The following is a 69,228-nucleotide window of genomic DNA, read 5'->3' on the forward strand; positions in this document are numbered from 1 at the left end:
AGAGGTAGAGGGAGATGTAAAGAAAGAGGTAGAGAGAGATGGGGGGAGGGGGTATTTTGAAACAGCCCTAACTGTAAGCTTTAGTAAATAGAAGTTTTGAGTCTGGCCTTAAAAGTCGAGACTGCTTCAGCCTCCCTAACTGAAACTGGGATCTGGTTCCACAAGACGGAGCTTGAGAGCTGAAGGCTCCGCCTCCATTCTACTTTTAGAAAACCGAGGAACGTCCAGTAAGCAGCACTCTGTGAACCAAGTGTTGTTCTTGGGAGATATATGACTAACAGTTCTTGAAGATATGATGCCACCTGGTTGTAAGGATTTAAAATTCTATTCTAGATTTACCAGGGAGCCATTGAAGAGAGGTTAGTATTGGAGTGATGTGATCTCTTATGCTGGGCCTTGTCAGGACTCTCGCTGCAGCATTTTGAATCAATTGAAGATTTATAAGTAGTTATTTGGACACCCTGATAATAGGGAGTTACAATAGTCTACTCTCAAAGTAATAAATGCGTGGATTCGTTTTTCGGCATCACTCGGAGTCGGCATGTTTTTAATTTTGGAAATATTGCGTAGGTGAAAAAAGGCAGTTCTGTAAATGTGTTTAATGTGTGAGTTAAAGAATAAAACCTAGTAAAAAAAATAACTCCCAGGTTCCTCACAGTGGTACTGGAGGTCAAAGTAATACCATCTGGTGTGACTATATCTTTAGATAATTTGTCTCTCAGATATTTTGGCCCAAATATAATAATTTCAGTTTTATCTGAGTTCAGGAGCAGGAAATGATGGCTCATCCAGTCCTTTATATCTTTAAGGCATGCTTCTAGTTTAGAAAGTTGGTTATTATCATCAGGTTTCGTAGATAAATATATTTGTGTGTCATCTGCATAACATTGGAAGTTAATAGACTGTTTTTTAATAATATTCCCGACAAGAAGCATGTATAAAATAAAAGTATAGGACTTAAGACAGAACACTGTGGAACACCATTTACACCAGTTTAACCTCAGTCTGGACTGAGGAATTATCGTGAACATGAACGAAGTGGAACCTGTCTGATAAATATGACCTGAACCAGTTTAGTGCTGTACCTTTAAGCCCGATGATGTGCTCTAGCCTCTGTAATAGGATATTATGATCAATAGTATCAAAAGCAGCACTGAGATCTAACAGGACCAGAACAGAGACCAGTCCTTTGTCTGAAGCCATGAGAAGATCATTGGTAACTTTAACCAGAGCTGTTTCTCTCTACTATATTGAGCTCTAAAACCTGACTGGAAAGACTCAAATGAGCCATTTTTGCTTAAATGGTTACACAGCGGACTTGTGATCACTTTTTCTAAGATTTTAGAAATAAAGGGAAGGTTGGATATTGGCCTGTAACTTGCCAAGACTCCTGGGTCAAGGGTGTGTTTTTTAATAAGAGGTTTAACAACAGAAACCTCAAAGGCTTAGGGTACATAACCTGTTATTAGAGATGGGTTGATCTGATCTAGTATTGATGTAGTAATCACAGGGAAAATATCTTTAAACAGTTTAGTGGGTACTGGGTCTAGTAAGCAAGTCGTTGGTTTAGATGACGCCACTATTGAGTATAGCTCAAGGACTTCTATAGAGTGGGATCTGGATAACTGGAAGTCAGGCTCTACTAATGAATCAAAAGATGTGGTTGATTGAACTGCGACTGCACTGGGCAGGGAGTCTTTAATTCTATCCCCAATAGTTAGAATATTGTCATTAAAGAAACTTACAAAATCATTAAGGCTCAAAGTTAAAGGGCTATGAGGTTCGACAGAGCTGTGACTTTTTGTTATAGTATTGAAGAGAAAAATATTATTCTATTAAGGAAGAATAGCAGACATTTCGGGTTTTGTGAAGGGATTTTTTATAGATTAACAAACTATCTCTCCAGGCTGTTTCAAATACTTCTGAGTTAAGTACCATTTCTTCTGTAATGTTTGTGCCTTTCTTTAGAGCTCGCAGATTATAATTATACCATGGAGTTATCCTCCTCGGAGTTGCTTTTATCTTCAAAGGTGCAACAGAATCAAGTGTGGCGCGAAGTAAGGCTGCTGTTCCATCTACAACCAACTGAACCTGAGTAGGGCTGAAGGTGTGGCAGCTGTTTACTGCTGGATCCACGGATAGTATTGAAGTCAATATGCGTGGGCGGTATGGCTCCCAATCGGAATGTTGCAGGTTCGATTCTCATCTCTGCCCCCTTGGGCAAGACACTGAACCCCAAGCTGCTTGTGTGAATGCTGTGAGAGAGTGAATGATTGGTGAGGGCCGGGCGGGCCGATGGCGCAAAATGGCAGCCTCGCTTCCATCAGTCTGCTCCAGGGCAGACCTACGTATTTTACCACCATCAAGTAAGGCGTGAAAAAATAATGCAATGTAAAGCGTCTTTGAGTGCCAAGAAAAGTGTTATATAAAACCAATGCATTAGTACTTACCTGAATTTGGTTACAGCATTGAGAGATAAATATCTGTTATATTTCAGTATAATTTCAGGGGCTATAAAGCCAGTTAATGTAAATTTGTATGGCATCAGGAAGTGATCTGACAACAGAGGTGTGTTGCGGGGGAAAAACCGTTAATTTATAAATGTCAAGTTTAAGTGAGGACAAGATCAAGCGTGGGATTAAGATAATGAGTGGGTTCATTCACCTTCTGTGAAAATCCAGTAATGAGCTGAATGCAATGTTAAGGCTGTCATTGTCAACATCTACAAGAATAGTAAAGTCACCCACTATGATGACTTTATCTGAGCTCAGTACTAAACTAGAGAGAAAGTCAGAGTTCAGACAGAAATTCAGAGTATGGCCCAGGAGGACGGTACACTATGACAAGTAGAACTGGCTGCTGAGGGTTTTTCAGTCAGAATGCATAACATTTAAAATTAGATTTTCAAAGGATTTCTGGTTAGTTTTAGGTCTGGGATCAATAAGACTTGAGTTATAAATAGATGCTCTCCTCCTCCTCGTCCAGTTTCTCCAGGAATATGGTGATTAATACAAGTGGTCAGAGTTGCTTCATTGAGGCTGAGATATTCATCTCTTTTTAACTAGGTTTCAGTGAGGGTCAATAAATCACATTTGAGATGCATTATTAAATCACTTACAAGTAAAGATTTAGACGATAGTGAAGGAATATTTAACAATCCACATTTGATTGTTGTGGGATTTTGTTTACTGATGGGAACAGTTTTGATTGCTATCAGATTCCTATGTTGAACTCCTCTCCAGTGGGATTCATCTTGTCTTTGGTAAACTGGTCATGGAACAGACACAGTCTACACATGAAAGATTTGGATGTTAGAGGGTGAGGAGACAGCAGGAAGATGGTTCAGTTTTGAGAACACAGATGGTGAGGATGTAATTGACAGAGGAGAACAGTAGGGGGTGCTGGTGCTGCCAACAGCAGCCTGAGGAGTCCACGAGGAAGGACACTCACAGGTGTGTCCATGGAATGTAAACAGTCAGTCTCGAGAGGACAAGTGTACTTTATGTAGGATATTAGCAGCTAATATCTCGCTCCCAAGCATACTGGGAGCGATGTGTTGAAAAACAGTTTTTCAACCGTCTGACAGGCTGATGACGTTTTGACTGTCAAACTTGGGTGCCTAGCCAACGGTAAATTAGTAGGGAAGCATCAATACCACTTTTGTAAAGCACAAGTACGGACCTTTAGCTACTTTCCAATACTGAGTACCTATACAAGTATTTATTAAATGCCATTTAATCTAAAGCATACTCCATACACAAATGATACGTGAAGGCGGTGCGTTGCCACAAATCACCTCCGCACAGCCTTTGTGTCGACTTTACGCCACCTCCAAATGCCTTGAAGGCTCCAGTATACGACTATGTTTACAGTAGCATAGCGCAGTACGTAGCATCTATCTACACACTGTTCTGTTATATTGTAAACTGTTGCCCGAGGAAACCAAGTTCATTGTTAATGAGTGTATCAGTCAGATTTTAATCATGTTTAGCATGTAGCATCGCTGGTGTGTGAGCATGAAACTCTTGGGCATGTAACATGTAGCACAGCTCGGAGTTACATGCTGAGCAGTTGAGATTACTGAGCGACATCAGGCTAACTTGCCAGGTTGTACCTGTTACAAGTACTCCATGTAGTATCAGTATACTGATGCCTGATACTGGTATCTATTTCTGTTTACTGGGCTGAAAAGTGAACAAAACGTTGTGATGCATTTCAGTACTTCAGGTCAGTGAGGGAGGAACTTACAACTCTGCCATGAAAAAAAGAAGTAGCACTTCCTTCTTACCTCCCTGTGTGTGTGTGTGTGTGTGTGTGTGTGTGTGTGTGTGTGTGTGTGTGTGTGTGTGTGTGTGTGTGTGTGTGTGTGTGTGTGTGTGTGTGTGTGTGTGTGTGTGTGTGTTACCTTGACGTAGATCTCTAATCACCTCCTGAGGTTTTACAGTTGTATTATAAAGCCCCTGAAACACAAACATGGTGACGGCACATGAGAAAAATATATGATAACATAAGACCAGACAGAATCACGTAACCCGAGTCACACAGTCACACACAGCACCATGACTTCCCGTTCGGCCTTGAGGGTGCGAACCACATGAGGGAGGATCCGTTTTGGGAAGGTACAGCGCCTCCTGGTGGTCTCAACAATCGCATCATCCAAAATGCTTTCCAGGGCGATGGCCTTGTCCTCCACTGGATTGGACAAGACAGATTAAAAAGCAATCAGATGCCATTATTAACACAATGCTGGTTGAGGAGACTGTGACATCAGTACATTCAGCATCAGGAGCCTCATCCCAGGGAAGTCCGTTCACCAACACGTTGGCTTGAACAGCAGTTTCAAAATTCTGCAGATCAAAACATAAACTGATCAGCACCGGCATCAAGAGTCAGAATCACACAGAGAATAAACCAGACAATACTTCATGATGCAGCACTGCCTTATGAATCCAGAAGATAAATGTTTTTTACGAATGTATGGTTTTCAATAAGAAAAAACTTAAAAACAATACATTTTTAAAAGAGGTTTAGTTTTTCTCTCCTTTTATTTGCACAAAATAAGAATATAATACAGAGTTGAGAAATAATACTCGACTATGCAGGAGAGGAAAGAAACTTTTTTTTTTTAAAGGACTAAGGAACAACAAGCTGAGAAACCAGACAAAGGAATTAATAAAAACAATCACAGCATATCAACACAGAATCAATGGGATACTAGTTGGATGGGAGATAATTGAATTGTTTAGCAGAAATCCATTGAAAGGATTTGTCAAAAGACTTCCAGAGTTAGAAAGGTTGACCCCCTGAGCAAAGAGTGGTCCAAATCATATCTTGAAGATGAAAAGAGGAGAAAAAAACTCAACCTGTCTTTAAGACGTGATTTCCATACCTCCTGAACGAAAGGTTTTTGTATGTCTTTCCAAGACATTGCATGGCTCTCCTGTCTGGACGTCATATGAACATCCAAACAAGACCTCTGGATGAGTTGACGCAATTAAAAAAATATAGAAATTCTAATCCCACCTTGAATTGAACTCGAACCATGTGCATGGCAGGTGAGACTGCTATCTACTAGAGCAACAACTAACGCAACTCTTTCTTTAAAATCTTGATTTAAAAGAAGTGTGTGTATGAGTAGCTAGTTTGTTCTACACGTTCGGAGGGAGGAACTAAAAACTGTTTCATCTTGTTTTTTCTGACCCTGGAAACCATTAGTAAATCTCTTCCTGAGAACCTCGGGGGTCTGGATGTTTCATATTCTACATGTACATCTGAGATCACCAGAAAAGGATTCACTAAATGTTCCCAGAGTAAGAAGAAACAAGGTGAAGCAGCTTTTAGTTTCTACCTTCCTCACCTGTAGAACAAATTACCTTCTGAGACACACACACACCCACACCCACACATTCTTTTAAATCAAGATTCAAAATAGTATCTTTTGCTCAGACTTTCCAAAAAGCATTATTTTACTTATTCAATCACTTGTGCCGGAATAAAGCCGCTACTGTGTGTATTGGTTTTCTGTTATTTCCTTTAAAACACTGAACTACCTTCATTGTGTCTGAATGAGCCGTATGAATAACCGATATTTCTATAGACGTAAAAAGCCGCCAAAGCCATAGATAGAGATACGTGTGATTTGTCGTGTTAAAAGCAGTTATATGTGGAAAATGTGTTTATTAGGGGGGAGGGACATTCAACTTAGCGACTTACCACCAGTAGCTCCTCCACCAACTGTTTCTTCGTCTCTTCTGAAACTTCTGTTTGTCCGTCCAAAGCTGTCCTTAAAATGTCTTTATATTTGTCTATTTGCTCATTTACCTGCTTCTTAGAAGCTAACTGGACTCGGAATTCCTCTTTTGTTGGACTTTCCGTCTCCATCTTTACCGCCAACTCTGTTTACGAACACTTCTCTTCCGTTTCCTGCTGCAAGTACCAACAGAGCCACCGGAAACACGGCTGCAGAAGAAGCGTTCCGGCTTAATGTCAGCGGTGGAGCTAAAAACAAACTTACTTTCAATAATTATTTGACACGTTCTGGGTTATTTTCTCTCCCGAGATTTTAAATGGAGTATGGCTTCGTTGACTGTCACTGTCACATATCAGCACGTGAATTTGAGGAGGTCAAAACGTTTTGTCTAAATGTCTTTCAGTGAACAAATGTAAACAAACCATTTCTCAATGAGGTGGATACTAGACAAACATGTACAATACTCCAAAAAACTATCATCGTCTTCTCATCACTGTACTAATAATTAATTTTTGTAGGATCTATATGATGTGATCAAGAGATCCAGAGAAGAAAGCATCATTATCACTCAGTTTTTATTTAATTTTAGCCTGTAAACCACCTTGTGCTGCATTTTACTGTATTGATTTGTTCCACCTGCCGTAAATGACACAACAATTGATGTGGAAACCTGTCTGTTCTCTTTCTTCCTTTTTAGATCGTCCCACTACTCTGTTAATTATCTTAAACTGTGTTTAACTTTGCATATCTACACTAGTTTTATTATGTAATTTATATTCCTGGAGTTTATTGATTAAAATGTTCCTGTATTTTTAATACAAAGTTATGAGATGTAACTTTACATAACAGTTATTATTATGATATGGAAATGTCTAATATTTTGTATGTAGGTTGGTATAAAGACTCTGATTGCAGTCACAGAAGAAATTGGAGAATTTAACAGAGTTCTGCAGCTGCAGGAAAGGTCTGTTCCACCACATAAATGGGCCAAACATGCACAGCCTGTAATGTCTCCCTTGCAAATATATTTGATGTGGGCAGCGTTTCATTGATAATGCAGTAAACACATAAAACAAAAGGTTTGTGTCTAAACCAGAGTTGTCAAACATAAGGTGTGTGGACCAAAACTGGCCCACAAGAGGTTCCAATCTGGCCAAACCACCCAGAAAATTCTAAACAATTTTTTAAACACATTTCTTAAACATAGCAACACAGCACTGAGACCAGAGCTGAGATACTGGTGATGTTGCCATGAAAGTTAGCAAACTAGCATTATCCTCACAGCCATGCTGTCGGGGTGAGTTTGTAAAAACCCCAACAGCTAGAGGAGAAGTTTTTGGGACATTTCATTGTATTTTGCACCAGAAGGTTTCATTGAAACTGAGATTGTGGTCATTTTCCATTGTAATAATTGTTTGGTTTTCTGACATTTTCAACACATATACTATGCGACAAATCAAGTGAAATCTTTGTTTAAATTTAAAGGTTATTTTGGCATTATTTTCACCGGCGCAAGCTACTCAAGATGAAACTGGGTTGAATATGGCCCCTCAACCAAAGTGTGTTTGACGCCCCTCCTGTAGACGGTCTTAATTGCTCCTCCCAGCTGGAAGACTTTGTGTTTGTTTTTCATGGGTGTCATGTTGGATTCCTCTCACAGTTTTCCAGATCTGGTGGCTCCATGTTTCGGTGTCTACCCGCTGCAGCCGGAGTGCCGCAGTGTGAAGCCTCAAGGTAAGGAAAACAATCTGCACAGCAACCTACTTCAAAGATTCTGAGAAAATTATCAGCAGATTTCTTTTATTTGTGTCACAAAAAATATACATGATTAATAGACAACTGTCCTTTAAAGTGTTCATGATGATTAAAGCTGATTTATTATTTTCACAGGATCTGGATGCTGCTCTGCAACAGTTTTATAACCACAAAGAACAATTAGTTGCTATCGGCTGAAGTTTCACATTGAAACCTGCAATGATGGTTTGTATACAGATGATGGTTTACACAATGTCTCAAGTGAAAACGCATCATTTTTCATTTTCATTTCAGAAACGTTTCATGTTTACATGGCAATGTTTTGAAATCAATGTCCAACAAATGCGAGGAAAAGGCAGAAATGCTGAAAATGTTTGTGTGAAACAGAAGTGTTAAAACTCTTCATTGTCCATCTTAATCTTCTAATATCCTCTGTGACAATCTTTCTCACGCATACAAAGTGATGGCCCTTCTCCCCCTCACCTCGTCCGTCCTCCAGCTCAACTCAGGAATGCGATGGGCTGTCAGGACAGATTTCAGGCTTCATGGCGCTCAATCCACAGCTACAGACTGCTCTTCCTGTAACTGTTGTCATTACAGAGGTGGGAAAGCAGCGGGATCCGACCCCCTGCCACACTGACTACGTCTCATGTTCCATGCGCACAGAGCTGGTCGAGATCAGTTCAAGGATTATTGTCTACATCGAAACAACCAACTGCACTTGGGCCGAACCTGACATACGTTGAAATGACCTGCGGGGGGATTTTGTCATGTTGTTGTGAAGACTGAGATCATTCAGGATTGATGTGGAGGTTCTCCCACAATGAACAGGAGCTTAATGAAATAAGTACTGTTAATGTTGGCTCAATGACCAGAAACAGAGAGAGACAGCAGCTCTGCAGCTCTTCAAATGTTTTCACCTGCAACATTAACAACAAGTCAAGAGTTCATTGAGGCTCCATTGACACGGAAATGTTTCGAGTGATAACTCATAGTTTTTATGGTTTCATTTCAGACAATGTTTGTGTTTAGACAGCAACATTTTGAAAACGATGTCGTTAGCATGTTGGGCCACTAATGAGTGGTTTTGGTTGTTTTTGTAGTGAAACCACACACACACACACACACAAGGGTGCAGGAAACAATACACTCTGAACATTACCAATGGGAGTACAGGACATCCTAGTGGACAGAGCACCAAGTTGGATTGTTATTACATTGACTGTCAAAATAAAACTACATAGTCCAATATAGTATGGAGAGTCATGACACCACGGAGGAAACTGTTCTGATTGTCCATCTACTGAGCATGTGCAGAAAAACCAGTTACTACGGTGGCGCTGCATTTGCGCTGCATGGCGGTAGCCCCATTTCATACCTTTGGGAGCAGTTTTCAAAAAGTTTCACTGTTGTGTAAACATGACCTCAGCTATTATTTTCATTATGTTTTGATGTGTAGTTTTCAGTGTTTCTGCCGTGTCCCTTTTCAAAACAAAATTTTTCTGAAATGAAAGTGGAAAAATGACACATTTTAATTTGAAAACCTCCTCATTTGACTACAGCCACTGCTATGAAGACAAGCTGAAGACCTGGAAACTGAAAACTTTGTCTGCAGATTGGACTGGATTTCACTTCGGGGTGCGTCTACTCCCATAATGAAAAAGGTGTCAGCAACAGAGAATCAGTTACCTTGAACTTAAATGTTAATTGCTGTATAATTAGTTTCATTATAACCACATTTGATGGAGAATTTCACTTTCAAAGAGACGTTCTGACGCTGTGAAGTCAGATTGTATATTATGATCAGTCTGTTCTCCTACAGAGAGACAAGTTAATCAAACAGATCCCACTGGAGCACATCTGCCTTGAAACGGATTCTCCTGCACTGGGTCTTTAAATGCCTTGAAGTCAACAGTTTTGTTTTTTCTTCTTTTTTTATTTTATGTTTGGAAATGTTTCTCTCCATTTCAGGACAGGATCGAGCCCAGTAACATCAGCCTGAGCTGCAGCTAGTTGGTTTCATGGTTTCATTAGCCAGACCATGTTTACTGCTGAAGAAATTCCAAAAAGTGTATCTCTGACACAAAAACAAATATGTTGAAACTTTGAAAACGTATGAAATTACAAGTTTACATCTGCTTCAGACCCCATTTACAATTGTATAAACTGAAAACACGTTTTTATGTTTTTGTTTCAGAAGTTTTCCATTTAACATGACAACGTTTTGAAAACAATGTTTACATGCAAACGGCAGAAATGTTGAACACTATGGAGTAAGCATGTTGGGCCATTAGTGGGTGCTCTTGGTTGTTTTTATAATGAAAACACAAGTAGCAGAGGACAATACGATCTTAACATCAACAATGGCGAGAACACGGACATTCTAGTGGACAGACGACGAAGATGGATTGTTATTACAGTGACTATCAAAATAAAAGTACCAAGTCCAGGAGAATATGGACTGGGAGTCATGACATCATGGAGGAAATCATTATTCTTTCTGTCCATCTACTGAGCATGTGCAGAACAACGAGTTACTATGGCTGTGGTGAGCATGAGTAGTAACAGCGTTTCAGCAAAGTTCAATTTTCCTCCATTTCAATGGAGAAGGAGTCGAAACATTTTTAAAAAGTTCCACCATAGGAGCTATTTTCATAAAATTGTATTTTCTATGCCTCCAAGCAGCATTGCCATGCAAATGGACACCCATAACAGAAAAGTTGCTTTGTCCCCGTTTCCATGGAGTCTAAACATTTGTGAAAAGTTGCTGTATCCTCCGTTACCGTAAAGACAAACTGAGTGTGTTTGAAAAGTTCCAACTTGGGAGCTGTTTTCCAAAAGTTGTGTTTTCAGTGGCTCTGAGCACCGTTGTGTAAACGGACAAAAATACAAACCAAAGTTTAACATTTTCACTTGAAAACGTTGTAGTGTAGTCTCAAATATTGTGTTCAGTTGTATTCATCACTACAAACTACCCAAAGTGGTTTCACATAATTGGACACTGGAGATTCTGATGTGTAGCTGCAGTATTTGACTGTGTGGTCACATCCGGACATCATCATTTACACCAGGTGAGATTTATCTGGGAGAGAGGGACAGAGAAAAAAAACAATGTGAAATGCCATATATACATATCGTTGAATACGTTTTTTCTATTGACTGTAATTTGTAACATGACAATAAAGACTGAATGCTTATCACAGTGGCCATGGATCCAGGCTAATGCTAATGTGAATTAAGGAAAGAGTTGTTTATTTATTGTTGCAATCACAAGGACAAAGTTAGTTCAGGTTTAATTCAGTTCGTTTTGCCTTTAAGTTCGTTTCTAGGTATTTTTTCTTTTCTTCTCTTGGTAGGGTTTTTGCAACATACATTTGAAATGTTTGAATGGGAGAATCCAATTAAAAACATTTCAAAAGTACGATGCAAAAGCCTATGAATTAATGAGACGCTCCTGCTGTAGTAAGTAGAAACTTTCTTGAAATGGTAGCAGTCCTGGTTTGGGCTTGTTTACTCAAGTTTCTATTTGTTGAAGAAATCACACACCCAGAGTTTCCAAATGAGCAGAAACAAGCAAAAAACACTCAGTGCTGAGGCAGAAAGCTTTTTCTCAGAGAAACAGGAAGTGACACACACACACACACACACACACACACACACACACACACACACACACACACACACACACACACACACACACACACACACACACACACACACACCACACCATCATCATCATCATCATCATCATCATCATTCAAGCACACTTCAGGTCGAGGGCTGATTCACTCAGTGTTCAAAGATTGTTCAACAGCAACTTGACTCTCTCTCCAGGACTTGTGTTTCCCAGAGAAGAGAACCAGTGTCGTATTGACAAAGCGTCTCAGAGCCTCAGAGCTTCTAACTCAGTCTAACAATTCCCAGCAAGGAATTCTTAGATTAAAAGTGATTCAGGAAGTGTCTCAGAGTAAAGGCCAATTAATACTCCATAAGAACAAGCTGAAAGTTCGGCAGTGACGCATGCTGTCGAACAAAATGACGTCACTTTCGCCGGCATGCTCTTTCTGGCCGAACAAATTTGTGTTGGCAGTGCCGGCCGTCCTGGCCGAACTCAATAGGTACCGCACTGCCGAAACTTCAGCAGTGACGTGTGCTGCGCATGCATATTCCAGCTTGCTTATCACTATCAGTCATATTTATCATATTTAGTTTGTAACATCGCTACTGTCTGAGTGCCGCAGCTCATTAAAATACCGTGATGCACCTGAACTCATCACCCAAAGCGGTTAGCTCCTGCAGTGAAAACCGGGCAAACATTGCTCTTGTTTAAAAAGTCTCTCTTTTATTACTGAAACAGAGAAATAAACTGTGCAGCTGAAGAGTGAAAACGCAGCTTCTTAGACGTGTGGCTGCTGTGAGGGGGCGTGGCCTGCAAGTTCGACAGCGTCCTGCGGTCGCCTTTTCTTCATTTCCTCCGCTGAACTGTATCTCGATAACAATTCTTCTTCCTCCGTAGCTTCAAATGTCTGTCTTTCCTCATCCTCTCTCATCAACTCAAAAACTATTCTTTCTGCCATTTTCACACTATCGCTGTCTCATCCAAATGTTTGACTCGTCAAAATGGGTACGTGCCACAAGGGGCGTGGCCTGAGAGTTCGGCAGCGTCTTGTGCAGTTTGAACAGTCCTGCCAAACAAACTTTCTTTTCGGCAGCTTGCTGATGTCACTGCTGAACTTTTGTCTTGTCCTTATGGAGTATGAATTGGTCTTTAGCAAGGAGTTGACAGCAACGTTTATTTTAGTGAGGATGTTGGTCAACATGTTGCAATGTATGGTACAATCTGCTGAAAGCTGCTTGTTAGAGAGAGGAAGACCGGAGCAAGCCTCTGTGTCAGGATTAGTGGAACTCAATTGCACGGCAGACAAGAAGCTCAGTTCAAAAGTGTTTAATATCAAAACAACGACAGAAGTCAAGTCAGGCAGTCCAAGGTCAAAACCGGCACAGTCGATTGAGAAGGAAATCCAGGAGGAGAAGTCGGGCCGGCAGGGGGTCAGAACACAAAGGCAACACGAGGAACAATGGTGGGTACGAGTGGTGTGAGAACGCAGATGAACTGGAAACCGGAGCTACAAGAGAGGGGAACTAAATACAAACACTAATGACAATTACCAACAGCTGCCACTAGGAGGATGAAGCAGGAGAGCACATGGGCGGAGCTAAGGGGAACACAGGAGGGCAGGAGTGAAAACTCTCAGGAAGGGAGGGGTGAGTGAGAGCAGGATCAGGACACTCTGTGCTCTGAGTAATGAATGGAGAGGAAAATTAACAATCAAATATCTTGGGCTGTATTAAAAATGTGTAATCATGAAAATTATTTAATGTCTATTTAATGAAACTCAGAAAAATGTATTTGATCTGTATACAGCTTAAAAATGATTTAACTCACCTCATTCACCTGCCGATTATTATATTGATTTGATTATTGTTATCTTTTCTGTCCAGGCTGGTTATTTTTACCACTTAATGTATTATAATGATATTAATGGAGGACATGACACGGCGTCACCACTGCTTGTGAATGGTGAAGCTCTTATGAAAAGAGATTTGATTTGGCAGAATGATGACATTAACAAATTCAATGGAAATCAAAGAAAGAAGTAGAAAGTCCACCTGGACAGAAGAGCAGAGCTGAGAGTTCCTCCCTCACGAGGTCGACCACAAACATTATTCCTGTAGCGTCATTAAAGCATTGTCGTTAAACAAACAGAGAACATCTTTCCTTTCTCTTTCTATTTCCGTCATCTTATCTGTTCAAGAAACTCTGAGACTTCTTAAAAGTCCTCCTCACTACTTTTAGTGGTTTTCCACCTCTTAGGGCTGAAGAAGCTTTGTGAATTACTTTTATCTTAGGAAGGGAAAATTCCAAAAATAATCTTAAAATTTGAGGCATTCAAAGATTTTTTTAAGAGTGATGTCACTCAGAGCTATTTTTAGCCTGAGGATACTTTGTGAGTACAATTCCAAATGTCATAATCATCATCTAACAAAGAACACCTAACTTGTGTTCAAGCCTGGCCCCTCTCCTACTTCAGTTACAGCTCACACACTCACCCTCCACTCACCACCAACTTTCTCCAACTGAATAGCTTCAAAACAGAGGCCACGCTCGTCGGCACAGCCCATCAGCTTCAGTCATCTTCCATTTCCTCCATAAACCTTTCCGGTCAGGACGTCCCTCTGTCCTCCACTGTCACTAACCCTGGTCTGCAGTTTGACTCCCACCTCTGTTTTGGGGAACACCTCTGCATAACATCATTCTTCCACTTCAAGCATATCACAACCCTCCGTCCATCACTCACCCCACCTGGCGCTGAGAAGCAACTCATTCTGCTTTGGCATCACCATAACAACTTTCAGAAGCTCTCTCTTCCGGCTCTCGGCAAAGGCGGACGCTTCTCTCTTCTCTGCTCTCCCCCTCGTCTTCCCTGCTTGCTGCTCCCATCCTGTACTGTCTCGTGTCAGATCTAACAAGAGCCTCTCTTCACACCCCCATCCAAACTTAACCACAACCATGGAATTGATCAACTGGTCTCTCAATGCGATCGACTAAATTTGTGCTCCTCAGAGTGCAGTATGTAATCTGTCTTTTTTTACTCCTCTCCTCCCTTCTTGTTGTCCTTCTTTCCCCCAAACTTCTATGTAATTTCGTTGTATCTGTTACTATGAAAATAAATGCCATTCAATTCAATTCAAACTGCAGTACATGCAGAGCAGCGCCGCCAGGCTTCTCATCAAAACCACAAAACATGACTACATCTCACCAGTCCTGAAATCCCTCCACTGGATCCCCGTCTGCCAGAATACACCTCAAGACCTGCCTCCTCACCTGCCAATGCAGTCACACACCCCTATCTCAAGGAACTGCTGCCCCCACCCACCACAACTCGCTCCCCCCACTCCATTAACTTCTCACACCTCCTTGTGCTGAGGACCAAACTTAGCACCATGGTGACCAAACTCAGCACCATGGGTGACCAGGCATTCTGCTCCGCTGCCCCCCACCTGTGGAATTCTCTTCCAGAGCATCTGAGGCTCCACAGACTGCTGGTTGTTTTAAAAATGGATGAAAAATATTCCTGTTTTACAGTTCGTCATGATTTTTAAGGTTTTCTTTTAAGAGTTCTTATTGATTTTACTGCTGTTTCTTAAATGTTTTAAATTGCTGCTTTTTGCTTATATTGTTGTTTTTAGCATTTTGAGATTCACAAATGTAAAAGTGAAAAGTCTATTCCAGGGTTAATTGAACCTTGGATCCAAGAGGAACAATGCGGTTTTCGTCCTGGTCGTGGAACACTGGACTGGGCTGGAGGGGGTCCAGCTTGGGGACCACAGGATCTCATCTCTGCTATTTGCAGATGATGTGGTTCTGTTGGCCCCATCAAGCCTGGACCTCCAGCGTGCACTGGCACGGTTCGCAGCCGAGTGTGAAGCAGCTGGGATGAGGATCAGCACCTCTAAATCTGAGGCCATGGTTCTTGACGTGAAAAAGGTGGCTTGCCCCCTCCACGTCATTGGAGTACCCTTTTCACAGGTGGAGGAGTTCAAGTATCTTGGCATCTTGTTCACGGGTGGGGAAAAGATGGAGCGTGAGATCGACAGGCGGATCGGTGCAGCGTCTGCAGTTATGCGGACGTTGTATCGGTCCGTCGTGGTGAAGAAGGAGCTGAGCCAAAAAGCGAAGCTCTTGATTTACCGGTCGATCTTCGTTCCTACCCTCACCTATGGTCATGAACTATGGGTCATGACCGAAAGAATGATATCCTGGATACAAGCGGCTGAAATGAGCTTCCTCTGTAGGGTGGCTGGGCGTACCCTTAGAGATATGGTGAGGAGCTCAGTCACCCTTAGAGATAGGGTGAGGAGCTCAGTCACCCTTAGAGATAGGGTGAGGAGCTCAGTCACCCCTAGAGATAGGGTGAGGAGCTCAGTCACCCTTAGAGATAGGGTGAGGAGCTCAGTCACCCTTAGAGATAGGGGGAGGAGCTCAGTCACCCTTAGAGATAGGGTGAGGAGCTCAGTCACCCTTAGAGATAGGGTGAGGAGCTCAGTCACCCTTAGAGATAGGGTGAGGAGCTCAGTCACCCTTAGAGATAGGGTGAGGAGCTCAGTCACCCTTAGAGATAGGGGGAGGAGCTCAGTCACCCTTAGAGATAGGGTGAGGAGCTCAGTCACCCTTAGAGATAGGGGGAGGAGCTCAGTCACCCTTAGAGATAGGGTGAGGAGCTCAGTCACCCTTAGAGATAGGGTGAGGAGCTCAGTCAGCCTTAGAGATAGGGTGAGGAGCTCAGTCACCCTTAGAGATAGGGTGAGGAGCTCAGTCACCCTTAGAGATAGGGGGAGGAGCTCAGTCACCCTTAGAGATAGGGTGAGGAGCTCAGTCACCCTTAGAGATAGGGGGAGGAGCTCAGTCACCCTTAGAGATAGGGTGAGGAGCTCAGTCACCCTTAGAGATAGGGGGAGGAGCTCAGTCACCCTTAGAGATAGGGTGAGGAGCTCAGTCACCCTTAGAGATAGGGGGAGGAGCTCAGTCCCCCTTAGAGATAGGGTGAGGAGCTCAGTCACCCTTAGAGATAGGGGGAGGAGCTCAGTCACCCTTAGAGATAGGGTGAGGAGCTCAGTCACCCTTAGAGATAGGGTGAGGAGCTCAGTCACCAGGGAGGAGCTCGGAGTAGAGCCGCTGCTCCTCCACATCCAGAGGAGCCAGCTGAGGTGGCTCGGGCATCTATTTCGGATGCCCCCCGGACGCCTCCCTAGGGATGTGTTCCGGGCATGTCCCTCCGGTAGGAGGCCTCGGGGAAGACCCAGGACACGCTGGAGGGACTATGTCTCTCGGCTGGCCTGGGAACACCTTGGGGTGCCACCGGAGGAAGTGTCTGGGGTGAGGGAAGTCTGGGCAACTCTGCTCAGACTGCTGCCTCCACGACCTGGCCCCGGATATGCGGCAGAAAATGGGTGAATGGATGGATGGATGGATGGATATTATTGTTATTGTTATTGTTGTTGTTATTGTTGTTTTTGTTGTTGTTGTCCTTACTATTTGTAGGAGCCATTTTGTGTTTTATTGTTTGCTTCATGTTTGTGGTCATGGGTTTACCTGCCTCATGTGCAAGTCCTATGTTTACCCGCTAGATCAGTGCTTCTCAAATGGTGGGGCGCGCCCCCCTGGGGGGGCGTGGTGGGGTGTCAGGGGGGGCGTGAGGCGGGCGCGACTTTCAGTATTAATGTCTTTATTCATGCTTGAACGATAAAAAAAGGGCCTCCAGCTCATTTTATTAAGTTATTTTGATAATCAGGCGATTGTATGCAGAATGCTGGTGCCAGCAACTCATACAGTGGTTTATACAGATAAATAGATAAATATGATCAGGTTCTCAATGGTAGTACAATTCGGGGGGGGGGGGGGCTGAAAAAAATGTTGTCCTCTAGGGGGGGCATGACAGAAAATAATTGAGAACCACTGCGCTAGATGAAGCTTGGGTAAGGGGAGAAGCAAATCTATCCTGCAGGTGATTGAGGCCAGGTGTGCAGGACAGGGGAGCAGACACAGTTATTGAACTGTGCCAGGAAGCGAGGCAGTAAGAGGAAACATTTAGTTTGTTCAAGGAACTCAGAAGTGGGCTGAGTAATTGATGATAGGCAATCAACTTTTAGTGGAGCGGACAACATCAAATATATATGGCACAATCAGACGAAATGTGCAACCTGAATAAGAAAATGAAAATGCAGTTTGGATGATGCATTAATAATTTTATTTATGAGTTAAACTATGCAGTCAGAACCTTGAAATGAAAAAGCATTTCTGCAAATGCATTTAAATTTTCAAATTTGACTTTTCAAAAGGAATTTTGGTCACTATTTGCTGGGGCATCTTTTGAAAATTAAAACTTAAATATTGTTTACTTTTTTTTCATTTTAATTAGGTCACAAAATAAGCAGTCTTGAAGAAAAAAATTAGAGTGAGGTTTGCACGATTGATTGTTAATTATATTTGAGTCAAAAATGCAGTTTTAATCTTAAAAAGAAAAAGTATTTCTAGTCATTTAATTTTCAAATTTTACGTTTCAAAATGAATTTTGGTCACTATATGCTGAATTGTCTTTTGGAAATTAAAACTTCATCATTTTCTTTTTCATTTTGATTAAGTCACCAAATAAGCAGCCTTGTATAAGAAAATGAAAATGCCGTTTGGATGATTCATCGTTTATTTTTATCAATAAGTAAAAAAAAATCCAGTTTAATCTAAAAAGGAAATAGTCTTTCTGTTCATTCATTTCACATTGACTTTTGAGCCACATTTGCTTCCATAAATATACAGCCAAATCGTACAAATGGTGATACAAGCATCAAATTTGGCACAGTTGTCCTTCGGGGCATGAAAATCCAAGATGGCCACCATTTTTCAAGATGGCCACCATTGTGACCAGTCGAAATGTAATTATGGTCATTCATTTGGCTGTAGATTACCAATCTTCAAGATATTGGTGTCATTTTAAATGGTTTAGGTTATGCTGATTTCAGTTTTGACACCTAAAATGCAGTGGAAAAGACAGACGATGTAGTTTTGAGCACACATCATATCTCTTTTCAAATTTACCACATGTTGGTAGTTGCAAATACACAAATGCTTGCAGTGTATTGGCTTGGTGGTCGAGGTCGCACCTTTGTTTCAGCAGTCAGCCACATCCTATGGATGGACTTCTGGCAATAGTTCTTGGCATCAGGTCAACTCGGCTAACTGGAAAGGGTTTCTCAGAGACAACAAGACAAAGTTGTTTGAATTCATCTCTCTCAACAAGCCCGCAAGACATCAGACTATGAAGCTATGCTCAGTGTCTGATGTCTTGCTGTCTAGTTGCATTTTGTACTTTTGATTTGTTAATTGGGTTCGACATAATACGTGTTTAACTTCAGCCTAAACCCTTTCAGTTTGTAAAATTGTCAAACTCTGAGAAGAAAAAAATTGCTTTTGCTTATTTTTAAAAAAATATTATATTTGAAAAATCTGCAGACCTGAGACAATCAGGGACCCGGTGACTCCTATGGGCCTCACCTTCAGGAAGTCTGCTAACACATTTCCTTAACTCCTTTAGGAAGCCTCCTAACACCTTTCCTTAAAGTCCATAGGTAAGGAGAAAGGAGGGACATTTCACAAGTACCCCTAAACACAAATGGCCAGTCAACAGGAGGGCACACACAAACAGAAATAAAAAAACCCATATGAAACATACAATGGCTCCTAAATCATCATTATTATTATTATTATTATTATTGTTATTATTATTATTATATATTTTTAATTATTCTTATTAGAAGTCTTGACACTGGAGGAAACATTGTTCTGATTGGCCAGCTCCTGAGCATGTTTTGAAAAGTTGCATTTTTTCCATTTCCATGGAAAAAGAGTCAGAGCATTTTCGAAACGTTGCCTTTTCAGTGTCTCCAGGTACCACTGTCGTGTAATCGGACAAATAAAATGCAACAACTATTTTGTTTTCATTTGAAAACATCAAGGTGCAAAAGGAGCCCTGGACAATGAACAAAGATCAGAACAGTGAGAACCAGCATCTCTGCAGCGATCATCACCTCCAGTAATAAACTCATGTATTCAGTTTAATGTCTCTGATCTGATGTTCCGGTCGGTTGCTTCGTGTGTTTGAATTAATTCTGGAGAAATTAAACTGAGTCTCACAGCTCTCCTCAAAGTGCCTCCTCTCCAGCAGCTGGGCCGGCGGAGGCCTTGAGGTGCAGGCCGTGCTGCGCTGCTCTCCGGCGGTCAGAGTGGTAAGGAGTCCCGAGCTGGTCCGCAGGTGGCTCTGGTAGTGCCTCCTCTCAGTCCTCCTCCAGGCCTGCTGGGGGTACGCCTCCACCCGGCACCATGTCTCCCTCCGTGTGTTGAGCTCCAACAGGGCCCGCTCCATTCCCTCCTTTTCTTAAAGGAATTTACAGTTGGTGTTTTTTTCCCCTGTGCTATAATATTCAAAGTGTTTGTGACACTGTGAGGTTTCCATAGCAACAGAGAACTGGAGTGCGCAGGCGTGTCAAAGATCCTTTCTGGAGAGACAATGAGTCACTCTGTCATGGAAAGCCTGAAGAGAACAGATTAGACTTTATTCATTCAACAATGAAATTCTTTTACAGCTTTGCTCCACACAGTTATAGTATTATATCATTTATCTTTTTTTAATCTCCATACCTGCTGCTTTAAAGCATACTTTGCGCATTTTACTTATTTTGCACTCTTGCAAGGGGAGTGTGTTCATCAATTCTGTATGTATTCAGGTGCCATGAGGTACATCTAACTAAACAAAATAACTTACTATGCATGTGTGAGAAAGTGACAGCCCTTTCTCACGTTGAACACAGCTCACCTCACGCACTTCCGGGTCCTCGGCGGAGCACGCGCCGCTGAAGGAGCTGTATTTCAGTGGGCTGACGGCAGGTGGAACAGTCCACTGGGTGTAGGGGTGCACTGTTTGTATTTTTGGATGTAAATATGTAAAGTGGGGACTGGGTGATGTATCACATTAATATAATGTATATTTTGTAGATAAGTATGCTTGTTTAATGTATGTGTACTTTATTCATGTATTTCTTTGGTTGGGTTAGTTTAGGATCAGTTAAACACCCCTTCTCCGGTTGTGTCAGTCCAGCCTGTTCTGATTGGCTAAACGCAGGGTGGGGCGGGGCCTATTTAAAGAGGTCCGCTGTCAGTGACTGAAAAACTGAGAGACTGACAGTACGTGAGTCTGTGTCGGCTGGCCTGTAGTGAGGCAGCAAGTAAAAGAGTTTTGTGAACATTTGTAAAAAGAAAAGACAAAATAAATGTAAGTTTATTTTTGTAAACACCGTCGACCCTCTCCTTTTTGCCGCATCCTCTCTCCCAACACCCGCCGACCACATCCCAAGTCGGGGGTCCGCCTTGGAACCTCACAGCATGGCAGCATGGCAGGTCCTGACTGGTTCTCAGGCTTTATGAAAAGGCATCCTAACTTGCCCATGTGAAGTGCACAGCCAACTTGCTTGGCACAAGCAACCAGCTTCAGCCGTACAAATGTAGAGGCATTTTTCATGAAGCTCAGGGATGTTATTGAGAGGTTTAGCTTTGATGGATCTGACATCTGGAACATGGATGAAACCGGTGTCACCACTATCCAGACTCAGTAGCATGTGCAGTGCAAGCACTGGGAAATTCCATACCGCCCTTCTTTGTTTTCCCACGCAAGAGATAGAAGAATTTCTTCGTCCACCTTGGACCACTTGGTAGTGGAGAGTGTTTCTGGAGCACTTTGTGAAGCATACTGAAGTCAGTCCAGAGAAGAAGGTGTTACTCCTCCTTGACAATCACAACTCACACATTTCAGTGAAAGCTGTTAATTTCTGCAAAGAAAATGGCATTGTGCTTTTGTCTCGGCCTCCACATCGCTCACATAAACTTCAGCCACTAGATCGATCTATCTTTGGTCCACTGAAAAAAGCTATAAACAGAGCTGGGGATGCCTGGATGAGAATGAACCCTGCCGGGACAATGACCATATATCATGTGCCACATTTGATAAGTACAGCTCTGCCCATCTTGGCATCAGCAAGGTTGATCCAGGCTGGATTCAGATGCACAGCCATTTGGCCATTAAACCCAAATATTTTCCAGGACCACGACTTTGCACCTTCCCAAGTGACTGACTGTCCAGTCCCAGCTTCAGTGCTTTCTGTAGCTTCCCAGCCAGACTCAGCAGCTGCAGAAAGTGCACCCCTACCTCAGACACCCTCAGCTGCCTCCCCCATGCTCCAGCTTCCCCCTCGACTCCTGCTGAGCCTAAAAAGTTCACTCCTGTTGGTGTGAGACCATTTCCCCAAGCAGGAGCAAGAAAGACCACAGGTGCCACAAAGGGAAGAAGAAAATCAGAAATCTCCACTGACACACTGGAAAAGCAAGCATTGGAGGAAGAAAAAAAGAACAGAAAATGTCAGAAGAAAGTGAACATGGATCTGTTCAGAACAGTGACGTGCGGTGAGGTGTATAGCTGGTGAGGCACTGACGTCATCAGAGTCAGATTTACAAATACAGTATATGCGCTCAGCGCAGATTATTTGCCATTTGATTGGCAGCAGTTTACGGGTTATGTTTCATGTTATGTTTCATTCTTTACACATACAAACTGTGGCCCACAAAAGGCACATTTCATTAAAAACAAAACAAAATTTTTTTTATCGCTGTCTTACATTTACTGATGAATGAAGTCTATGCACTGGTCCTTCTGCATAAAAATATCCGTCACTTTCTGGTAAAAGTCCTCCATAGCTTCCTTCAGTTTTAAAAGTCTGTCTGTCTCAATGGAGATCACTGAGCCTTCCTTGATCAGTCCTGTTCCGGCTGTATGTTTTCAGTCTTTTCAGTGCTGAGAATGACCGCTCCACTGACGCTGTAGTAGCTGGCACAGTGAGCACGAGCTGGAGCAACTTTGCTGCCTCAGGAACAGTTGAAATAAGTTCATTCTTGGCCAAAAAGTTGAGGAGCTGTCCAGGAGATTTACATTCATCCCTCACCTTTTTTGAGCTATTCAGTCCAATGAGATGGGTATTGGACAGCCAAATTATGGAAAATCTGTTCATATATTAAACGTGTTTGAGCCAGACGGGAATGTGCTCTGACCACGCAGACAGAGCAGTTAACGAGGGATCGCACAATCCAAGGGGAGGCACAGCCCGCTGCTGCCTCACTGGCTTCGCTTCCTAGCATTTGAATGGGAAATTGCGAAAATTTAGCAATTTTGAAGAAAAAATGATCACAATTGGTGAAGCTAAATGAAAAATAAAAACTTTAACAATTAAAATTGTTTTATCATTATATATTTTCTTTCTTCGCATGATCGGAGGTGAGGCACTGCCTCACCTGCCTCCCCTGACCGCACGTCACTGGTTCGGAAAGAGGCAATGCAAAAAAAAAAAAAACACAGAGAGAAAGTCAGCCAAAACGAAAACCCAGAAGATGAATGACAAGGATAAGGACACCTCAGATGTGGAAAATGTCTGCATTGTGTGCATGGAGACCATAAGTAATTCAAAACCAGGAGAAAAGTGGATCAAATGTTTTTCTTGCAAGTTATGGGCCCACGAAAACTGCACCCCAGGAAAACCCACGTCCATCTGTCATCACTGCGAATCAGATTCTGATTAGACAGATTCACTCACATCCATGTTTTATCATTTGTGTGCATGGTTTTTGTGACTTTAAGTGAAATTCCTTGAATTACCTTGTGAATTGGGAGCTGTTCTAAACCCTCACTGATGTTTTCTTTTCTCATGAGTAGCCTGTTTTATTTATGTTCTTTGATACCACTGACAATGTTTTTTTTTCATTTACCCTTTCACTTAGAGCTGTTTTAGTGTTAACACATGACAATAAATGTATTGTTTTGTTATGTAAAACATTTAAGTAATTATGTAACATATTTTGTGGTTTGGTCTTAGTTTTTATTTCTTTAACCTTATTGTTACAATTCACCCTGGGTTGTTTTACAACCTACCCTGGGACTGGGGTAGGTTGCAACAATAGCACTCCTTGCATTTGAAATTAAATAATTAATTATATGATATAGTTAGAGGAGCATTCCTATTTGTAGTAAACAAATGAGGGCACTTTGTATCTAAATTTGAGAACCCTACCATGAACACTGTATAAGTTATAGGAGACAAATAAACAAATAAATATTAATGTGTAAAAGGATGAACCGTGATGACTGTACATACATGGAAGTAATGTAAATGTAATGTCATTTTGGACAATTCTAGCATTTCATTGGGTGGGTGCAATGGTGTCCAACATAAGACCCATAGACCAAAGCCAGCCTGCAAACAGGCTCCAATCCCTGACAAACTGCCAAGGAAATCCTAACACTTTAAAGAAAACATTGTTTATTAAACAAACTAATTTCTTAAGAGTAGCGATGCAACACAACACTGAGACCTGGCTGAGATTGTTGTTATTTTCGATAGTAATTGTTTTTTTGTGAAAAGCACAGCGATCTTTGAAACCTGACAAGTTCCAAATGTATTCCTCTCTGTAATCACAGGAACACGTTTTCCCCATTTATTATGACAGGTAACGACTGAAATAAAGCTCACATGTCTGTAAATGTGAATGTTTGACTCCTGAAACATTTACAACATTTTCAGCTAATTACAGTGTAGTGGGATGTCAATGTTCAACCAGTGAAATGCTGTTTTCCTCCCTTGTGAGTGCTGCAATTACGTGAAAAATGATTTTGCAAGGTAATCAGGTTACGTCCTGACCTTGACCTTAAGGGGCCCGGGTTTCAATCCCAGCTGAGGGGAGAAAGGTCAAAGAACTATAAGTTTACAGTGCAAGTCACAGTGACTTACTGTCCTGTAAAAGACAGCAACTAGCACATTCATCATTAATGACAAAAACTCAACAAACGCTCTGTTCAGATATGACAAAAGTGTGTGTATGTGTGCGTTTAGTTTGAGGATCAGGCCTCACAGAGTTGCTGCAAGTGAGCCACAGTGGGTCAGGGGATTATAAGGATTGGAACGGATTATGGGGATTATCATCTTCTGAAGAGCAGCTCATCAGAAGATGTGGGCCAAGTTGACAAATTTAAGTCTACAATCAATCACCGCCATTGATAACTTTTCCACTTCTTCCTTTGGTGTGTGTGAATGTGATTAACAGTGTAAAGCACTTTGGCTAGTGACAGACAGACAGACAGACAGACAGAGAGACAGACAGAGAGACAGAGAGAGAGACAGACAGACAGAGAGACAGACAGACAGACATACAGACAGACAGACAGACATACAGACAGACAGACAGACAGACAGACATACAGACAGACAGAGAGACAGACAGACAGACAGACAGACAGAGAGACAGAGAGAGAGACAGACAGACAGAGAGACAGACAGACATACAGACAGACAGACAGACAGACATACAGACAGACAGACAGACAGACAGACAGAGAGACAGACAGACAGACATACAGACAGACAGACAGAGAGACAGACATACAGACAGACAGACATACAGACAGACAGACATACAGACAGACAGAGAGACAGACAGACAGACAGACATACAGACAGACAGACAGACAGACAGACAGACAGACAGACATACAGACAGAGAGACAGACATACAGACAGACATACAGACAGACAGACAGACAGACAGACATACAGACAGACATACAGACAGACAGAGAGACATACAGACAGACAGACATACAGACAGACAGACAGACATACAGACAGACAGACAGACAGACAGACAGACAGACAGACAGACAGACAGACAGACAGACAGACAGACATACAGACAGACAGACAGACAGACAGACAGACATACAGACAGACAGAGAGACATACAGACAGACAGACATACAGACAGACAGACAGACATACAGACAGACATACAGACAGACATACAGACAGACAGACAGACAGACAGACAGACAGAGAGACAGACAGACAGACATACAGACAGACAGACAGACAGACATACAGACAGACAGACAGACAGACAGACAGAGAGACAGACAGACAGACATACAGACAGACAGACAGAGAGACAGACATACAGACAGACAGACATACAGACAGACAGACATACAGACAGACAGAGAGACAGACAGACAGACAGACATACAGACAGACAGACAGACAGACAGACAGACAGACAGACAGACAGACAGACATACAGACAGACAGACAGACAGACAGACAGACAGACATACAGACAGAGAGACAGACATACAGACAGACATACAGACAGACAGACAGACAGACAGACATACAGACAGACATACAGACAGACAGAGAGACATACAGACAGACAGACATACAGACAGACAGACAGACATACAGACAGACAGACAGACAGACAGACAGACAGACATACAGACAGACAGACAGACAGACATACAGACAGACAGACAGACAGACAGACAGACATACAGACAGACAGACAGACAGACAGACAGACATACAGACAGACAGAGAGACATACAGACAGACAGACATACAGACAGACAGACATACAGACAGACAGACAGACATACAGACAGACATACAGACAGACATACAGACAGACAGACAGACAGACAGAGAGACAGACAGACAGACAGACAGACAGACAGACAGACAGACAGACAGACAGATAGATAGATAGATAGATAGATAGATAGATAGATAGATAGATAGATAGATAGATAGATAGATAGATAGATAGATAGATAGATAGATAGATCATTATTTGTCATTCAAATACACACCATGAAATTTATTAGCAAAGATTCACATTTCAACTTTAAGTGTCTAAAAACAACAATTAATAAAAAGTATAAAAGCACATTATAAAAGCTTTTAAAAACATCCACAATAATAAAGTGCAGAGATGCATCTTAATGGCTCTTGCCCTGAAAAATGATTGCACTGGACGTTGCCTCATCCACAAACCGGAGAGCTGACTGCAGTCTTGAGTCCTAATGTAAGTGAAATCCATTTACCTTTTATAATGAAAGAAATGGTCAAATAAACAAGGTTGTGGTTGCCACATTTCGTTGAGCCAGTTTTTGGTCTTTCAGAACTTCGTTGTATTCGTCAGTAAGTTTTCCAGTTTTATCAGAAGAGTTGCGTCAGTGTATCAGGGCACACACACACACACACACACACACACACACACACACACACACACACACACACACACACACACACACACACACACACACACACACACACACACACACACACACACACACACACACACACGCCGCTCTGCTGCGCTTCTATTGGCTCATGAGCATCGGAAGGCCTGGAGTCAGCTTCTGCTCAACAAAAGACAGAAGGACGCGGAGAAAGGCAGAAGAGATCGGACGGCTTGGGAGAAAGCTATGAGGCCGATTTTATTCATATTTAAGCAAAAAAGAAAAAAGTGAGGGGCCTCGCTTCATTCAGCCGGATGAGGAAACAGCTGCTGCGCGTTTTTTCGCTTCCTGTTGGAAGATTAGAATTTAAAAAATAAAACAAGCACGCGTCATGGTAGCCGGGGAGCTCGTGCAGGAGCACCTGCGCGCGGACACCGGCTCACCGGACAACATCACGGTGGGTCAGAAGGCTCCGGAGGCTCCGGGGGGAGCAGCAGAGCGATGCTCACTGGAGCCTCGGCCGGACGAGGAGGAGGGGGAGAAGCGCGCACGCAGCCCGGAGCACGACAATGAGGCGCTGCCGAACGAAAGTGACGCGATGCTGCAGACCGTTGAGGAGGTAGGAGTGGTGGCGGAGGCGGAGGAGGAGAATGGAGGGAAGACGGTGGAGACACGGGTGTACGCGCGCCGATTCGCCGTACTGGCCGTGTTCAGCCTGTACTCGCTGGTCAACGCCTTCCAGTGGATCCAGTACAGCATCATCACCAACGTCTTCACGCGCTATTATGGTGTGACCAACGACAAGGTGGACTGGCTGTCCATCGTCTACATGCTGGCCTACGTGCCGCTTATCTTCCCGGCGACCTGGCTGCTGGACCGCACCGGGCTGCGGCTCACAGCCCTGCTCGGCGCCGGCCTCAACTGCGCCGGCGCCTGGCTCAAGTGCGCAAGCGTGAGCCCCGACCGCTTCCCCGTCACCATGACGGCGCAGGTCGTGTGCTCCATGGCGCAGGTGTTCATCCTCGGCCTGCCGTCACGCATCGCTTCGGTGTGGTTCGGACCCCGGGAGGTGTCCACCGCCTGCGCCACGGCGGTTCTGGGGAACCAGGTCAGCAGCTGCAGGGGCGCACACACACTGTCAGAGGGTCTTCATAAAGTAGGAGGTAGAACAATGTCAGCTTTCCTCATCATGAAAATATTCTAGTTATTTTCAATAAGTAACTTTTCATATTCAGAAGAAATGTCTCTAATCCTCAAATTGATTTAGATAAAAACATTGTTTACTATAAGGGAACGGCTGTGACAGTGGTTCGCAGCTCAATCAGGATTGCTGGTTTGATTCCCGATCTTTTCACATGTTGAAGTGTCCTTGAGCAAGGCACTGAGCTCCAAATCGCTCCCAGTGGATGTATTAGGTGCCTTGCATGGTTGCCACTTCACTGATGTGTGCATGTGACTCATTGTAAAGTACATTAGTGGATTTATTATTGGGTGGAAAAGCGCTATACAAGAGAAATCCATTTACCAGAATCTTTTTATCAGAACTCAACACAACAGTAATTTCAGCCTAATAATAAGCCATTTGTCCAACCTCTCCACCCTCCCAACAATGACTTCCATCCTTGCCTTTGTATTACTTTAGAGCAAGGGTGTCAAACATAAGGCCCGTGGACCAAAACCGGCCCACAAGAGGCTCCAATCTGGTCAAACCATCATGCAAATTGTTAACATTTCAAAGAAAACAGATTTTTTTTTAAACATTGAGATGTTGGTGATGCTGCCATGAAGGCTAGCTAATGAGCATTAGCCTCACAGCCAACCATAATGGGTGATAAAACACCCATACAGCAACCACGAAAGGACACATTATCTGCAATAGGCATTTTCACTTGAAACATTATGAACTAAGTCATACATAGCTATTTACTGTATTTCAACACTGATAAAAACACATACAATTATCATGATTGGTTTCTTTAAAAATGTTATCAAGTGTGTGTCTCCATGTGTTTTCTCTATAGTTGGGCACAGCCATCGGTTTCCTGCTTCCTCCAGTATTGATCCCATACAACCCCGATGAGGTGGAACTGACGGGTCACAACATCAGCATCATGTTCTACGGCACGGCCACGGTTTCCACCGGCCTCTTCATCCTCACCATCATAGGTACGTGGCTGCATGCCGCAGTGGCACATGCCCACATGGTCCGTCCCATTGTGTCATTTACAGTGTAGCGCCATCTTTTGCTCTTGCTGGGCATTTGTGCTTCACCTTCCTCATACCTCCAGATCCTCGGATATCTTCATGGAAACACTGCAGACAGTCTGGACTCTGGGGATGCTCAGGCCACGTCACAATCTGGACTGGACATTTAGACTCTCATTGGAAGAAGATATGATTTGGAGACAAACAAGTGACCAGTCAGTAGTAGATGGTTTTGAATAACACAAAACAGTATGCAAACACAGTTTCAACATGAGCTGTTTAGTCCACCAAAGCCCAACAATGCAGACAAACTTCAATTTCCATGTCACATTATAGTGGAAGCACTGTGTTAGTGGAGTTCCTCAAGGAGTGTTTCTGGATACCTATTTTGTTATCATTTCCACAGATATGCACAAGTGCACAATATCAAAGCTAAAAAGCTCCTGACTTGAGTTTAATATAGAGGTGGCAAACATAAAGCTTGTGGGCCAAAACACTTTCTTAAGAGTAGCGACACAACTTTGAGACCTGAATTGAGATACTGGTGATGCTGCCATCAAAACACGAAAACTAGCATTAACCTTAAAACCGTGCTGCCGGGGCCAGTTTGTAAAAACACTCATAATGCAACAGCAAGAGAAGTTTTCTGAACATTTCATTGTATTTAGCACCACAAGGTTGCATTAAAATTGCTTGTATGTTGAGATTGTAGTCATTGTTTGGTTTTGTGAAAACCTCAGTATTTTCATTGTCTACGCCCGGTGGTGTCGTGACCTCCAGACACATGGGCATATTGTTGATTTTTGCCTTAAAGCGGTCCAAAAACACTTTTATTTTTAGAAGCGGTAGCATGTAAGATGACTCTATTTAGAGAAAGACGATCTATGGCAGAGGTCAGCAAATTGCGGTTCAAGGGCCAAGATTAGCCCACGCCAACTATACCTGGCCCACCAGGTGAAATGATAAAAATGGTTCATGTGTTCATGATGTTTTGAATTCTTACTGTTAGAGGAGTCAGTGAATGCATCCCAGCTGTTAGTGTGCCAAGTTTCAGCTAATCCACTCTGTCTGGAGTGGATTAGCTTCTCTGAAGCTTCGTTTCGTGGTGCCTTCGGGTATTATATTCTTACAAACTGCAGCAACCTCATTGCAGATGAGGCAGACTGACTTAGAATTTATAAGTCAGGAAGGATGAATGCATACTTTTCTTTCAACTCTTCTTTGAATGTCCTCCATTCACAATAAGCTTTTTTTGTCATTGCTTTTGACAGTTACATTTTTCTTGCTAGCTGGCAATCTCTCACTCTCTTACACAATGTTATGTCAGTATAAAAACACCTTCAGGATGTCTCATGAGAATGCAGCCAAATAATTGTGTCCTTGAAATTATTAATACGTCAGTTAGGCTCAAATAATTGTTTATTACTTAAAATGGTAATTATTTAAGCAGCCTTCTTGTCACCCGGTCTGTTTCATAATGCAGACACAGTGAGGAGCCAAAGTGGTAACACGGTAATAACAGCCTATCGCAAATTCATGCATTCTGAATAAATAACTTTATTATATTACATTGCTGTGCAATATAAAATAGTATAGATGAGGAAAAATAAGGTTACTTTAGTAGGAAAGACAGGTTTGCATGTAGAAGATGCAATTTTGGCCCACCAATGAGGTGGTCAGAAAAAATGTTGACCTGAAACCAAACTTAATTGCCTACCCCTGATGTATAGAATTTGCTCATTGTCATATAATTTCGGCATATCAGTTAGCAATATTTGCCTTGTCATGACCTGCCCTGCTCTGCCTCTGATTGGCTGGTCAACCATAGACATCAACCTGAGTGGCTGCAGTGAGCTCTGGCCATTTAGCGTCAAAGTGTGGCGGGTCATGGCTTCATCATCCTGGGGAGAAAAATAGGCAATCTGGCTGGGAGACACTGCTGAATGCTGCATCATGGGAGATTTGGAAGAGGTGCTCACAGTGGTTCTATGTCATATACGTGTGAATACACTGGACTACACTACTGTCTGTGTAAAGAACATCTTTAAAGTTTAAATATAAAGGTTATTATGGCTAGGGCTGCAACAACAAATTGATAAAATTTGATTATTAAAAGTGTTGGCAACTAATTTTATTATGGATTCGCTGTGTCGCACGATTTATGCGCCACTCGCCATGTTGTAGAACCATTTACTTCACCTTTAGAGCTTTGTCAATGGTTTTCTGACTGAAAGTAAAAAAAAAAAAAAAAAAACCCAGTGTCAACCTGCAGAGTGAGTTGAATGGAGCGAGGCGGAGACGGTACAATAGAGACTCTGAAGAGTGGACTGGTAAAGGCCCTCCATGCTAATAATGTCCGTGAGTACATGAATATCCGCGGGGCACACATGAGCGTGGCTCCACTCGGGCTCACTTCCATGCGCATTCCGTAACGTAACGATCCAGAAACTCTCTCCACTTCAGGAGTTTTGAGCCTCTGGCTCTTTATTTGATTTTATATTGTGATTGTTCAGACGATGAGACGGAGGATCTCCTCAGACAAGAACCCAGTAGCTGTGCATGCACAGTTGGTGCGCACACAGGACGCCCAAAGGACGCGTGGACACAAAATTGGGCTGTGCACGGACCACCTCCATGGGGTCAGAACGGACATTCGCGCATGGGGGCGGATGGCGATTTTGACGCCACGAGTACCGCGCATACTCACAGCACAGACATTGGTAGCATGAAGGCGCCTTAAGAGCGACACCCTGAACTGGGCGAGACGTGACTGTGCACCAACACATCCACTATTTAACTGTTAACACACCTTCATGAGGACAACCTGCCTGATGAGGACAACGGACAGGTTTTCCTGGAACATTTCAAGCCGAGCGACACTGAAACGACCAAATACTGATTATTGGAATATTCACACGTTGTGATGTCAGGAGATTAGATTTGAGACAGCACAATGCTGCTCTGTGAAGCTCCTCTCCATTAGTTTCACTTTCCCTTAACTGGAGAGAACATTAGGACCGCGGGCCAAAACCCATGGAGAGGCTCCAATCTGGTCCCACCAAGCAAGGAGGTCATAGAGGATTTATACCAGGTTTTGTTTTTTTTTTAAATTTCATTGTATTTTGCTCTAGAATGTTTCATTAAAATTGCCTTTATGTTGAGATTGTAATCATTTTCAGTCTTAATTGTTTGATTTAGTAAAAAATAGACAATTTCATTACATACACTGACTACAACAAAGAAACACTTTGAAGTGTAAATTTAAAGGTTATGACATCAATATTTTAGTTAGTCCAGGCCACTGGAGATGAAACTGAAAAGAACATTTACTAAACTAGAAAATTCCAAAGGATTTTTTTTGTGACTGCCTCTCTTTTGATCTCCTCCCTGAGGTGCCTATCACATCGGGATCTTAAAGAGGCAGGCACAAGAATAAACAGGCTTCTCGGATAGTCATTGTTCCGTCTTGCCACTAAGTAAGGCACAAGAACTATTTCAACCCATCGAACTGTGAACTGACAGCTTTATTTGTTCTCTTTCTACAGTGATAAAGAACCGGCCTCCTCGCCCTCCTAGTCAAGCACAGGCCGTCCTGCCAGACTGTCCTTCAGAGGATTACTCCTACAGACAGTCCATCATCAACCTGATCAACAATAAAGCTTTTGTCCTGCTGCTCATCAGCTACGGTAAGTGTGTATCTTCCCTGATGTGTGGAGATACTCAACTGGTGCCGTTGTCTTGGATCCAGCACTCTGTGAACAAGGACCTTTTGTGGCTTACCCTCCTTGTGGACGGTGTCAATGACTGTCTTCTGGACATGTGCCCAGTCAGCAGTCTTCCTCAGGATTGTGTAGCCTACTGACCCAGACTGAGAGACCATTTAAAGGCTCAGGAAACTTTTGCAGGTCTTTTGACTTCATTGGCTGATTAGGGTATGACACCATGACTTTCCAAAACTCAACTTTTCCACAATATTCAAATTTTGAGACACTGAATTTTGGGTTTTCACTATCTGTAAGCCATAATCATCAACATTTCAAGAATTAAAGGCTTGAAATATTTCACTCTGTGTCATGAGCCGATATCTTTGACTTTCTGAAGTGAGTGACAAAACATATTGAACATTTTCATGATATTCTACTTGTTTGAGATGTACCTATGTATAAATTGAAATATGTTCAGAAAGCCAAAGGCCAAAATTGTGTTTTATTTTTTCTGTTGGGCTATACTTTACATTGGGAAACGGTCTGGTTGCACTCTTCGGAAACTTGCAAATTAATCTCAAAAATCAATGTAAAATGTATCGTGATAAAGTCCTGATTTTATTACAAAAAAATTGCGGTGATATTTTTGCCATCTCACCCACTACTAACGATAATCTAACAAAGCAATGATTTATTTGAGATTCTGTCTATGAATGTCATGAACAATCAATTACTATTATTTTATTTTGAGTTACCATCCAGCATATCACTCACTCTTCATCTGCGTTTGTGTCTCCAGGGATTTTGACCGGCTCCTTCTATTCGGTGTCGACTCTCCTCAACCAGATGGTCACACACTGCTATCAGGTAAACGCCACCTGAAGCATTAGCATTAGCATTAGCATTAGCAGTCACGTTCTCCAGTCCTTCAGTATGTTGCTTGATGACTGCCTGTACTTGTGAGTTGTTCTTAAATTTAACTGGATTCACTGTTCTGTCTTTCAACTATTTCTCAATATATTTATGAGCTTTAGTGACTGAATTATTATATTAATATTTTGGGAAAACTTTTTATTTGCTTTTGCATTCCATTGTTTTAATATACAATAGTTTTGTGTGTGTGTGTGTGTGTGTGTGTGTGTGTGTGTGTGTGTGTGTGTGTGTGTGTGTTGGGGGGGGTTGTGGAACTCTGGCATTAATCAGGGGTCGATCTTAACGTCAGTCCGAGACTAGCACGTATTTCTATGATCTACTACACATTTCCGATGGCTCGTCCGTGGGACTAGTGCAAAATTAGAAATTTCCAATCCAACCTACGGAGATTTACGATCCATGAAGCGTCGTCTGTGCTTCACTGTTGCTGCAACGACGACACAAGTGTTTCTCTGCCGGCTGCTCTGCTAGGGATGTGGCATTGCAGCGAACCACATTTTGATGACATGTCCGCTGTTTGAATGTATTTTACGCTCAAAACACCACAGAGCAACACATCAACGTGGATGTATGTTGTCCAGTGAGGCGGACACTCTGCTGCTCGATGTCACCATTTTAAAACACCAGCTCACCGAGGAGAATGGCGCTGACCGCGGCACAAAACAGCTCGCTTCTCCGCGGTAGCAGGCGATTCACATCTCTGTCAGACTCCATGCTAAAGTTCCTGAAAATAGTCCCAACAATTCATGTTGTGTTGAAAACACTGCAGTTTGTGCTGCGTTGCTAAAGAATTTCTCCAGGGATTAATTAAGTGATTGTGAGTTTTTAAAGATAGAACTCGTCTATGATGAGATGATGACGTCACGCAGACCCCCACATTGTCCAAATGGAACAAAAATACTTTGTACTGCTTCCTTTTCTGACCTTATACTAACTCCAAGCTGTATTTTGAGAGAATACATTTGTACATTTCATACTTTACTGTAAAGAGGAATTTATTACAGCCTTATTAAAGTCAACAATAATGATAATAATAATATTAAAGCAAACGGAGCTCTTATATCAGAATCGTATCGGTATTGGCAGATATACAAATTTGGGTATCGGGATCGAAAGTGAAAAAACCTGGATCAGTGCTTCCCTACTGCAATGTAGATGAGCAAATACCTGAAGCTGTCCCTTGATCAGACATCTGAAATAAGAACATTTGAATGTTCATGAATTGTGCTTCAATACTTTTCAAAATATTTTAGCGACAACAAACTGGATACACATTTTGTCAGTTTGTGTTATACATTACTGGACTATGTCATACATCAGTTTTGTGTCTTTTTATTGGTGTACTCTATTCACTGAATAATATCATTTAATGTATGATACTACACTACAATTTATTTTATGTCCTAAACTAGTGATTAATTCTGTAGTATACTCTCGTACATATAAAAATTATAACAACTGGATAACTTCAAGCTGTTGCTGCATGATGTGCAGAAGCCATTGCCTAAGCAAAAGTGCAAAAGCCAAAGTCGGCACCCAGCAGGTGATGAGGGAGACAGGGGGTGACTATATTCTGATCCCTTTTTTTACTTTTCTGCCATCCATCATAAGAGAAGAAAACTCTGAAATGATGTACCTGCAACACAAAATGTAGCATTTAAAAAAAAATAAAAAAATTGTTATTTCTACTATCATGATTTTAATATAACATGAAACTGTTTTTGTTTAACAAAATATATTTCACAGGGTGCAGGACTAGTGCAACGCATGCTCACTAGTCCACTCAACTCGTAGGAAAAAAAATTAAGCTCTATCCCTGTTAATGTTATGACTTCTGCTTTATCATTTGTTGTTGAGGCTTTAAGGTTTGTTTTGTGGCTTTAGCATTAATGTTGCAGATTTAGCATTCATATTACAGCTTGAGCATTCGTGTTGTAGCTTTAGCATTCACATTGCAGCTTAAGCATTCATGTTACAGCATTGGCATTTACATTTGTTGTTGTGGCTTTAGCATTTCTTTAGTGGCTTTAGCATTCATGTTATGACTTTATTATTCATATTGTGATTTTAGCATTCATGTTGTGACTTTAGCTTTAACATTTTGGTAGCTTTTAGCATTCATATGGGAGACAGGGAGAGAGACAGAGCTCAGTTTATGAGCTGCTTTCACGCATTCCTGCTGCTCATGAGAACACTGTGCGCACACACACACACACACACACACACACACACACACACACACACACACACACACACACACACACACCCACACACACACCCACACACCAGGGTAAAAGAACAGAGAGTTCAGTGGTCCTCCTACACCAGCGTGCTCGTCTTCCTCTTCCAGTCCCTCCTGACAGAAAAGGAATCAGAGCTGCACTCAGACCTCGACTTGAACTCATAAAACATTTATCTCTCATCTACTGCCCGGAGAACTCTGTAACTCCCCCCTCACCTCATCTACTGCCCGGAGAACTCTGTAACTCCCCCCTCACCTCATCTACTGCCCGGAGAACTCTGTAACTCCCCCCTCACCTCATGTACTGCCCGGAGAACTCTGTAACTCCCCCCTCACCTCACCTACTGCCCGGAGAACTCTGTAACTCCCCCCTCACCTCATCTACTGCCCGGAGAACTCTGTAACTCCCCCCTCACCTCATCTACTGCCCGGAGAACTCTGTAACACCCCCCTCACCTCATCTACTGCCCGGAGAACTCTGTAACACCCCCCTCACCTCATCTACTGCCCGGAGAACTCTGTAACACCCCCCTCACCTCACCTACTGCCCAGAGAACTCTGTAACTCCCCTCTCACCTCATCTACTGCCCAGAGAACTCTGTAACTCCCCTCTCACCTCATCTACTGCCCAGAGAACTCTGTAACTCCCCCCTCACCTCATCTACTGCCCAGAGAACTCTGTAACTCCCCCCTCACCTCATCTACTGCCCGGAGAACTCTGTAACTCCCCCCTCACCTCATGTACTGCCCGGAGAACTCTGTAACTCCCCCCTCACCTCACCTACTGCCCGGAGAACTCTGTAACTCCCCCCTCACCTCATCTACTGCCCGGAGAACTCTGTAACTCCCCCCTCACCTCATCTACTGCCCGGAGAACTCTGTAACTCCCCCCTCACCTCATCTACTGCCCGGAGAACTCTGTAACTCCCCCCTCACCTCATCTACTGCCCGGAGAACTCTGTAACTCCCCCCTCACCTCATCTACTGCCCGGAGAACTCTGTAACTCCCCCCTCACCTCATGTACTGCCCGGAGAACTCTGTAACTCCCCCCTCACCTCACCTACTGCCCGGAGAACTCTGTAACTCCCCCCTCACCTCATCTACTGCCCGGAGAACTCTGTAACTCCCCCCTCACCTCATCTACTGCCCGGAGAACTCTGTAACACCCCCCTCACCTCATCTACTGCCCGGAGAACTCTGTAACACCCCCCTCACCTCATCTACTGCCCGGAGAACTCTGTAACACCCCCCTCACCTCACCTACTGCCCAGAGAACTCTGTAACACCCCCCTCACCTCATCTACTGCCCGGAGAACTCTGTAACTCCCCCCTCACCTCATCTACTGCCCGGAGAACTCTGTAACTCCCCTCTCACCTCATCTACTGCCCAGAGAACTCTGTAACACCCCCCTCACCTCATGTACTGCCCAGAGAACTCTGTAACTCCCCTCTCACCTCATCTACTGCCCAGAGAACTCTGTAACTCCCCTCTCACCTCATCTACTGCCCAGAGAACTCTGTAACTCCCCCCTCACCTCATCTACTGCCCAGAGAACTCTGTAACTCCCCCCTCACCTCATCTACTGCCCGGAGAACTCTGTAACTCCCCCCTCACCTCATGTACTGCCCGGAGAACTCTGTAACTCCCCCCTCACCTCACCTACTGCCCGGAGAACTCTGTAACTCCCCCCTCACCTCATCTACTGCCCGGAGAACTCTGTAACTCCCCCCTCACCTCATCTACTGCCCGGAGAACTCTGTAACTCCCCCCTCACCTCATCTACTGCCCGGAGAACTCTGTAACTCCCCCCTCACCTCATCTACTGCCCGGAGAACTCTGTAACTCCCCCCTCACCTCATCTACTGCCCGGAGAACTCTGTAACTCCCCCCTCACCTCATGTACTGCCCGGAGAACTCTGTAACTCCCCCCTCACCTCATCTACTGCCCGGAGAACTCTGTAACTCCCCCCTCACCTCATCTACTGCCCGGAGAACTCTGTAACACCCCCCTCACCTCATCTACTGCCCGGAGAACTCTGTAACACCCCCCTCACCTCATCTACTGCCCGGAGAACTCTGTAACACCCCCCTCACCTCACCTACTGCCCAGAGAACTCTGTAACTCCCCCCTCACCTCATCTACTGCCCGGAGAACTCTGTAACTCCCCCCTCACCTCATGTACTGCCCGGAGAACTCTGTAACTCCCCCCTCACCTCATCTACTGCCCGGAGAACTCTGTAACTCCCCCCTCACCTCATGTGCTGCCCGGACAACTCTGTAACTCCCCCCTCACCTCATGTGCTGCCCGGAGAACTCTGTAACTCCCCCCTCACCTCATGTGCTGCCCGGAGAACTCTGTAACTCCCCCCTCACCTCACCTACTGCCCAGAGAACTCTGTAACTCCCCCCTCACCTCACCTACTGCCCGGAGAACTCTGTAACACCCCCCTCACCTCACCTACTGCCCGGAGAACTCTGTAACACCCCCCTCACCTCACCTACTGCCCGGAGAACTCTGTAACACCCCCCTCACCTCACCTACTGCCCAGAGAACTCTGTAACACCCCCCTCACCTCATGTACTGCCCAGAGAACTCTGTAACACCCCCCTCACCTCATGTACTGCCCGGAGAACTCTGTAACTCCCCCCTCACCTCATGTACTGCCCGGAGAACTCTGTAACTCCCCCCTCACCTCACCTACTGCCCGGAGAACTCTGTAACTCCCCCCTCACCTCATCAACTGCCCGGAGAACTCTGTAACACCCCCCTCACCTCACCTACTGCCCGGAGAACTCTGTAACTCCCCCCTCACCTCACCTACTGCCCGGAGAACTCTGTAACACCCCCCTCACCTCATCTACTGCCCGGAGAACTCTGCAACACCCCTCTCACCTCACCTACTGCCCGGAGAACTCTGTAACACCCCCCTCACCTCACCTACTGCCCGGAGAACTCTGTAACTCCCCCCTCACCTCAAGTACTGCCCGGAGAACTCTGTAACACCCCCCTCACCTCACCTACTGCTCGGAGAACTCTGTAACACCCCTCTCACCTCACCTACTGCCCAGAGAACTCTGTAACACCCCTCTCACCTCATCTACTGCCCAGAGAACTCCGTAACACCCCCCTCACCTCACCTACTGCCCAGAGAACTCTGTAACACCCCCCTCACCTCATCTACTGCCCGGAGAACTCTGTAACACCCCTCTCACCTCACCTACTGCCCAGAGAACTCTGTAACACCCCTCTCACCTCACCTACTGCCCGGAGAACTCTGTAACACCCCTCTCACCTCATCTACTGCCCAGAGAACTCTGTAACACCCCCCTCACCTCACCTACTGCCCAGAGAACTCTGTAACACCCCCCTCACCTCATCTACTGCCCGGAGAACTCTGTAACACCCCTCTCACCTCACCTACTGCCCGGAGAACTCTGTAACACCCCCCTCACCTCACCTACTGCCCAGAGAACTCTGTAACACCCCTCTCACCTCACCTACTGCCCAGAGAACTCTGTAACACCCCCCTCACCTCACCTACTGCCCAGAGAACTCTGTAACACCCCTCTCACCTCACCTACTGCCCAGAGAACTCTGTAACACCCCCCTCACCTCACCTACTGCCCAGAGAACTCTGTAACACCCCTCTCACCTCACCTACTGCCCAGAGAACTCTGTAACTCCCCCCTCACCTCATGTACTGCCCAGAGAACTCTGTAACACCCCCCTCACCTCACCTACTGCCCAGAGAACTCTGTAACACCCCCCTCACCTCACCTACTGCCCAGAGAACTCTGTAACTCCCCCCTCACCTCATGTACTGCCCAGAGAACTCTGTAACACCCCCCTCACCTCATGTACTGCCCGGAGAACTCTGTAACACCCCCCTCACCTCACCTACTGCTCAGAGAACTCTGTAACACCCCTCTCACCTCACCTACTGCCCAGAGAACTCTGTAACACCCCTCTCACCTCATCTACTGCCCAGAGAACTCTGTAACACCCCTCTCACCTCATCTACTGCCCAGAGAACTCTGTAACACCCCCCTCACCTCACCTACTGCCCAGAGAACTCTGTAACACCCCCCTCACCTCACCTACTGCCCGGAGAACTCTGTAACACCCCCCTCACCTCACCTACTGCCCAGAGAACTCTGTAACACCCCCCTCACCTCACCTACTGCCCAGAGAACTCTGTAACTCCCCCCTCACCTCACCTACTGCCCAGAGAACTCTGTAACACCCCCCTCACCTCACCTACTGCCCAGAGAACTCTGTAACACCCCCCTCACCTCACCTACTGCCCAGAGAACTCTATAACACCCCTCTCACCTCACCTACTGCCCAGAGAACTCTGTAACACCCCCCTCACCTCACCTACTGCCCAGAGAACTCTGTAACACCCCCCTCACCTCATGTACTGCCCGGAGAACTCTGTAACACCCCCCTCACCTCACCTACTGCCCAGAGAACTCTGTAACACCCCTCTCACCTCATCTACTGCCCAGAGAACTCTGTAACACCCCTCTCACCTCACCTACTGCCCAGAGAACTCTGTAACACCCCCCTCACCTCACCTACTGCCCGGAGAACTCTGTAACACCCCCCTCACCTCACCTACTGCCCAGAGAACTCTGTAACACCCCCCTCACCTCACCTACTGCCCGGACAACTCTGTAACACCCCCCTCACCTCACCTACTGCCCGGAGAACTCTGTAACACCCCCCTCACCTCACCTACTGCCCAGAGAACTCTGTAACTCCCCCCTCACCTCACCTACTGCCCGGACAACTCTGTAACACCCCCCTCACCTCACCTACTGCCCGGAGAACTCTGTAACACCCCCCTCACCTCACCTACTGCCCGGACAACTCTGTAACACCCCCCTCACCTCACCTACTGCCCGGACAACTCTGTAACACCCCCCTCACCTCACCTACTGCCCGGAGAACTCTGTAACACCCCCCTCACCTCATCTACTGCCCGGACAACTCTGTAACACCCCCCTCACCTCACCTACTGCCCGGACAACTCTGTAACACCCCCCTCACCTCACCTACTGCCCGGACAACTCTGTAACACCCCCCTCACCTCACCTACTGCCCGGACAACTCTGTAACACCCCCCTCACCTCACCTACTGCCCGGACAACTCTGTAACACCCCCCTCACCTCACCTACTGCCCGGACAACTCTGTAACACCCCCCTCACCTCACCTACTGCCTTACTCTGTACATGCCCCTGTATACTCTCTTTTTGAAGCTGTAAGAACAAGATGAAATTTCGGCAGTGACGTCAGCAAGCTACCGAAAAAAAGGCTTTTTCTGCAGGACTATTCATACTCCGCAAGACGCTGCCAAACTCGCAGGCCACACCCCCTCACAGCAGCCACACGTCTGTGAAGCGGCGTTTTAACTTTTCAACTGCACAATTTGTCACCTCGTGTGCCGTCAGAGATGCATTTTTCTGAACTGTTTCAGTAATAAAAGAAAGTTTTTGTACGAGTGCGATGTTTGTCCGGTTTTAACTGAAGGAGCTGACAGCTTTGAGTGATGCGTTCAGGTGCATCACGACACAGAAGCGACAAGCTAACTATGATTAAAATATGACTGATAGTGATTAGCAAGCTGGAACACGCGTGTGCAGCGCCCGTCACTGTTGAAGTCTCGGTAGTGCTGCTCCTACACAGTTCGGCCATGATGGTTGGCACTGCCCAAACAGATTTGTTCGACCAGAAGGACCTCGCTAAAGGAAGTGACGTAATTTTGTTCAGCAGCACATGTCACTGCCGAACCTTCGTCTTGTTCTTATGGAGTATGAATTGGCCTTAACTCCCTCCTCACCTCATCAACTGGCTTATGACTAATGTGACTGACTGACAGTCCATCTGTCAGGAGAGCCTTTGTGTTGAGCTGTGCTGACTGAAGGAAGACAAAAGACCTTTGGTAAGCTGAGGTTTTCCACTCCTGTCCTCTCCTCTCATCTCATCACCCCTTGTCTCCCCTCCTCTCCTCTCCTCTCCTCCGCTCCTTTCCACTGCCCTCCCCTCCCATCTCCTCCCCTCCTCTTCTCTGTCCTCCCCTCCCCTCGTCTCCTCTCAGAACCATGAGTTGAATGCTGGGAGAATTGGTCTGACCCTGGTGGTTGCCGGGATGGTGGGCTCCATCCTCTGTGGCCTGTGGCTGGATCACACAAAGACGTACAAGTATGTAACTTATCCACACACACTGTCAGGAGTCCTGTCTATAAACCTTTGCCCGTAACTGATCGGAAGTAAAGATTTATTACACGGTCATAATTACAGAAGTTTCCCTCAACTCATTGTTGGATAGTTGTAAACAGACGGTCAAAACAGAGTGAAAGTTTTCCGTTTTCACCACGGCCATACCTATTTGCAGAAGTTAATTAATCAAGCTAATTGTGTCTCCACAATTTCTGTCTCTAACTAATCAGTGTTGAAAGAACAGAAACAGATGATTCTTTATCTCTGATGAGCTCAAATGACTGAATCTGGTCTTGTTTGTGCTCCTCTTTTCACAGAATGACGACTCTGGTTGTGTACGGCCTGTCATTTGTGGGCATGGTGGTTTTCACCTTTACCCTGGACCTGGACAACATCTACCTTGTCTTCGTCACTGCGGGAGTCCTCGGGTACGAGCGTCCTCAGCATTTAGTTAATCTGAACACTGACCCTGACTGGTGTAACTTCAGCTAGCATCCAGATGATAGAGCATCTCCCTCCTCTAACATCCAGATTACAGAGCATCTTCTAACACGAACATCTAGATTATAGAGCAACTTCTAGCACTAACATCAGATTATAGAGCATCTTCTAACACTAACATCCAGATTTTAGAGCATCATCCTCCTGACGTAACTTCAGGGAGTGTTCGTATTCCCCTTATTGGACCAGAGTTCTCTTCAGGGAAAAACCGTTTCGTTTGGACAACATTACCACGAACTCTGACCTGGAGCTAACAAGCAATCTCTGGTCCTCTTGAAAACATAGATCTCGGTTTGTTTTAAACAATCTTGACAGACGTTTCTTAGTCTGTGATGACTTGGCTGCCATTTCCTCTACTGGAGTCGCTCCACTGGGTTTTCTGAAGTCCACAGTCAACGCATGTTGATGGCCTCCAGGCCACGCCGCTAAGACACAGTGCCACAGGTTGATGGCCTCCAGGCCACGCCGCTAAGACACAGTGCCACAGGTTGATGGCCTCCAGGCTACGCTGCTAAGACACAGTGCCACAGGTTGATGGCCTCCAGGCTACGCTGCTAAGACACAGTGCCACAGGTTGATGGCCTCCAGGCCACGCCGCTAAGACACAGTGCCACAGGTTGATGGCCTCCAGGCCACGCTGCTAAGACACAGTGCCACAGGTTGATGGCCTCCAGGCCACACTGCTAAGACACAGTGCCACAGGTTGATGGCCTCCAGGCCACACCGCTAAGACACAGTGCCACAGGTTGATGGCCTCCAGGCTACGCTGCTAAGACACAGTGCCACAGGTTGATGGCCTCCAGGCTACGCTGCTAAGACACAGTGCCACAGGTTGATGGCCTCCAGGCCACGCCGCTAAGACACAGTGCCACAGGTTGATGGCCTCCAGGCTACGCTGCTAAGACACAGTGCCACAGGTTGATGGCCTCCAAGCCACGCTGCTAAGACACAGTGCCACAGGTTGATGACCTCCAGGCCACACTGCTAAGATGCAGTGCCACAGGTTGATGGCCTCCAGGCCACACTGCTAAGATGCAGTGCCACAGGTTGATGGCCTCCAGGCCACGCCGCTAAGACACAGTGCCACAGGTTGATGGCCTCCAGGCCACGCCGCTAAGACACAGTGCCACAGGTTGATGGCCTCCAGGCTACGCTGCTAAGACACAGTGCCACAGGTTGATGGCCTCCAGGCTACGCTGCTAAGACACAGTGCCACAGGTTGATGGCCTCCAGGCCACGCCGCTAAGACACAGTGCCACAGGTTGATGGCCTCCAGGCCACGCTGCTAAGACACAGTGCCACAGGTTGATGGCCTCCAGGCCACACTGCTAAGACACAGTGCCACAGGTTGATGGCCTCCAGGCCACGCCGCTAAGACACAGTGCCACAGGTTGATGGCCTCCAGGCTACGCTGCTAAGACACAGTGCCACAGGTTGATGGCCTCCAGGCTACGCTGCTAAGACACAGTGCCACAGGTTGATGGCCTCCAGGCCACGCCGCTAAGACACAGTGCCACAGGTTGATGGCCTCCAGGCCACGCTGCTAAGACACAGTGCCACAGGTTGATGGCCTCCAGGCCACACTGCTAAGACACAGTGCCACAGGTTGATGGCCTCCAGGCCACGCTGCTAAGACACAGTGCCACAGGTTGATGGCCTCCAGGCCACACTGCTAAGACACAGTGCCACAGGTTGATGGCCTCCAGGCTACGCTGCTAAGACACAGTGCCACAGGTTGATGGCCTCCAGGCTACGCTGCTAAGATGCAGTGCCACAGGTTGATGGCCTCCAGGCCACGCTGCTAAGACACAGTGCCACAGGTTGATGGCCTCCAAGCCACGCTGCTAAGACACAGTGCCACAGGTTGATGACCTCCAGGCCACACTGCTAAGATGCAGTGCCACAGGTTGATGGCCTCCAGGCCACACTGCTAAGATGCAGTGCCACAGGTTGATGGCCTCCAGGCCACGCCGCTAAGACACAGTGCCACAGGATGATGGCCTCCAGGCCACGCCGCTAAGACACAGTGCCACAGGTTGATGGCCTCCAAGCCACGCTGCTAAGACACAGTGCCACAGGTTGATGACCTCCAGGCCACACTGCTAAGATGCAGTGCCACAGGTTGATGGCCTCCAGGCTATGCTGCTAAGACACAGTGCCACAGGTTGATGGCCTCCAGGCCACGCTGCTAAGACACAGTGCCACAGGTTGATGGCCTCCAGGCCACGCTGCTAAGACACAGTGCCACAGGTTGATGGCCTCCAGGCCACGCTGCTAAGACACAGTGCCACAGGTTGATGGCCTCCAGGCCACACTGCTAAGACACAGTGCCACAGGTTGATGACCTCCAGGCCACGCCGCTAAGACACAGTGCCACAGGTTGATGGCCTCCAGGCTACGCCGCTAAGACACAGTGCCACAGGTTGATGGCCTCCAGGCTACGCCGCTAAGACACAGTGCCACAGGTTGATGGCCTCCAGGCCACGCTGCTAAGATGCAGTGCCACAGGTTGATGGCCTCCAGGCTACGCTGCTAAGACACAGTGCCACAGGTTGATGGCCTCCAGGCCACGCTGCTAAGACACAGTGCCACAGGTTGATGGCCTCCAGGCCACGCCGCTAAGACACAGTGCCACAGGTTGATGGCCTCCAGGCCACGCTGCTAAGATGCAGTGCCACAGGTTGATGGCCTCCAGGCCACGCTGCTAAGATGCAGTGCCACAGGTTGATGGCCTCCAGGCCACGCTGCTAAGATGCAGTGCCACAGGTTGATGGCCTCCAGGCCACGCTGCTAAGATGCAGTGCCACAGGTTGATGGCCTCCAGGCCACGCTGCTAAGACACAGTGCCACAGGTTGATGGCCTCCAGGCCACGCTGCTAAGACACAGTGCCACAGGTTGATGGCCTCCAGGCCACGCTGCTAAGACACAGTGCCACAGGTTGATGGCCTCCAGGCCACGCCGCTAAGACACAGTGCCACAGGTTGATGGCCTCCAGGCCACGCTGCTAAGACACAGTGCCACAGGTTGATGGCCTCCAGGCTACGCTGCTAAGACACAGTGCCACAGGTTGATGGCCTCCAGGCCACACTGCTAAGACACAGTGCCACAGGTTGATGGCCTCCAGGCCACGCCGCTAAGACACAGTGCCACAGGTTGATGGCCTCCAGGCTACGCCGCTAAGACACAGTGCCACAGGTTGATGGCCTCCAGGCCACGCTGCTAAGATGCAGTGCCACAGGTTGATGACCTCCAGGCCACACTGCTAAGACACAGTGCCACAGGTTGATGGCCTCCAGGCCACGCTGCTAAGACACAGTGCCACAGGTTGATGACCTCCAGGCCACACTGCTAAGATGCAGTGCCACAGGTTGGTGATCTCCAGGCTACGCTGCTAAGACACAGTGCCACAGGTTGATGGCCTCCAGGCCACGCCGCTAAGACACAGTGCCACAGGATGATGGCCTCCAGGCCACGCCGCTAAGACACAGTGCCACAGGTTGATGGCCTCCAGGCCACGCCGCTAAGACACAGTGCCACAGGTTGATGGCCTCCAGGCTATGCTGCTAAGACACAGTGCCACAGGTTGATGGCCTCCAGGCCACGCTGCTAAGACACAGTGCCACAGGTTGATGACCTCCAGGCCACACTGCTAAGACACAGTGCCACAGGTTGATGGCCTCCAGGCCACGCTGCTAAGACACAGTGCCACAGGTTGATGGCCTCCAGGCCACGCTGCTAAAACACAGTGCCACAGGTTGATGGCCTCCAGGCCACACTGCTAAGACACAGTGCCACAGGTTGATGGCCTCCAGGCCACGCCGCTAAGACACAGTGCCACAGGTTGATGGCCTCCAGGCTACGCCGCTAAGACACAGTGCCACAGGTTGATGGCCTCCAGGCCACGCTGCTAAGATGCAGTGCCACAGGTTGATGACCTCCAGGTCACACTGCTAAGACACAGTGCCACAGGTTGATGGCCTCCAGGCCACACTGCTAAGACACAGTGCCACAGGTTGATGGCCTCCAGGCTACGCCGCTAAGACACAGTGCCACAGGTTGATGGCCTCCAGGCTACGCTGCTAAGACACAGTGCCACAGGTTGATGGCCTCCAGGCCACGCCGCTAAGACACAGTGCCACAGGTTGATGACCTCCAGGCCACGCCGCTAAGACACAGTGCCACAGGTTGATGACCTCCAGGCCACGCCGCTAAGACACAGTGCCACAGGTTGATGACCTCCAGGCCACACTGCTAAGATGCAGTGCCACAGGTTGGTGACCTCCAGGCTACGCTGCTAAGATGCAGTGCCACAGGTTGATGGCCTCCAGGCCACGCTGCTAAGACACAGTGCCACAGGTTGATGGCCTCCAGGCCACGCTGCTAAGACACAGTGCCACAGGTTGATGGCCTCCAGGCCACACTGCTAAGATGCAGTGCCACAGGTTGATGACCTCCAGGCCACGCTGCTAAGACACAGTGCCACAGGTTGATGGCCTCCAGGCCACACTGCTAAGATGCAGTGCCACAGGTTGATGGCCTCCAGGCCACACTGCTAAGATGCAGTGCCACAGGTTGATGACCTCCAGGCCACGCTGCTAAGACACAGTGCCACAGGTTGATGGCCTCCAGGCCACACTGCTAAGATGCAGTGCCACAGGTTGATGGCCTCCAGGCCACGCTGCTAAGACACAGTGCCACAGGTTGATGGCCTCCAGGCCACACTGCTAAGATGCAGTGCCACAGGTTGATGGCCTCCAGGCCACACTGCTAAGATGCAGTGCCACAGGTTGATGGCCTCCAGGCCACGCCGCTAAGACACAGTGCCACAGGTTGATGACCTCCAGGCCACACTGCTAAGACACAGTGCCACAGGTTGATGGCCTCCAGGCCACGCTGCTAAGACACAGTGCCACAGGTTGATGGCCTCCAGGCCACACTGCTAAGATGCAGTGCCACAGGTTGATGACCTCCAGGCCACGCTGCTAAGACACAGTGCCACAGGTTGATGGCCTCCAGGCCACACTGCTAAGATGCAGTGCCACAGGTTGATGGCCTCCAGGCCACACTGCTAAGATGCAGTGCCACAGGTTGATGACCTCCAGGCCACGCTGCTAAGACACAGTGCCACAGGTTGATGGCCTCCAGGCCACACTGCTAAGATGCAGTGCCACAGGTTGATGGCCTCCAGGCCACGCTGCTAAGACACAGTGCCACAGGTTGATGGCCTCCAGGCCACACTGCTAAGATGCAGTGCCACAGGTTGATGGCCTCCAGGCCACACTGCTAAGATGCAGTGCCACAGGTTGATGACCTCCAGGCCACGCCGCTAAGACACAGTGCCACAGGTTGATGACCTCCAGGCCACACTGCTAAGATGCAGTGCCACAGGTTGATGGCCTCCAGGCCACACTGCTAAGATGCAGTGCCACAGGTTGATGGCCTCCAGGCCACGCTGCTAAGATGCAGTGCCACAGGTTGATGACCTCCAGGCCACGCTGCTAAGACACAGTGCCACAGGTTGATGGCCTCCAGGCCACACTGCTAAGATGCAGTGCCACAGGTTGATGGCCTCCAGGCCACGCTGCTAAGACACAGTGCCACAGGTTGATGGCCTCCAGGCCACGCTGCTAAGATGCAGTGCCACAGGTTGATGGCCTCCAGGCCACACTGCTAAGATGCAGTGCCACAGGTTGATGGCCTCCAGGCCACGCTGCTAAGACACAGTGCCACAGGTTGATGGCCTCCAGGCCACGCTGCTAAGACACAGTGCCACAGGTTGATGGCCTCCAGGCCACACTGCTAAGATGCAGTGCCACAGGTTGATGGCCTCCAGGCCACGCTGCTAAGACACAGTGCCACAGGTTGATGGCCTCCAGGCCACACTGCTAAGATGCAGTGCCACAGGTTGATGGCCTCCAGGCCACACTGCTAAGATGCAGTGCCACAGGTTGATGACCTCCAGGCCACGCCGCTAAGACACAGTGCCACAGGTTGATGACCTCCAGGCCACACTGCTAAGATGCAGTGCCACAGGTTGGTGACCTCCAGGCCACGCCGCTAAGACACAGTGCCACAGGTTGATGGCCTCCAGGCTACGCTGCTAAGACACAGTGCCACAGGTTGATGGCCTCCAGGCTACGCTGCTAAGACACAGTGCCACAGGTTGATGGCCTCCAGGCCACGCCGCTAAGACACAGTGCCACAGGTTGATGGCCTCCAGGCCACGCCGCTAAGACACAGTGCCACAGGTTGATGGCCTCCAGGCCACGCTGCTAAGATGCAGTGCCACAGGTTGATGGCCTCCAGGCCACGCCGCTAAGACACAGTGCCACAGGTTGATGGCCTCCAGGCCACGCCGCTAAGACACAGTGCCACAGGTTGATGGCCTCCAGGCTACGCTGCTAAGATGCAGTGCCACAGGTTGATGGCCTCCAGGCCACGCTGCTAAGACACAGTGCCACAGGTTGATGACCTCCAGGCTACGCTGCTAAGATGCAGTGCCACAGGTTGATGGCCTCCAGGCCACGCTGCTAAGATGCAGTGCCACAGGTTGATGGCCTCCAGGCTACGCTGCTAAGATGCAGTGCCACAGGTTGGTGACCTCCAGGCTACGCTGCTAAGATGCAGTGCCACAGGTTGATGGCCTCCAGGCTACGCCGCTAAGACACAGTGCCACAGGTTGATGGCCTCCAGGCCACGCCGCTAAGACACAGTGCCACAGGTTGATGGCCTCCAGGCTACGCTGCTAAGATGCAGTGCCACAGGTTGATGGCCTCCAGGCCACGCTGCTAAGATGCAGTGCCACAGGTTGATGGCCTCCAGGCTACGCTGCTAAGATGCAGTGCCACAGGTTGGTGACCTCCAGGCTACGCTGCTAAGATGCAGTGCCACAGGTTGATGGCCTCCAGGCTACGCCGCTAAGACACAGTGCCACAGGTTGATGGCCTCCAGGCCACGCCGCTAAGACACAGTGCCACAGGTTGGTGACCTCCAGGCTACGCTGCTAAGATGCAGTGCCACAGGTTGGTGACCTCCAGGCCACACTGCTAAGATGCAGTGCCACAGGTTGATGGCCTCCAGGCTACGCCGCTAAGACGCACTCATTAATGCAAAAGGATTGAGTGCATAGAAATTTAGAGACTTTTCAGAAGCCTGACATTTCTGCTTAGAACATAATTTTTTTCTTTATCTTATGTGATATTTTAATTTTCCGAGACACTGAATTTTAGGTTTTCTTACTCCTGTAAGCCATAATCAACATTTCAAGAAATAAAGGCTTGAAATATTTCACTCTGTGTCTTCAGCCTATATCATATATGGGTTTGACTTTCTGAAATGAGTGAAATATTAAACATTTTCTTGATATTGTGGTGTGCACCTGAGGGGGAGGTTCTCCCAAACAGAATGGAGTGGGTTAGGGTTAGGGTTAGAAGCCAGCAGCAGTGCAGTCCCCGGCGGCGCGGGGGCCGGAGCGCCCGTTGTGTATGCCGCGGCTGTCAGATTACCTGAGTTTTGGCCACATCATCCGGAACCGTGGTTCCAGCACATCAAGGCTATTTCCACGTCGTCGCAGCTCTGGACTCTTCCACCACCCGCCGAGTGATGGGGCGGCTTCGGGACCCGCCAGGGCAAGGAAAGTATGCCGCCCTCAAAACTCAACTCCTGCGGCTATTCCAGCTGTCCGACACCGAGCGAGCTGAGCGTTTCCTGTCTCTCAATGGCTTGAGAGACAGAAAACCCACGGAGCTAATGGAGAACATGTTGGCGCTTCGGGGATCGGGGGACACGGGAGTTCCTGTTCATCCACCAGTTTCTACGTCAACTCCCAGCTCCGGTGTTCTCCTCCTTCTCCTGCACTTTGGGGAAGGGGGAAGCGGTGTCCCTCGCTAATATCTTAGCTCCAGGGGATGTGTACCAGTGGCGTCTAGTTGAGTTTCCCGAACTGACAGTCCCCACCTTTGACACTTCAGACACTTCCTCCAGCTCCTCCGGTGGCACCCCAAGGTGTTCCAAGGCCAGCCATGAGACATAGTCCCTCCAGCGTGTCCTGGGTCTGCCCTGAGGCCTCCTACCGGAGGGACATGCCCGGAACACATCCCTAGGGAGGCGTCCGGGGGGCATCCGAAACAGGTGCCCGAGCCACCTCTGCTGGCTCCTCTCGATGTGGAGGAGCAGCGGCTCTACTCCGAGCTCCTCCCTGGTGGCTGAGCTCCTCACCCTATCTCTAAGGGTACGCCCAGCCACCCTACGGAGGAAGCTCATTTCAGCCACTTGTATACGGGATCTCGTTCTTTCGGTCATGACCCATAGTTCATGACCATAGGTGAGGGTCGGAACAAAGATCGACCGGTAAATCGAGAGCTTCACCTTTTGGCTCAGCTCCTTCTTCACCACGACGGACCGATACAACGTCCGCATAACTGCAGACGCTGTACCGATCCGCCTGTCGATCTCACGCTCCATCTTCCCCCCACTCATGAACAAGACCACGAGATACTTGAACTCCTCCACTTCGGACAAGGGCACTCCACCGACCTGAAGGGGGCAAGCCACCTTTTTCTGGTCGAGAACCATGGCCTTGGATTTAGAGGTGCTGATCCTCATTCCAGTTGCTTCACAGTCGGCTGCGAACCGCACCAGAGCACGCTGAAGGTCCAGGCTTGATGAAGCCAGCAGAACCACATCATCTGCAAAAAGCCGATCCCTGTCAAAGAGCTGGGTTCCAGCATCCCAGCTGTGAGTGGAGGTGAGCCCGACTATATCTAGACAATATCTCTCAAACTCTCGCACAAGCTCGGGCTCCTTCCTCCCCAGCGAGGTCACGTTCCATGTCCCGAAAACCAGATTCTGTGTCCGGGTATTCGGGTCATCGAGGCCCTTGCCATCGACTGCCACCCAATCCACACTGCAGCCAACCCCTATGGTAGCCTCTGTGGGTGGTGGGCACACAGGAGGAAGAGGAGGGGCCGGGCAACGTCTCTCCTCTCTTTCGATGTTTGTCCATGCGGTGTGTAGGGATTTCTTACCTCATATGGGTCACTAGGAACCATTTCTGTTGTGGTTGGATATCGATAATGATTAATAATTATCAAAGATAATTATTAATTATGTTATTGAAATTTAATCTGATCTGTATCAGATTACCTCGGAGCACCACCTGTCGTAACAGGAAATGATAGCCAATTCAGTTCTATCAGTCTCATAAGACATACTAAACAGTTGATCAGGAATTTGAATTAATAGTTAAATTAATTACAATTACCAGAATTAACAGTAAAGATTGAAGGATTTTGGAGTTCTTGACACAGAAGAGGTTGACATTTCATTCACCTTTGTGCACATTAATAAAACAGCAAGTATGATTCCAAAAATTATATTTATTAACAATGAAAACAAATAAACACAGATTATAACTACCTATATACAGCTTGGTGTGTGTAGGTGTGTGTGTGTGGAGAGAGAGAGAGAGAGGTGGAGGGAGTGTGTGTGAGACGTGATGGAACTACAAAACAAGATGGCGGATCACAAGAAACTACATTCCAAATGGAGGTTATCAGAAAGCAGGAATTCTGTCCTGAGTCTCGACCATGTGCTGGGAGAACAATGGAACATGGAAGCTAATTTTTAGCGTCTGCTTCCTGTGTGTCTCTGCTAAAGGACCATTTCTATAATGAGTTTATGTGAATGCGACTTGGTTTGTAAAATGTCTGGAGTTATCAGATGGTGTTCAGTTACTGTGTGATGTTGTCTTTGATGTGATATGTGTAGGATTGTGAGTTAACTAGTTAGTAAAGCAAAGATTAGCATGCAAACCCTGTGTCTGTGGCAGAGCTAACGTTGGTTTACAGGTTGATAACTGCTCCTAATATCATTATCTATAGAACTCAATCACTGTAACAGAACCAACACATCTTCATGAAAGTTAAACAGTTCTATGCATAGCATCAGGTTTAACTAATCTCAGGTAAAGCCCAGTTGTTACCACTTCCTTGAAGGAGTTCAGTTGTTGTCCTGACTGGAAGGAAGTTGGTGTCTTCTCCTGTAGTTAGCACCTCCTGCTAACTGTGTTTGGCTGCTTCTGCAGGCTGAAGAGAAGAAGATGGAGTTGACTATTCAGAAGTCTTTCTTTGCAGCTCCTGGTTGTTCCTTTTGTCCAGACTGAGGAGCTGGTTGCTCAGGCCTGTGATGGTTTTCCCTCGTGGTCAGATCAGCAAAGGAGTTGAGGAGTGACGGCCCCTGGTTGCAGGCCTCTAGTGTTAGCTGTATGCTACCGCTGAGTGAGAGGAGCTGTTGAGATGCAGCTCCCCCCGGTGTTCACAGGAGAAGACTCTCCGCAAGACTACCTTTGCAGGCTTTTTGTTGAAGGTTTGTGGATTTGAAGGTGTCAAATCCTGAGAGCTTCAACCAATCAGTGACTGGCTGATTGCATGGAGGAAGTGTCTTTTGAGCAGAAAGTGGGGGACGATCTGCTGTGGCAAAAGGTCCCCCCCCACTGGGCGTGATGAAGGTCAATCACATTCCTGGGTCAGAATTCATATGTCATGACTGTGTATCATGACAAATGAAAATTGTCTTTCCCTAGAAATGAACAAACTTTCTGTGGTCTTGTGAGATCCCAACATATATAACCTGAGTATATAACTAACAATGAGTTTTTACCCAGTATTTTTAATAGAGTTCTATAGGTTTTATGGAAGCAAACTAATCACAGGTAGAGTTAATTATACTTTGTGATCAAAACGGCCTCACAAATGAGCCAGAAGCTGGACTCCTGACCCTGACTTTTCCACAGAGATGGTGGAATTTGCAGACTTGTCTTCCAGGCTGCTGTGTTACTCTCATAACTTGCATTCAAAACAATCACTGAAAGCTCGGTCTCAAGCTGTTTTACCTTCAAACACACCTGCTGAAGGTGTGTTTACCTGTCAACAAAGACAACGGCTTCAAGATTTTGAATGTTTAGTCTTGTCTCAGATTATTAAGAGAGATAAAAAGACATTAGCCTGATGAACTCAAAGAGGGAGATTAATTTGATTTTCTTCAGCCATAAAACTGTCACCTTGTGTCTTTCAGGTTCTTCATGACGGGTTACTTGCCGCTGGGATTTGAGTTTGGGGTTGAAATCACCTACCCAGAGTCTGAAGCGACTTCATCAGGTCTCCTCAATGCTTTTGCTCAGGTGAGTCTGATTACAGCGTATGGACTCTATTTGGGACAGGGCCAGTCTGATCCAGTATCAGTATCGGGTTCTGATACCACATAATTCACAGATCGGAAATGTCCGATCCAACCTGCAGAGATTTCTGATCCATGAAGCCTCGTCTGCTTTACTTTTTACTGAAACGACTCCACAGTGTTTCCCTGCCGCTGCTCTGGTTGCTGGCTGCAAACTGTGGACTGGATTTGCTGAAGGGAGGCGGGTCTCAATGAGACGTGGACTGAGTCAGGAAATCCATTCTACAGTTTGCAGCCAGCTGACAGGCTAACGTAACAGCACTGTGCTATCACACTGTTCATGACAACATGTTGCTGTTTGGATGGATTTTACGCTCAAAACGCCGCAAAGCAGCAACGTGGATGTCATCAAAGCAAAGCAGCAACATGGATGTTATCAAAGCAACGCAGTGATGTGGATGTTATCAAAGCAACACAGCAGCGTGGCTGTTATCAAAGCAACGTAGCAGCGTGGCTGTTATCAAAGCAACGCAGCAACGTGGCTGTTATCAAAGCAACGCAGCAACGTGGCTGTTATCAAAGCAACGTAGCAGCGTGGCTGTTATCAAAGCAACGCAGCAACGTGGCTGTTATCAAAGCAACGCAGCAATGTGAATGTTATCAAAGCCATTGTCCAGTGTTGGGATCTCACAATACCACGGAAAGTTTGTTCATTTCTAGGGAAAGACAATTTTCATTTGTAACGATACACAGTCATGACATGAATTTGGAGCCAGGAATGTGATTGACCATCACACCCAGTGGGGGGGACCTTTTGCCACGGCAGACCTATGCAAATCCCTGCCGCTTTCTGCTCAAAAGACACTTCCCCCATGCACTCAGCCAGTCATCGATTGGGTGAGGCTCTCAGGATTTAACACCTTCGAATCCCCCAAGCTTCACCAAAAGCCTTTGGAAGAGACTCCTCAAGCCAGTCTGGCTCCGAGTCTTGCCCCGAGTCTTCCCCGGTGAACACCAGGGAGGAGCTGCGTCCGAGAAGTTCCCCTCACAAATTGCTTTTGCTCCGGTTCTTCGATGGAGGACGTGGGTTGCTGGAGGCAACTCACCCAATGTTAGCAAACAGCTAGCACCAAAGGCCTGCAACCAGGGGCCTTCGCTCCTCAACTCCTCTGCTGACCCGACCGCGAGGGTCAGACCTTCCCCTGAGCCAGAGACCAGCACCCAGAGTCTGATCTGATTGTAACTGTTTAGTATGTCTTATGAGACTGATATAACTGAATTGGTTATCATTTCCTGTTAAGACAGGTGGTGCTCTGAGTTATCCGATACAGATCAGATTAAATTCCAATAACATAGTTAATAACTATCTTTGATAATTATTAATCATTATCGATAGCCAACCACAGCATAAATGGTTCCTAGTGACCCATATGAGGTAAGAAGTCCCTACACACCGCATGGACAAACATCGAAAGAGAGGAGAGACGTTGCCCGGCCCCTCCTCTTCCTCCTGTGTGCCCACCACCCACAGAGGCTACCATAGGGGTTGGCTGCAGTGTGGATTGGGAAATCCACACTGGGAAAGTAAGAAATCCCTACACCAGCGAGACGTCAGCATTTTAAAACTCCAGCTCTCCAGGAGAACAGCTGACATCAAAACAATGAACAGCAGCTCCTCCACTGTCAGCAGGAGATTCACACCTCCGTGAAGCTGCGTCCTACTCCACACTAAACTCCATGAAAATAGTCCCAATGGTTGGAGTTACGTTAGAACTGGAGACATTCTGTTGGTGCTGCGTGGCTAAAGCATGTCTCCAGGGATTAATAAAGTGATTGAGAGCTTTTAGAGACAGAACTAGTTTATTATGAGATGATGACGTCACGCAGACCCCACATTGTCCACATGGAACAAAAATACTTTGTACTGCTTCCTTTTCTGACCTTCTACTAACCTCAAGTTGCCTTTTGAGAAAATACATGCAAACATTCCTACATTTCATACTTTACTGTAGAGAGGAGTTTATTACTGCCTCATGTAAAACCAACAATAATGATAATAATATTAAAGCAAACAAAGCTCAGGTATCGGAATAGTATCGGTATCTGCAGATATCTACATTGTGGTATCGGGATCGGATTGGAAGTGGAAAAAAAACCTGGATCGGCGCTTCCCTAGACTCTATGAAGCCACATTTGGAGAAAACAATCTGCAATGTTTCACAGATGGAACAAAACAAATCTTGAGACGGCAACTGATTGAAACCTGTTGTCAGTAACGATTGTGGCTGCTGGACGAAGGAAACATGTTTCTACTTTATGTATTCTGATTCAGTGCAAATGCATAATTTGTGCATTTTTGTTTCAGAAAAGTTTCACATTTACACTTCAACATTTTTATAATGAAGTCTTTTTACAGAGAAATAGGCGTCAGAAAAGCTGAAAATGATGTAGTTTTCATGTTGGCCCACTGGTATTCTTTGTTTTTGTAATGAAACCACACACACATGCAGCAGACAACAATATGCTATAAACATCAACAATGAGATGGATGACTAAGTTGGATTGCAAGTCTTTTCAAAAAGTTGCGTTTTCAGTGGCTCCGAGCACAGTCCAGAAAATGACTAATTGCTGCCATCCATGGTGCACAGTAGCAGCATTCCAGAAAAGTTAAATTTTTCTATATTTCCACAGAGGTAGAGTTGGAGCATTTTCAAAATGTTGCATTTTTCCCTTCCCTGTTTCCATGAAGATGAGTCAGAACATTTTCCAAAAGTTTCATTTCCCTCCGTTTCCATGGAGACAGGATTGGAGGGTTTTCAAAAACTTGTGTTCTTCCTGTTTCCATGGAGACTCAGCCTAAGTTTTTTCAAAACATTGCATTTTTCCCATTTCCATGGAGACCAAACGATTATAAAAAATAAAAAAAAAAACTGCCCCCCCCCAACTTAAAAAAAAAAAAAAAGTTGCTTTTCCACCAAGATGGGGTTGAATTGTTTTCAAAAAGTTCCATGTTTCCACAAAGATGTAGTTTTCACGTGAAAACATTGTCATGTAATCAAGGCCCTGGAGCAGGAGTGTCCAACCTTGATCCTGGGGGGCCGGCGTCCTGCAGGGTTTAGCCCCTTCCCTGATTGCAATGAGGGGCTCGTTATTGGGCTTTTTCACAACCTTGGTGATGACATGAGCACTAGATTCAGGTATACTAAAGCAGGACGTGACTAAAACATGGAGGGCAGGGGCCCTCTAGGACCGTGGTTGAGCACCCTGCTCTCGGGGATACATACTACTGTATTGTATTGTATTGTTGACCCTGTGTGCAGTTTTGATCAGTTTCCTTACTTGCTGCTTGTGGGTTGGGTTGCAGATATTTGGAATCATTTTCACTCTGATTCAAGGAAAACTGACCACGGACTACAATCCACTGGCTGGAAATCTCTTCCTGTGTGCTTGGATCTTCCTGGGAGTGCTGCTCACTGGTAGGCTCTATGTTGTGACTGTGGGTCTCATTAGACAAATCAAATGATAAATGTCATGTTTTATTGTTGTGGTTGTTGTGTATGTTTCAGCCTTAATCAAATCGGAACTGAAAAGACACAACATCAACATGGCAGCAGATAGCAACCACCTTCAAGCAGTAAGTGCTAATGGAACTTAACTAACATCCACATTATGGAGCATCTTCCGCTTGATGGAACTTCAGCTAACATCCAGATAAGACAAGGTTTGACATACCAGAATCCAAAGGTTGTATAATAAGGAAGACACTTTCCAACATGCAGTTACTGATTAAAGTCTCTTTCCCCCACGATGCTGTAGCTCTTCTTCGTCCTTTGGCCTTTGAAGACGACAGCATTTATTCTTAACTCGCTGTTTTTCCTGCTGCCGGCGTCATGTGACCTTCAGCTGAGACAGATTCTTGAACTGTCCTCTGCCCCCCCCCCCCCAGAGCAGAGCGTCTTGTCAGATGGAAACAAAGCCTCTGTGTCCCCACCACATCGTGCAATATAAATCTGTTTGAAACTTGATTGCCACCTTCCCACCATCCTGCTGAGTTCATTCACACCGTTCTTCCCTCAACACAAGCTTGAATTTAGGTACTGGAGTTCCTCAAGCAGTGGTTCCGGGTACCTGTAATGTTAGAATTTCCACTGAAAGGCCACAATATCAAAGATAAGAAGTTGCTGACTGACAGTATAAAGTAGGGGTGTCAAAAATAAGGCCTGTGGGCCAGAACCGGCCCCCAAGAGGCTCCAATCCTCTAAACCAGTGTTTTTCAACCTTTTTGAGCCAAGGCACACTTTTTTCTTTGGAAAAATCTGGAGGCACAACACCAGCCGAAAATGTTAAAATTTGAAATTCTGTAGCCTATATAACAATATAAAGTCATTCTCATCAATGCTTTATCAACAGGAATCAAATAAATACAGAAAAAAAGTATTTCCCAATTTCTTTTTTTTAATTTTCACTCCGTCAGTGTGAAACCTGGACCTGATGGATGAAGAGCTGAGATCCTGGTTCACATTCTTCCTTTTCAAAAACTTCTCCATCACTGCTACTGACACAGTACTTTGATACAAGATGGGAGCAGCCGCAGGTGGTGGTGATTAACCACACTGACGTCTGTTAAGTTTCGATTTCACTGGCAAAGTTCTGTGCTGCCATCTATTGGCGAAGAGTATTGTCGCGATCACGGAGTTGCAGGGCATGATGGGAGTTCAGGTTATGTGTTGCCGGAGGTTATTGAGGGTTATTGTTGGGGCTGTTGTGTGTGTTGATTTGTGCTTGTGTTGTGTTTTTGTTCCTCGGTTCAGATAGTTCATTATTTCGTCTAGTTTGGTTTGTTGGATGTTGGTGTGCAACCATGAGTGAGAAATGTGTTGTGTGGAGTGTCTTCCTGTTATGAAGTTCAAGTTACGTTTGTTCATGTCAAAATAAGAGCCTCTGGTGATCAGCTGGCAGAAAAAGAAACTAGACTCAGAGCAATTCTCCCGCGGCGCTCGCCACAGTATTTATACATGATTACTCTGCACACTGCTCTCACATGAGAGCAAATGCTTTTTTAGAAAAAAATGTGAAATTGGATAGATTCCCACGGCACACCTGACTACACGGCAAAGTGGTTGAAAAACACTGGTCTAAACCACCTAGCAAACTGGCCAATCTTTAAGAAAACATAGATTTTTTTTCTTAACAAATTCTTCAGATTCGCGACACAATAGTGACACTTACGGTGAGATATTGGAGACGCTGCCATGAAAGTTATCAAACTAACATTAGACTCAAAGCCATACTGCCAGGGGGCGTTTGTAAAACACCCAGAATGCAACAGCTCCAAGACATTTGAATATTTCACTGCAACATTTTGCACCAGAGGGTTTCATTAAATTTGGCTTCATGTTGAGCTCTTTCTCTCTTATATATAAATAAATAAATCAGGTCAATCCACTCATTCATGGTTGGTGTACCTAACACTATCAACATTTTCATCATGTGTACTCGACAAAGAAAGACTTTAAAATAACATTAAAGGTTTGGAAACATTATGTCACTCAATTATTTCTGTTTTAACAGAACTAATTGGCCTTTCCAACATATCATTAGAAAGGCTGATGACCTTTACAATGTGGTATAACTTGTAATGATCAGGCTTTCCCAGAATGAGCCATGCAACAAAATGTGTGGGCAGCGCCCTCCAAAAATGTGCCAAAACGCCCTGCAATCTTCTCCAGTCAGCATTTACTCTGGTTAAAAGGTGCATTTTTGAGGAGTTTATTTTACCAGCCCAGCCCACTCAGGATAGAATTGGTATCATGTTGAACCTAAAACTGGTCAATCTTTTAAAGAACTTTAGATGGACAGGAAGAATTTACTGCTCATATTCATCAACAATCAAGTTGAAAAGTGTTCCTGCTGGATGGTTTTCCTAACGAAGCCCTAAATTTCTCTCGTAGCTTTCCACCGAGTGTCCCAGGGAAAAAACCAATGGAGTCAAGATGGAGCCGTCCATCAGCTTCTCCAGAGAAACTTCTCTCTGACCCGCTGAGCAGGGGAACCTGGAGACAGAGCGAGGACGGAGATCAACACTGACTCATTCAGACGTTCTGTGGACGCACTGAGGAAACATTTCTTCTGGGGAAGGACAAGTAGGCAGAAAAACTTTTCACGGCACGTTACCCGTGCTGTAAGTCCTTCCCGTGGTCGTGGTACCAAAATGCAGTTTTGAAAGAGAAGCTTTCAGATGCAGATTTCCTGATTCTCTACTGGATGACTTCTGTGATTGTTTTCATGGCGCTGGGCCAACGTTTCCTGAGTTTACTTGAATTATTATCCTTCGATGATTTGCAGTTGTAAAACACCATGTAAACATTGTCACTGTCGTGTTTCAGTAATCCAAGACTAAAGGCTGATTCATCCTCCATAAGAACAAGAAGAACGTTGGGCAGTCATATTTTAATCATATTTAGCTTGTAACCTCGCTACTGAGTCCCGCAGCTCGTTAACATGTCAGCAAGCGGGATTACATAATGCACCTGAACGCATCACTCAGCTCCTTCAGTTCAAACCAGACCAACATGGCGGCTCAGACACAAACTCTTTTATTACTGAAACAGTTCAGAGAAATGTGTTTCTGAAAACATTGGAAGTGAGAAATAAGCTGTGCCGTTGAAATGTGTGCCTGCCGTGAGGGGGGCGTGGTCTACGAGTTTGACAGCTTCTTCACGGAGGATGAATCTCCTGCAGAAAAAGCCTTTTGTTCGGCAGCTGACTGACGTCACTGCCCAACTTTTCTTCTTGTTCTTATAAGAGCTGCAGGGGCCTTCAGGCCCGTTGCACTACAATGTTTTCAAGTAATACTTTACTTGCATTTCGGGTATCGCTGGAAATGAAATTGCAAAATTGTGAAAATGCAACTTTTCAACAACACTCCAACTCTGTCTCCATGGAAACAGAGGAAAACACAACTTTAGCCCTGTTTCCAAGGAGATGGACTCAGAGCGTTTTTGAAAACACACATTTTTGAAAACTCTGCATAACAAACATACAAAAATGCAACTAAATGCATTTATTTATTTTAAAGGTGCCACTTACCATGATAACAATCCAACTGTGTCCAGTGTGTGCGTTTGTGTGGGTGTGTGTGTGCGCGCGCTCCCTGATACACTCTAAACTCTTCTGATTAAACTGTGAAACTTACTGACGAACACAACAAAGTTCTGAAAGAGTGTGTGTGTGTGTGTGTGTTAAAATCAGCCACTTGTGACCCAACATGCAAACTACATTGTTTTCAGTATTTCTGAATATTTTCAAAACGTTCCCATGTACATGCAAAACTTCTTAAACTAAGATGCAGAAACGATGCGTTTCCACTTTAAATGTGTAAACAAGGCCAAACTTTGACATAAATAAATGTCCTTCAATCTGTGTTGGAAGGGCTACAATAGAAAACATGAACTCATTTTGCAGGGGTTAACTTTCCAATAAGATATGACATTAAACCTTGAATGTGCAGACACAATTCTTTTAAAACGTGGATAAGATTGTCAACTTTCCGATCACACAACTGTCCCTGAACGCACCATCTCACAAGGATGATAAATGGTAAAGAATGCTTCTGAAAATAGTGTTTTTCATCATGTGTGACTTTTCTTTATAACAAATGCACAACAGCCTCGATAGCTATTTTTTATTAGCTCAGATTTTATCGTGAAACTGTGATTTGAGAAAAAAATGGTTAAAAGACACAACTTCAGTGTTTTGCAGCACAAAACCACCGTGGACCAAACACAAGGTGTTTGAAAGTTCAGTGCACAAATTCCAATTTTTATATGCAAAAAGTGTGTTTTCACACATGATTTTAACGTTGTGTTGGAAGCACAGACGCAGAAAACCTCTGGAGAGGTTATTACTGAAGCGGCCAGAAACTCATTTGAATGCTGCAAACTTCTGTTCAGCCGGCATCAACTCTGCAAGCTTTATGACCAAAAGGGCTGTTTTCACCATTTACCACCAAAATAACGTTTGTCAGGAGCCACAATACATGGTAATGATCTGAAATAAAGAATAAAGAAAGATTCTATTCATGACATTCAATAGTTACAATTTCAGTATATTTGAACATCATTTTTGTTTTTGTTATAGCTGTTTTTGCCATTTTATGCATCTTGACAATTTTGCTGTTTTAGTTATATTATCCATTTTGAGCCTTTTTTTTTTACCATTTGTATTTTTATGATTACCTACATGGACAGAATTTCTTTGTTCTCTTTTGATCCTGTGGTCCCCAAACCGGACCCCCTCCAGAGGGGGTCCAGTTTGGGGACCACAGGATCTCATCTCTGCTATTTGCGGATGATGTGGTTCTGTTGGCCCCATCAAGCCTGGATCTCCAGCGTGCACTGACACGGTTCGCAGCCGAGTGTGAAGCAGCTGGGATGAGGATCAGCACCTCTAAATCCCAGGCCATGGTTCTCCACCGGAACAAGGTGGCTTGCCCCCTCCAGGTCGGTGGAGTGCCCTTGTCCCAAGTGGAGGAGTTTAAGTATCTTGGGGTCTTGTTCACGAGTGGGGGAAAGATGGAGCGTGAGATCGACAGGCGGATCGGTGCAGCGTCTGCAGTTATGCGGACGTTGTATCGGTCCGTCGTGGTGAAGAAGGAGCTGAGCCAAAAGACCAAGCTCTCGATTTACCGGTCGATCTTCATTCCTACCCTCACCTATGGTCATGAACTATGGGTCATGACCGAAAGAACGAGATCCCGGATACAAGCGGCTGAAATGAGCTTCCTCCGTAGGGTGGCTGGGCGTCACCCTTAGAGATATGGTGAGGAGCTCAGTCACCCTTAGAGATAGGGTGAGGAGCTCAGTCACCCTTAGAGATAGGGTGAGGAGCTCAGTCACCCTTAGAGATAGGGTGAGGAGCTCAGTCACCCTTAGAGATAGGGTGAGGAGCTCAGTCACCCTTAGAGATAGGGTGAGGAGCTCAGTCACCAGGGAGGAGCTCGGAGTAGAGCCGCTGCTCCTCCACATCGAGAAGAGCCAGCTGAGGTGGCTCGGGCATCTATTTCGGATGCCCCCCGGACGCCTCCCTAGGGAGGTGTTCTGGGCATGTCCCTCTGGTAGGAGGCCTCGGGGCAGACCCAGGACACGCTGGAGGGACTATGTCTCTCGGCTGGCCTGGGAACGCCTTGGGGATCCACCGGAGGAGCTGGAGGAAGTGTCTGGGGCAGGGAAGTCTGGGCATCCCTGCTTAGACTGCTGCCCCCACGACCCGGCACCAGATAACCGGCGGACAATGGATGGATGGATAGCTGTTTTTCCTTGGGAGTAATTTTATCTATTTTATCAGTTTTCAGCCTTGAGATTTGGCCATTTTGGAAAAAAACGGTGTGTTAAGTTTGCAGACCCCTGAGCTCACATTAAGGCCTGTGTCCTGTGATTTGTTTGTTTGGATATCATGGAAAACTCTGAGACTCTTTCAAAAACTCTGAAATGCATTTTTTTTGTTTGTTTGTTTTCAATGAAAAACACAAAAACTGTTTTGTTTTAGGGTGACCATTTACATGACAATGGTGCTTGGTAAGTTTTCAAAAACAATTGGACTCCAAGGAAACGTATTGTTTTCTGCTGGGTATGTGCGTACGTGTGTGTGTGTGTGTGTGTGTGTGTGTGGTTTCATTACAAAAACAGCCAACAACTCCAACTGGTGGCCTGACATGCTAACTACATCGTTTTTAGCATTTCTGCCGTTTCCGTATAAATTAACTTCATTTACAAAATGTTGTCATGTGTCAACAGTATCAACAGTGACACTGAAATAATGAACATTAGTAGTATTCAGCAAAGTGATGCTCCAAGCAGAGTGACTTTTTATCTTCTGAGGCCGTAATAAAGTTCAAGTTTCTGATCTAAAAGTGGGAGCATGGGTCTTCAAACCACTTCACTTTATAAAACAACTTTTCTTTTATTGTTTGACTCAGCAAATTGCTTTTTCTAGGTATAAGACAATACTTCCTTTTTGTGGTTCTTAGCTTTTTTAAGATCCAATTCTTTACTTTCAAATGTATAACTTTAACTTTAATGGAGCACTAATGTTTTGACATCAAGTTTTGTGAATAACTTATCTATCTGCACTGACTTTAATCTGAGTGTTCATGTGACTCAGCTCTTTGGGATGAAATCACTAGATTTAAAAATAGAAAATAAACAAGAAAGTTATTACTATGTACCTTTTGTTGTTTCTGTGAGACCAAGACACATGTTGCAGGTTCAATAAAGGATGTCATATGTAAGTTAGACAATGTAAAGCTTTTTTTTTTTTAACACACTCATTTTGTACTGCTCACTCTTTTGGTTCATCACAGAAAAACTATCTTCATTTACCCTCTACGACAAAGGCCTGTAACCTTATGAACTTCAGACATATTTTTTGATTCTCCACCAAATCAAATTTATCTCAAAGCTGCAAAACACATGGAAACTTTAAAGTGAGGCTGCAACAGCTTCTAAAGGTTTATATTTTCAGTAGTTGTGAACCGTGCTTTAAGAGGGGAAAAAACAAGTGGTGGTCCTCCCCTTGGTGACCTGCCACCTCACATTCTAATATGGACAAAAACACAATATTCAGTGACGTACAGACATTTTGTACAGCAGGTGGTCAGTGTAAAATAAAGGCACCTTGTGCAGCATGTGGATCCACCTGCTGCTTTATTATAGTAATGTGAATTTATTTTAAAACAAGTACATGTTGTTAATAATTGTGTATTTATTTAAATATTGGCAGACTTAATAATTCCACCCCAAACAATAAAAGAAAAGAATAAGAGGGAGAAAGAGAGAGAGATGAGTGGATGCCACGCCACACCATCCTGAATAAGTTCATATATACCTTTATTGTCCCTGTGGAGATTTTCTTTTTTTTTTTAATTGGCCTGTAATTACTATAAGTACAGCTCCCATGTGATGTACAAGTTAACCATGCTGATCTAAAAAATAAAGCACTCGGAAAAAAGACTCCTGACCTCACAATTAATGCTTCAGATTGTCTTTACTAACTGCAAACATGCCTTATATTAAGGGAACTTTAAGTTTTGTCCAGGTATAATAATAATGATAATAATAATAACAATAATAATAACAACAATGATGATGATGATGGTGATGATTATAATGATAATAAGAAGAAGAAGAAGAAGAAGATTACAAATAGAAATGAGTATGATCCCAAAATAAATACAAAATAAAAAAATAAACCAAACCTGCCCTGAGCTCATTCAAAAGCTCCGAAATTACATGGCTGCGTAGGCCATACGCAGGTGTTGTTCACAAAAAGACGACCTCCAACTCATGTGTTTTCTGTATCTTTTTGTACACGCCAACGTTCCTTAAATCAAGGCTGCAAAGAACAAGTATATGCTCACAGTGCCACCTGCCGGTCATTTGTTGTAACTCCGTTCATGCGCTCAAGATCCAACGAAAATTGAAAAAAACATTTAGTGCAGAGAGAGAATACCAGCAGGTCTGTATCACAGTGATACACAACTAAACAGGTTGTTGACAGCTCAGACAGGCGGGTCCACTGGTTGAAGTAACGTGCTTTTACTATGGAAAGCGCAGGCAAACATGAACCAGTCACAGTAAAAGGGCCACCGAAGCCCCGCGCATCAATGACAGAGGTTAATGAGGCGCAAGCTGACATCAGAAAATAAGACAAACAAGTTGAATTGCCGTTTTTCATTTTGTGTCCACTAAAAGAAAACAAATAACAGATTTTTTTCGATTTCTGACCCAAATTAAAAATGAAAAAAAGACCTGTTTTTTTTTGTGTTTTTTTCTGATTGTGTGGATATTGACAACAAATCAAACTCACAAAACATACCCTGGTCTGTACCTTGGTCACCCTGGAGTGTCTTTCGAAAAAAAAAAATCTTAATCGTCATCGGGACAATTGGGACATGCAAACTCCACAAAGCAAAGGGTGAATTTTGGCGGAAGCGTTTACCTTCTTGTAAAATAATATGGTGAGTCGTCATGCACTTGAAAACAATTTATTTCAGAAGAAACAATACATTATATTGTGTATGTTATAGTAAATAAAATATAATATATTTCTGTAAATATAAAACTTCACGATGATGAGTATCACCTTGATGAGATGTAAATGTGAATTTAAGAGCTGATGAACGGCTTTAGGCATGACGTCACTATAAAACGCGGCTCCACGCAGCTCTGACGTCACGCAAGTCCTGGACGTGGCTGCCTCCCGGAGCTAGCGGCTAATGGAGCTAACCCACATGAGGCCGCTCTAAAAGGTAGGGAACGTGCCGTGTGAGCCCGGTACGGTGACCCGAAACATGCACCCGCAGCGGGGCGTCCATGGCAGATAAACGTGACCGTGAAGTCGGCGTGAAACTTTAACTCTGGAGTCTGGACTGTAGCATAGTTAGCAGCTAACTCAGTTTAGCAGATCAGGGAAAACAAGCGCAAGAGAAACGGTAATTCATCTTTCATTTTAATTATTTTTCCTTTTCAGTTTACTAAATTCAAATCTCGTTGGCTATTTTGTATTTTTAAATACATTGCATTTCACTTGACAGATGGGTTTTTAGTAACTGAAAATGAGGCATTTTACTTCAAAAGCTTTGATAAAATATATATTTTTTTGCTGTTCAGATATAATAAAGCTCCAATTTCAATTGTTTTTATTGTTATTTAAACTTTTAAAATGTATTTGTGGATTTTAGTGGTGTTTTTTTGTGTTTTACCAAGTTGTGGTCATATTTTTGTGGTAATTTGGTTGTTTTCTGTCACTTTATCCTTGTTTTGTCTGTCTTCATTATTGATTTGTGTGTCTGTGCTTTTTGTGGCTTTTCCCCCCATACATATTTCTGAGTTATCACATTAAGATGCAGATTCTTAGATTTTTTTTTGTTGAACAAACATTTTTTTTAATTCTGCTAAACTGCATACATACACAGATACATTTTGTATATTTACCAATGTATGTGCAAGAAAAAAATAACACAAGTGCTCCTCCCATCTTATCTAAACAATCTGTCAAAATTCATGGACGTTTCTAATGTGTTTTTTAGTTATTAACTACATGTTGGTGATGTTCTAGTTAATAACTAAAGCTTGGGCAAAAAATTAAAACAAATATAGAAAAATTTTCCTATTTGGGGGTCTTAGCTTTCCATGTTGCTCCATCTGGTTCTGTTTGGTCAAAATCTTTAATCAGTTGAATGATTGGCCTCCATCCTTTCATAAACATGCTGTATAGACTATATATATATATATATACAGTACAGACCAAAAGTTTGGACACACCTTCTCATTCAAAGAGTTTTCTTTATTTTCATGACTATGAAAATTGTAGATTCACACTGAAGGCATCAAAACTATGAATGAACACATGTGGAATGATATACTTAACAAAAAAGTGTAAAACAACTGAAAATACGCCTTATAGTCTAGGTTCTTCAAAGTAGCCACCTTTTGCTTTGATCACTGCTTCACACACTCTGCATTCTCTTGATGAGCTTCAAGAGGTCGTCACCTGAAATGGTCTTCCAACAGTCTTGAAGGAGTTCCCAGAGATTCTTAGAACTTGTTGGCCCTTTTGCCTTCACTCTGCGGTCCAGCTCAGCCCAAACATCTGGATTGGGTTCAGGTCTGGTGGCTGTGGAGGCCAGGTCATCTGGTGCAGCCCCCCATCACTCTCCTTCTTGGTCAAACAGCCCTGACACAGCCTGGAGGTGTTTGAGGTCATTGTCCTGTTGAAAAATAAATGATGGTCCAACTAAACGGAAAGCGGATGGAATAGCATGCCGCTGCAAGATGCTGTGGCGCCATGCTGGTTCAGTCGGCCTTCACTTTTGAATAAATCCCCAACAGTGTGACCAGCAAAGCCCCCCCACACCATCACACCTCCCCCTCCATGCTTCACGATGGGAACCAGGCATGTAGAGTCCATCCGTTCACCTTTTCTGCGTCGCACAAAGACACGGTAGTTGGAACCAAAGATCTCAGATTTGGACTCATCAGACCAAAGCACAGATTTCCACTGGCCTAATGTCCATTCCTTGTGTTCTTTAGCCCAAACAAGTCTCTTCTGCTTGTTGCCTGTCCTTAGCAGTGGTTTCCTAGCAGCTATTCTTCCATGAAGGTCTGATTCACACAGTCTCCTCTTAACAGATGTTCTAGAGACGTGTCTGCTGCTAGAACTCTGTGTGGCTTTGACCTGCTCTCTAATCTGAGCTGCTGTTAACCTGCCATTCCTGAGGCTGGTGACTGATGAACTTATCCTCCGCAGCAGAGGTGACTCTTGGTCTTCCTTTCCTGGACCGGTCCTCATGTGAGCCACTTTCTTTGTAGCGCTTGATGGCTTTTGCGACTGCACTTGGGGACACTTTCACAGTTTTCCCAATTTTTCGGACTGACTGACCTTCATTTCTTAAAGTAATGATGGCCACTCGTTTTTCTTTAGTTAGCTGCTTTTTTCTTGCCATAATACAAATTCTAACAGTCTATTCAGTGGGACTATCAGCTGTGTGTCCACCTGACGTCTGCACAACACAACTTATGGTCCCAACCCCATTAATAAGGCAAGAAATCCCACTTATTAAACCTGACAGGGCTCACCATTTCAGGTGACGACCTCTTGAAGCTCATCAAGAGAATGCAGAGTGTGCGAAGCAGTAATCAGAGCAAAAGGTTGCGACTTTGAAGAAACTAGAATTTAAGGCGTATTTTCAGTTGTTTTGCACTTTTTTGTTAAGTACATATTTCCACATATGTTAATTCATAGTTTTGATGCCTTCAGTGTGAATCTACAATGTCAATAGTCATGAAAAGAAAGGAAACTCATTGAATGAGAAGGTGTGTCCAAACTTTTGGTCTGTACTGTATATATATATATATATGCTATCCGCCTTTGTGTTCTTTGTGTTGTAGTTGCTCTGTGAATATTTTTCCAAACCAGTGTGATAGTTCTTTTTGCATGAAGCTGAGATCTATGAATGTTTGGTCCCACTATGACCTCCCAGAAGCGTTTAATGGCTCTGCATTGCTAAACACAGTGGAAAGAATGTTCCAGAGAGTTCCACTGGGGTAACATGCACCTCCATTTATAGTGTTTCAGTCGTATTATTCTGTGAGTAAATCTTTATTTGAGACTTCAATTTGAAGAATTCAGATTCAGATCGACTTTATTAATCCCTTATGATGACTCCCTCAGGGAAATTCAAGTTCCAGCAGCTTCAACAGGACAGGAACGTCACACAGAGAGCAAAGAATAAAGAATAAATAAAATAGGATAAGGCTACAAAAATAAAATAGGATATGGCTACAAAAATAAAATAAAATAAATAATTATGCACAATATTATATAGACTCTTCACTAACCTTAACTAAATAGAAATAGCAAAAAAAGAATAAAAACTCCAAATAAAATATAAAGTATAAAGTGACAGGTGACGTTAAAAATGCACTGTGATTACAGACAGGGTTATGAGG

General features: G+C 45.2%; 3 protein-coding genes across 3 annotated transcripts in view; 2 read left to right on the forward strand and 1 right to left on the reverse strand.

Moving 5' to 3' along the window:
- The window catches only part of nsl1 (NSL1 component of MIS12 kinetochore complex), a gene marked incomplete at its 5' end in the record, with an annotated part of 11,909 nt that extends 5,528 nt beyond the window's left edge, over window positions 1–6,381 (reverse strand). The window contains 4 exons of the mRNA XM_080514459.1: window positions 4,406–4,460; window positions 4,559–4,692; window positions 4,775–4,847; window positions 6,214–6,381. Of these exons, the coding sequence (XP_080370585.1) occupies window positions 4,406–4,460; window positions 4,559–4,692; window positions 4,775–4,847; window positions 6,214–6,381 (430 nt within the window). The remainder of the gene's footprint in view (window positions 1–4,405; window positions 4,461–4,558; window positions 4,693–4,774; window positions 4,848–6,213) is intronic.
- Window positions 6,382–6,566: 185 nt separating this feature from the next.
- Window positions 6,567–9,902, forward strand: tatdn3 (TatD DNase domain containing 3; the record flags this gene model as incomplete). Its single annotated transcript, XM_080514460.1, is given in 9 exon segments — window positions 6,567–6,623; window positions 6,769–6,821; window positions 6,948–6,963; window positions 7,141–7,214; window positions 7,911–7,983; window positions 8,141–8,200; window positions 8,202–8,204; window positions 9,621–9,671; window positions 9,828–9,902. Coding segments are annotated over 9 exon segments (462 nt in total).
- A 17,172-nt stretch (window positions 9,903–27,074) lies between these two features.
- Window positions 27,075–60,292, forward strand: flvcr1 (FLVCR choline and heme transporter 1). The gene is made up of 10 exons (XM_080514476.1): window positions 27,075–27,838; window positions 28,752–28,896; window positions 32,481–32,621; window positions 33,439–33,506; window positions 41,921–42,024; window positions 42,360–42,470; window positions 53,618–53,723; window positions 57,084–57,195; window positions 57,286–57,353; window positions 59,671–60,292. Exons 1-10 carry the CDS (start codon window positions 27,122–27,124, stop codon window positions 59,752–59,754), a joined length of 1,656 nt encoding a protein of 551 aa, XP_080370602.1. The 5' UTR covers window positions 27,075–27,121; the 3' UTR covers window positions 59,755–60,292.
- The last annotated feature ends 8,936 nt before the right edge of the window (window positions 60,293–69,228 follow it).

Source organism: Blennius ocellaris, assembly GCF_963422515.1.
Source record: "Blennius ocellaris genome assembly, chromosome: 18".
Classification (NCBI taxonomy): domain Eukaryota; kingdom Metazoa; phylum Chordata; class Actinopteri; order Blenniiformes; family Blenniidae; genus Blennius; species Blennius ocellaris.

Coding starts and splice junctions, on each gene's coding strand:
- flvcr1 (XM_080514476.1), top strand. CDS start 27,122: ATGGTAGCCGGGGAGCTCGTGCAGGAGCACCTGCGCGCGGACACCGGC. Junction 32,622..33,438: donor CCTGCTGCTCATCAGCTACG/GTAAGTGTGTAT, acceptor TTGTGTCTCCAG/GGATTTTGACCGGCTCCTTC. Junction 53,724..57,083: donor TCCTCAATGCTTTTGCTCAG/GTGAGTCTGATT, acceptor GTTGGGTTGCAG/ATATTTGGAATCATTTTCAC.